This window comes from Pinus tabuliformis, chromosome 7 (assembly GCF_031772625.1).
Source record: "Pinus tabuliformis cultivar Carrire ecotype Pingquan chromosome 7, CPIR1, whole genome shotgun sequence".
Lineage (NCBI taxonomy): Eukaryota > Viridiplantae > Streptophyta > Pinopsida > Pinales > Pinaceae > Pinus > Pinus tabuliformis.
In genome coordinates, this window is record NC_142293.1 from 1,256,369,740 (window position 1) to 1,256,441,828 (window position 72,089).

Sequence of the window (72,089 nt, forward strand, 5' to 3'; positions counted from 1 at the left end):
CGATAGTGCTTCCTGTTTTACCAGCCTTCACACAGTAAGGCTGTGAGTTTCGCTGGGTGAAACCCATGAGATGAGGGTTCAAATCTCATTGAGTATATATATGACCTGTTGTGTCTTGGCTAGAAGAGTAGGTGACCCCATAGAGGACGTCTCGGCTCTTGTTGAGGTATAAGTTTCCTGCTATTGTGCGGCTTGCAGGGTGTTACCTAACCTAGGTTTATAGTGGCAGCTAGTTAGATTTGATCCTGGCTCTGTTCAAGATAACTCTCACCAATTATGGATTATCCTAGATTCAAAAAAAACATATTGGAACAATAGAATTGGATTGCAATTTTAGCACAAGTTCATTGAATGGAACAAAAGGGAGTACCTTCGTTTAAAGTTGACTGCTAGTGGTACAAACACGTGTGTACATTCCCGTGTAGGAATTTAACATGTATAGTGGAAATAAACAAGTGTGTGCACGCATATTTTGATGACCATCTACATGTTAAAGAAGAATCTTTTGAAAGTGTTACCTTTAGGAATTTACTAGACTATAGAAACATAGAAAGACATTCACACAACTGCCAATCTCAACTATGAATGTAGGCATGAAATCATGTGGCAACAATTATAAGTTTCTGTAATTAAATGTTTTTGATTTCTTCTTATCTCATCTCAAGAATCGATTTTTATCTCTTTCTTTAATTTGGTATGAATTTTCATTTACGTGAACAGGGGTTTTCCAATTTCCTTGGAAACTGTGTAGTAGAATTCTAAGAGGAGTTGTGGAAGTAGTATTGTTTTAGATTAATAAGATATTAGATTAATATAACATTAGAGATGATCTTTAGTGGCAATATGTGGTTATGGAGGTGGATTTGTGTGTTGGAAGTAGTAGGGGTAAAAGATGATGGATTATGAGGATGGTTACATGTGAGCAGAATCCATTCATGGTGTCTAATTTGGGTAATACTTTGTATGGGAGTGATTCTCAGTTTGAGAGAACGAGATGGAGTTCATTTGAATGAATTCATTTAACTACCAAGTATGGAAGTAAGTTGTTTGTATTTCTCAACTCCCTTTATGGATATGGATATTCTGGTTTAATTGTATTTCATTTTGGTCACTACTCTAAACTATTTAGTTGTATATAGCTTGTTGTTCAAAAAGGCGTTGCACTTCCAAACATAGTTCATTTCTCATTATTCTACGATTAATAGAGTCAAAAGGTAAGGGGATTGCTATATCAACATTCCAGGCATTAATAGAATTGTGTGCAGAGATAAAAATGTTTTAAATCCAAAGCTAGATCCATATTGATTTTTAAATCATTTGACTCTGACCTACACATGGAGACCTAAAGATCTTTGTATTGGATGCTACCAATAAATGTTTGGAAGAGTCCCATCCATCTAATTCAATCTACCAATTGAATTGATCATATTAGGTTGCGACATGCATGGGAGTGAGAAAAGGATTAAGGACATGAGTTTAGGTATGAGTCGGAAAGGTTGGCACTGACTACTACTATGTATTTGTTGGTATGCCACACTCACCCAACAACCAGGCTACTCACCGAGCATCCAGGCTATCAATGAACTATTTCACGTAAATACATGGAATATTGATGTCGCCTTTATCAATCGTGAGAAAGAAACTTCATGTCCAAGAAACGATGGTCATGAGTGTTATGAAACCAGCTCACAAAAAGATAGAAAAGAGAGATCCACGCCTTAGAATTCAGCCTCTTCGAGGGGGCAACCTCCTTTACATTACATAAATGAACAATTCTTGGATGATACAAATGACAAAACCTCCTTTCTATATATAGGAGTCTAAGGAGTCACAATATAATCCAGCCGACCTAACAATAATAATATAAAGCCACAAAAATAACAATAGAGGGATTCTATGGGGCACAGAAATAACAATATGGGGGTAATAGGGGCACAACAATATAAATAAGGGGTATAACTACAATAGTAATGGGGTAATCACTAGTATTATAGGGACCCAACATGCCCCTCTCCTTCAAAAAAGTGTTGTCCTCAACGCTTGAGTAGTTCTGGATACTTCTGCATAAAATTCTCATCCTCCCATGTGGAATCTTCAGCGGATAAGTTCTTCCACTTGATAAGATACTCTGAAATTGATCGATTTCGTAGCTGTCGAGTTCTTGTTTCTGTGACTGCTTCCGGTTCCAATATAATTTTTCCTTCCTCGTCAAGTTCTGGCAATATTGTTTGAATTGGGAGCTTGTCAGCTATAACCTTCTTTAAACATGAAACATGGAAAACTGGGTGCAATCGAGAAGCTGCAGGAAGCTCCAATTTGTATGCCATAGTACCAATCTTTTGCAACACCTTGTACGGACCATAATACTTTGGTGATAATTTATTATCCTTCTTAGCTTGCTTTAGGGACATTTGCTTATATGGTTGTAGCCGTAGGAATACCCAATCACCTACATCAAAACTTCTTTCACTGCGATGTTGATCTGCCTGTTGTTTCATTCTATTTTGTGCCAACACGAGGTTATCCTTTAAGAGTTGGAGGACTTGTTGTTGATGTTCGATGTGATGTTCCACTGCCTGAACCTTAGAATTTTCTCTTAAATATGATGTGATGGATGGTGGTTGATACCCATAAAGTGCCATAAATGGGGTCATTTTTGTTGCTGTATGGAAGGAAGTGTTATACCACCATTCAGCCAGAGGCAACCATTTGACCCATTGTGTCTGTTTATCAGATACAAAGCAACGAAGATATCCTTCCAAACATTTGTTTACTATCTCAGTTTGCCCATCAGATTGAGGATGATAAGATGAGCTATGAGCTAACTGAGTACCAAGACAAGAAAATAATTCTGTCCAAAAATTTCCAGTGAAAATGGGATCTCTGTCACTTACAATAATCTTTGGGTTTCCATGTAGCTTTTGAACTGTTTCCATAAATGCAGTAGAAACTGTACTGGCTTTAAATGGATGTGATAATGCACAAAAGTGTGCATACTTGGTAAGTCTGTCAACTACCACCATGATGACACTCTTTCCCTCAGACTTGGGTAAACCTGTGATAAAATCCATTGAAACCTCCTCCCAACGTTGGCTTGGAATGGATAAAGGTTGTAATAGACCCGGTGTCTTAATTGTTTCAACTTTATTTTGCTGGCAAACCAAACATTCCGCCACAAACTTTTGAATATCTGATTTAAGGCCATCCCAAAAAAATTCCTTCTTAACCCTGTGGTAAGTTTTTAAAAATCCTGAGTGCCCTCCTAAGGGAGAAGTGTGCAATTCCATAAGAATCTTTTGTTTTAGCTGGGAATTCTTACAGAGGTATAAGCGATCTTTGTACCATAACGAATCATTTTTCCAGCTAAATGTATCAGAAGTACTGGAATCTTGTTGTAGCTTTCGAATAAGTGCCCACACTTCTTCGTCATTCTTCCATTCCTCCCTTGCTTCGTTTATCCAATCTGGTTGGATAATAGAAATGGCACACAACAATGCTTCCACATCCTCATCCTTTCTTGAGAGTGCATCTGCCACCACATTTTGCTTCCCTTTTTTGTAGATGATTTCAAAGTCATAACCCAACATCTTTGTGACCCACTTTTGTTGCTCTTCAGAGGATAATCTTTGTTCTAAAAAGTATTTAAGGCTATCATGATCCGTTTTTACCTTGAAGTGTCTTCCCATTAGGTAGGGTCGCCATTTCTTAAGTGCATGGAGTATTGCCAACATTTCCTTCTCATAAATAGCTTTGCTTAAAAACTTTCCCTTGATTGGACGACTTTCAAAAGCAATGGGTCTTTCATCTTGCATTAGAACAGCACCAATTCCATTTCCTGAAGCATCACATTCCACAATAAAGGTTTTTGTGAAGTCCGGTGTAGCTAAGACCGGTGCTTGGCACATTGCCTCTTTAAGATGTTCAAAGGCCTTTGTTGCTTCCGAAGTCCATGAAAATGAATCTTTCTTCAATAATGTTGTTAGAGGTGCTGCTATTCTCCCATAATTCTTAACAAACTTGCGATAATACCCTGTCAACCCAAGAAATCCTCGCAGATGCTTTATGGATGTGGGGATTTTCCATTCCTTAATGGCTTTAATTTTGCTAGGGTCTACCTTAACTCCTTCATGAGATACAATATGACCCAAATATTCCACCTCCTGGACTCCAAAGAAACATTTGGATCTTTTTGCATATAATTGTTTCTCCTCCAATAGTTGTAGCACCCTGTCAACATGTTCAACATGATCCTTCCAAGACTTGCTGTAGATTAGTATATCATCAAAAAATACTAACACAAATTTTCTAAGGAATGGTTTGAAAATTGAATTCATCAAACCTTGAAATGTTGAAGGTGCATTGGTAAGGCCAAAAGGCATGACCAAAAATTCATAATGACCCTCATGAGTTCTAAATGTCGTTTTCGGAATGTCTTCAATCTTCATTCTGATTTGATGATATCCCGAACGAAGATCCAACTTGGTGAAGTAAATTGATCCATGCAATTCATCCAGTAATTCATCAATAACAGGAATGGGGAACTTATCTTTAATAGTGAGCTTGTTGAGCTCCCTATAATCTGGACACATGCGCCATGATCCATCCTTCTTGTGCACCAATACTACTGGAGCTGAGAAAGAACTTTGACTCGGTTGAATTATACCAGCCTCTAGCATTTCTGCAACCATACGTTCAATTTCACTTTTTTGGACATAGGGATATCTGTACGGCCTGATGTTTGGAGGAACACTTCCTGGAATCAGATGAATAGCATGATCATGATCACGCATAGGTGGGAGACCTTTGGGAGTCTCAAATACCTTGGAATGATTGTCCAAGACTTTTTGGAGATCTGGAGAAATAGATGATTCCAATGTGGAAACATCTAGCGAACATAATTGTGCAATTACACCTCTTTGCTCCTTTTTTAGAAGCTTTGTCATGCCATTAGAGCTGATTATCTTTCCTGGTTTCCCTGCAATACCCCTTAATTCAACTTCCTTTCCTTCCACAGAAAATTTCATGAAAAGTTCTTGAAAATTAAAAGCTATTGTACCCAAGGATTGTAGCCATTGGACTCCTAGTACAACATCAGCACCTCCCATTGGAATGGAAAGCATTGGGCTAGTCAATACATATTCTCCCATGGATAGCTTGATATTATGGCACTTTCCAGAACAATTTATTGTTCCTCCATTTGCAATCATCACTTGACACTCTGGTGCTGGATATAGGAAGCAATTCAATTCTTTTGCTACCCTACAATGAATAAAATTGTGGGTGCTTCCTGAATCAATCAACACTATTACCTTTTTCTTCTTGATTTGTCCTTCTATCTTGATGGTTTGAGGAGTGGTAATTCCCGCCAATGCATTACAAGATATGGTCGGATTTATTTGTTCTTCATCTAGGCTTTGTTCCTGGAATATATCCTCTTCTTTTGACCTTTCTTGCTCCTTTTCTTCTTCCTCTTCACAATCTATGTAGAATAATTTCTTCTCAGCACACTTATGACCTTTTGTGTATTTGCTATCACAATTGTAACAAAGCCCTTTTGCTCTTTTTTCTTCCAATTGTTGTGGTGTCAACCTTGTAGGTTGTGGAAGACTATGGGCAACAACACTTCCGTCTTTATAGTTGTGAATGGTATGCTTCCTAGTTGCCATAATTTTGCTTTCCATTTTTCTTGCTAACCTGAATGCCTTCTCTAATGAATCAGGTTCCCAAAGGCAACATCATGTTGGATATTATCCTTTAAAGACCCTATGAACACATCAATCCTATGCTCCTCTGGAATATCTTTTACCCTTATGTTCAATTTTTGGAACTCCTCAATGTGCTCCATTATTGAACCCTTTTGTTTGAGACTTATCAATTGGCTAAAAAAAGTGTTGCTTTTTGTATCCTCATAATGTGCTATCAATTCTTCTGTAAAAATTGCCCAAGTGATAAATTGTTTACGAGAGAACAAAGCCATTGATACCATACAAACTGATTTGGTTCCAAATATAAAGTTGCCATACGTACCTTTTGTGTGTTTTGCACATTATTGAGATCGAAGAATTGCTCCATCTGTAATATCCATGTGGCGGGATCCTTGCCATCAAACTTCCTCATATCGATTTTTGGAACATGGTGAGTCTTCGATCCAACATTAGAGTCTATGGAATCATGATTAACATTTCTTTTGTTCTCATCATGAGTTTCCTTTACTACCTTTTCACCATTAGTGACCCTTTCTTGTAGCAACTTCTTCAATTCTTCCATGTCTATCTTCAAATCTATCTTCAAATTTTCCATCAAATCCTCCATCTTAGCTTCCATGCCCTTTATCTTAGATTCCACGCCATTTATCTTAGCTTCTGTTAGCTTTTGTGAGCGTGACATTTGTTGCACTTGTTCTTGTAATTTTGATATATCATGTAGCATTTCTTCCTCTTCTTCATGAGTCATGCTAGAGCTTTCAGGTTCCTTACTAGGTGTTTGCATTTTCTTTCCTCGGGGCATCAGTTACCGATAATAATGCTTTACTATGCCCTTTGAATTCCGTTAAACCAAGCTTACACAAAAATTAAAAAAAAAACTACACACTTTTTTCACTTTATAGAAGCCTGATATTGAATCTGATGTATCTCTGTAATTTCGAATCATCCAATTCTGAAATTGCTACCTGTAGTAGCCTTCTACGTCCTCTTTCCAATGCCACAAGTCTGAGCCAAATTGGATTCTCCAAGGAAGAGTTATGTGAAATCTCCCACAGTGACTTGCTTTTAGACTGGTTCAGTAGAGCGAAATTGTACGACGTGCCACGAGTCACTGTTTCAACCTTTGAATCTAAAACACACATACAAGAAACTACAGTCCGTCCTCTTTCTGTACCTTCTTACGAAATTTCAATCCGATCCCCAGAGAGAAAGTTATGACGATTTTCCCCAGGTCACCTGTTTTGAATGTAATTCAGGAGTCTGCAAAAAGACCAACTTCCTCAGATCATATCTCCGCAAATATCACGCGAAAAGCTCTGAAATTCGGACCCAAGGTTCAGCATGATTTCTTCTCAAATGGGTTTTTTTTTCGACTTCTGAAACGTCACAGAAAAAAAGTTATAGCGAAAATGCCACGATGACCTGTTTGGAGCAGCGAAACCCTAGAATCCAAAGCTCTGATACCAAATGTTATGAAACCAGCTCACAAAAAGATAGAAAAGAGAGATCCACGCCTTAGAATTCAGCCTCTTCGAGGGGGCAACCTCCTTTACATTACATAAATGAACAATTCTTGGATGATACAAATGACAAAACCTCCTTTCTATATATAGGAGTCTAAGGAGTCACAATATAATCCAGCCGACCTAACAATAATAATATAAAGCCACAAAAATAACAATAGAGGGATTCTATGGGGCACAGAAATAACAATATGGGGGTAATAGGGGCACAACAATATAAATAGGGGGTATAACTACAATAGTAATGGGGTAATCACTAGTATTATAGGGACCCAACAATGAGCCTATTAGGAATAATGAAGGCATAATGGTCAAGATAGGTTTTTCACATGCTGTAGTCTAACTAGCCAAAGGAATTGGCTAGAAAGTTATGGAAATTCCAATTATATTTAGAGAAAATTCGGCAAGGATTTTTGTAAATCCAAGTTATAGTTGTTAAACTTCAAAATTTCAGGTGTTCTAGATGTTTTTGATGGTGCTGAATCCATTTCCACCATCAAAAACATGATTCAAACACTGTCTCTACAAGATTTTTTGAAATTGTTTTGCCTAGATTCCGGCCACTTTTGGTTGTCCGAGCAATTCCTCTGCCTCGTTAGACGACTCCTTTTCACGTTAGTGTATATGTTCGACAAGAACGTTGAGCATTGCTAACTAATTGGTAAGTCGTAAGTGGGCCCCTTTTTTTCTATCTGTCACATGTAAAACCTTTGGTTAGTATAGGTCTCAATAAAATAAAATAATTGCACATCATTGGTTATATCTTGGCCTTTTGGATATTTGAAGGCATTATGGCTTAGGCGTGAAGTTTTATGTTAATTAGGGCTTTGGACCATGTCTTTTTGAAAAACTTAAGGTAATTTACAAAAAAAAGTGGATGGGAGACTTCATGAAAGATGATATTATTGGTGCAAAACTTGTTTTCTTTGATGAGTGATTATGATATTTGAGTTTTCATTTGCCATTTTCTTTTGTGATGATGTTTATGATAATTGATTTTTCACTTCCATTTTCTTTTGCATTGAAGTATGAAAGCTTTATATATTTATGTAAGATAAATTAGTATTTCAACATATTAATGGGCATGTTAGTTCATATTTTGGTTTCTTGTTAGTTGACACTTGTTCACATATTCCTTTGGTGTATATTTGCACCTTTTAGGGGAAATTGTTAGTGTTATATGTTTTTTAATATATATATATATATATATATATATATATATATATATATATATATATTTAACTTGTTGAAAAATACAACAAGAAATTCTCAATTTGATTTTGCCTTGTTTAGACTGAGAAAATTCGAATTTCCACATTAGCAGACAACTTGGATGCAGTTAACTTGCAGTGTGACATGGCTTGTTTCACCCAGTTTACTAAGTAAATTTGAGTTTGAGGAGTTAAAGTTTAGTTAAACTTGTGTTAGATATCATTTGGGATTCAATTGTGTTAAGTAATTCATTCATCTATGACCATTTCCATGTGTGATTGTTAATTTGTAGCAATCCAAGTCAATTATCTCAAGTTGTTTTTAGTTAAACTAGTTCCAATAGTTGGAGGGACTAGTGGAAGGTCAGTTGTGCAATGGGACTTCAATCAAACTAAGTGATCATCCAGTTCACTAATCAATAAACCCAAAATAGCTAGTGCATGCAGATAATTCGAGTTCCCCAGTTGTGGTGGAGATTCCAAGGTAGTGTAATATCAATTATAGACTAGTATTGAGTGTACATGTGTTGCATGCAGTTAATGATTAACCTTGGGAATTGCACAATCCATTTTGGAGAAATTCCTAAATAATAGGGGGTTAATTTCTCAAGGAATTGTGCAAGGAAATGGGGGCTCAAGTAGAGATAGAAATTGACTAAGTATGGGTCAGATCTTCTCAATGAGCAGAGAGATAGGTTATTCACTTGTAGGTTGTACTAAGTTGAGCAAAATAATTGTAATACAACTCTATTCATCATATTAATGCAAGTAGGCATTGAGGTTTTTAGCAGATTTCTTTCCCGAGGAAAAACACAGTGTGCATGTCTGTTATTTCTTAATGCATGTCTGAAATTTTTGTTCTAGATTTGAATTAACTTTCGCAAAGTAGTAAAGTAGGTTTGTGTCTTGTGATTTTGATTAAAATTTCATGAGAAGTTGCGAATCTACAGCATAATTTTTACATAACTCATATATTAATTTTTTTTATATTAATAAAAATAATAATTTAAAATAAAGTCATAATTTTGTTAGTTTTTATGAATTTTTTAAATCTTAGAAATGTGAGATGTACCATGCGGTAAGTATTTTGATGCTTATCTTGGATTCATTCCTATTAGAGCATACACGTGATTTAATTTATATGGATATTATAGTATATGTTTGGTTAAGGAGATACTTCATGCAATCAATAATAATGACTATGTTGCTTACACATTGGTGTCTTTATTGGACTAAACTTGTTATAGGATGACATGTGGGTAGGTGAAGGGGAAATTCACTTGAGCAACGGGTTCTTGATTCAATGAGGAAATAACCTCCAATTTAATTGGTTAAATGAGTAAAAGGGGAGAGGGTTGTATTTCACTTTAACCTTGTTTTGGAAACTTGTAATTTCACGGTCAAACCCAATATCTCCCTCGTATTACAAAAGGTAAGGCTAAGAGACAATTTTGAAAATTTGTTACATTAATATGCATACAAAAGAAGAAGCATTGCCCATTGTTAAGTCTTAGTGGCTCTTAAGGAAATACTTTGTGCAACTTAGCAATATTGATGCATTTGTATTATGATAATGAGGAGTTAAAAAGAATTGTGTGTGTGCCAACCCAGTCTTTGTGGATTAAAGTTCTAGGGGTGTACTTGCGACATGAAGAGATGCTAAATGTCAATATGCCTAGCTCCCTATAATCTTTTCATTTTGGCTCAAATTGTAAGACACCACTATTGTGTTATTAATATTGTTGGGTGAAGGTGGTAGTAACATCCTTATAAAGCACTATGCCACTATTATAGTTTCCATTAGAAGTTGAGTGTGGTAATGAGAGGGTGTTCCATTATTATTGTATTTGCAGTATCCAGCTAAAAATACTCTTAAGACTCCCATAATTCCATAGCATTTAAATTTGTTACAAGCTTAGCAGCCCCACTTAGATTAAATTATTATAAGTGTTATTTATTTTTAGTTGGATTCATTAGAGTTGTTGCAAACTAAAACTTACTCAATAGACCAAAGTCTCTCAAGATAATTGTATTGGTTAAATAAAAAATATACTTTAATACACTTTTCTTCTTACTATTTTAAAACTAATTTGTAAAATAAAACAAAAACCAACTTATGAAAATTACCAAAAATTAACTTATAAAATTTACTAAAAATTAATTCATACATTTTTTTATTTATATTATAAATTATCAAAGAGAACCTCGTCAAATGCAGCTTACTCACTCTTAAACTCCCGTAGATCATAGGATTTGGTTGCATATTGTTGCTGGACCTTTGACAAGCCCTTATTAGTCCCTGCCATCTGGCAATGGCCAGGGACTATAGTAATCGAAAAAGAGGTAGTTAACATTAGTTCAGCTGTTTGCTCGTGCCTATTTCACGAGTATAACCAAAGTTTTTTAGTACATAATGATTTACGGTCTTATTTGGCCTCTTCCCGAGGCAGAGGCGTTAAAAGTATATATTATCTTGCATTTGTCTCGTTCATTTTTCAGAGCTGTTTCGGAGCTGTTGATTAATACTAACATTAATCTAGCATTTTTCAGAGCTGTTTCGAAGTTGTTGATTAATACTAACATTAATCTAGCAGTGTAAAATGCTAGCTCCCGGATATTGTTTATGCGCCGGGATATTGTTTATGTTGTTTATGCGGGACTGATGGCTTTCTTTGAAGTTGCCAGCAACAATCTTTTCTATGCATGTTGTTGTGGTGTCATCTGCGTCGATGCCGTTGTGGTGTCATCTGCGTCGATAAGCATAAAGCCAAAGAATCAGTAGGCTGGATACACAGAAAGGCTGGATATGCAAAAGAAGGGGAGAATCGAAGGGTAGGGAGGAGCCATGAGATTGCTGAATAAAAACAGATACATTAGATTGCTAGTTGAATACGATGGCGCCTGCGTCCTTTTCCCATCCACTGCTACCAATCAGGGGGGTCAGGAGGCAGAAAGCGGCATCAACTGACTGAGCAGGAGCGGGATGCTTCTTCAGCGGCTGCTTAACCACCCCAATACTTGCAGACCAGACAGCTGCTACCATTATACTCATATTGATACTGAAACAAAGGGCAGGCACATACCAGGAATAAGAGAAGGGCACATACACTTATACTTACCCGAACAAGGTCAGGGCAGGCCGCAGAGCCCTTTCCGCCTGGGCCTAGAACGACGCTTTGCAGCACCACCGGTGAAGATCTGACCGAGGACCAGGTTCATCTACTGGGAACTAGCCTTATGCCTGGGGCCTGGAAATTGCTTGCCCAGGACCATGCCGGGGGCCTGGAAATCGCTTGCCCAGGACCATGGCAAGATTGTCTAGGAACTTCAGAGCAACGGGGAAAACATCCAACTAAATCAACTTCAGATTGTTGCACTAAGATTGCACTTACTAGAGCTGTGGAAAAGTTCATGTATGGATGCAAGTATCATATGTGAACTCGTAGATATGGCAAATAGACTTGCAGATTCTTCCCACCCCCATAGTGTGCCATTATAGCAACATGTTCAAACCTTCTCCATGCAATTTCTACCTGCCATAGGGAATTGAGAATAGAATTGCAGATGCACATCCCTACGCATTATCAGAGGCAGACTGCAAGCAGATCAAATCCACCCAACGACAGATAAATTTCTAAGCGTTGAAGAGCGATAGTCCGCCTTCCCCGAGAGCATCCTTCTGCGATTTTCATGTTTTCTGACGATAGTGGGGGCTCTGTAACTGTATACAAGCATATCTTGAATCACGCTATATCGCCATTTTAACCCTTCTCGGGTTTCAATCTGCCTGCTCACAGATGTTAGCTTTTGCAACCTTAGGTGGCCTGCTTTAGAGCTTGCATCCTATGTTAAGGAGATAGGTGTAAGCTTGCATGTTATGCTATGGAGAGAGATGTGTTAGGCACAAGGCCCTCATGTAGGGCCCACAAGGTGGATAAATGTTACGATTTTCATTTTTATTCTTATTGAAATCGATTGATTTCTTATCTTTATTTTAAATTTGAAATTTCAGGGTGCACTGTCGTTTCATATGCCACAGTTTCCTGTCTGGTGTGTCTTGCCCTGAGAATTCTGCGTATAGCACCCCGGGTCTTGAACTGAAAGGAAGTAGGGCTTTGGTATCCAAAGTGACGAGGATACGCCTTTTCGATCATTCACCCATATCCTCTGACGCAGTCCAACCATTCTTCGTTTGAGGTAAAAGCAAGGTACTCTTTAATATTTTAATTATGTGCAGCTTGTGGGATTCGAAACCTTGACGTTTTTTTGCATCTAATCAGGTATTTTTGTGAAACTAATCGATTTGTGTTTGCCCATTTCAGGTAAAAGCAAGGTACTCTTTAATATTTTAATTATGTGCAGCTTGTGGGATTCGAAACCTTGACGTTTTTTTGCATCTAATCAGGTATTTTTGTGAAACTAATCGATTTGTGTTTGCCCGTTTCATTAAATTTTAGCCCATTTTCATGAAATTTCATCTCATTTCTCCACTTGTGAGTACTGCTTTTATGTCAATTAAAGCATTCTGTAGTGAATTTGGAAGAACCCAATTCAGAATTTTGAATATAGAGGGCTGAATCTCTGAAGGAATTTGTTGGGTTATGATGCAATTTCAGAAAAATGATTACTGCGCTGGTTGAGAATTTGGTCAGATTGTTCCATGCAGGATTACTTGTTATGTTTAGTCCTCTTTTATATCAAAATTTTGATTCTTTGTAGTCCATTAGGTGAAGAGAAACCCAATTACAAATATGGGTGGTGGTTGAGACCACAGGGATTGCATTTTTTATTCATCGAACGAGACAATTTCAAGTAAGTAGTGCTTGCATTCAATAGTTAATTTCATGTTTAATAATTCTAATTTATCAACTGTCTTTCTGTGAGCGAATTTGATCCTTTGGTTGCCGAGAGGTGGTTTTGGGTTGTTAGTGAAAGCATGGGTGCCTAATAAGCATGGAGCAATCCTTCATCCCGGAGCTTCACCAGCTCCAAATTTGTATAAATTAGCACAGGCTCATCAAAACCCGGGTCTGGCATGCATCACACCTTGATCCCCACCCAAGCTGTAACATGCTCTTCACTTCTGTCAGTGCATTAATTTTCCTTATTAGCTGATCGATACATAGATTGCCTTTGTGTTGTACATAATTTGATGTTCTAATTTATATCTGCATGCCTGAAAAGCACAAAAGGTCATTCTGGCCTTGTAAGTTTTTGAATTCACTTTCACAGTTGTACTATGAACACATGGTATTGTCTTTTAGATTGTATAGCAATCTTTGTCTGCTGAAAATTTTAATCGGAGTCAACCAAGTAGGCCTGTCTGCTCCAAAAATTGGGAGTTATGTCACTAGAAACGGGACACAGGAAACAGAACAGTAAACATGACTCGCAGGGTTACTCCTTGCTCATATACTAATCAAGACTCTTTATAAGTCTGTGAGCAATCCTAAATTAATTCTGCTCTCAGAGCTAGCTAGCTGAGCCAATACTCCTAGCTAAAATATGTCAGATTTATTTTTTTTCAATAAGTTTGCTGAGTTTGATTGAGTTTATGTTCCCTGTATTAAGCTCTGATATTGCGGAGTTTTGCTGAGTCTCCATTTAGGGCCCAAAACCATTTCTTGGCCATTTCTCACAGAAATGTTACCCTCTTGTATAATGCTTGGTGCTATTCTTGTTCACATGAGGTAGAGAATTGTACCTTGGCAGTCCTCTGTATCAGATCCCATGGGCTCAATGGATGGAATTAGGTTCCTATACAGAAGACAAAACATCTCTCTTGAGAATGTGCATTTGTATGCAATCTACCAAAGGGATCTATATAAGTTAATTCTAACAACATTAGCATGTCAATGGGAAAACCTGGATTTTCTTTCATGTGAGTTTTGAATTTTTGAAATTACTTTTCTGATTGGGATTGAAGTCTGAACTTATGCTACTGTCTTTTAACTTCAAGAGCTATCATGGTCTGCTATTCATTACACAACTATGTATGTATGATATATACAATAAATATAGACATTAAATCAACCTTTTTCAAGCCTTCTTCAGTAAAAGAGGCATAATATACCAATCCATCGCTTGCAGAGATTAGATACAGAATATATTTGCTTTTCTTGGGTTCTCCACTTAATTCATTTCCGAGGGAAATCCACTTGGTAGTCCCCCTCATTCCACTCATGGTATTGAGGGTGAACTAGGTCAGGGATCAATAGTTGGCTTAGGATGAGAGCTAGCATGTTAGAAAGTTGGATTAATTTCAGCCAGTTGAACTCACGCAATTGACATCATTAATGTTTTCTTATTATGATTGGGTATTAAATTGATTCAGTCCTCTAGCCTTTTGCAGGGTAGACCTTGTCTCTGTTTCAATAATTGTGGTTCATTGTTGGCTATAACAACTCGTGATAATGGGATCAAGATCTTAGCTAATGCAGATGTAGCTAAGCGGGTGACAAGGGAGTTAAAGGTAACTAAGGAAGTAAGCAGCAGTGGTAGAAATTCCCTTGAACATATATTTTCTAGTTTGGGGATTGCCTACCTTTGAGGGAGATTCAAGGTATAGGTTATTTTTCTGTAGATGACCTTTCGAGCTGGGATCATTTATAATCTTCTTGCCGGCAATGATGAGATATTGATGACTTTTTTTTTGCTATAATTACTTCATGTTTATCTGCATTCAATTTTTATTTCATAGTACATCTTACTTTGGCACATGAATATTGGAGCAGCGATGAATTGTTCACGTCTTTCACTTTTTCCTCGAAGCTTCAGAGATGGCATTTTCAGGGTTCCTTGGTGCTACACATGATTGTGCTTGTCATGCGGAAAGAGTCAATTTTGCGGACAAAACCAACCTCCCTAGAAGCTTAAGGCTTGCTAGTGACAAACAAGACAATTAAGAACAATCCTTCTCTAAATATGCATTTACCATATAAGAAATCAAGTGTTTAGATCCTACCTGTAGTCCAACGCTGTTGTAGTAGTCCAGCCGCGCCGATCCGGATGAGCTCTTCCTTCTCTTCGAAACCTGCATTCAGTAACAGTCAAACGATTAAATAACACCTGAATATCTCATAAAATAAAACATATTTAACATACAGACCAAGGAGTATATGAAACAACTCATCAATAACAAATTGTTGAGAAGAATGGACTTATTTGTATTAATAGGAAACAAAAGAAACCATTACAACCTGAGCCTTGGTGTTGTGCAAGTTCCTCCCAGGGTCCAGCAAGAGTTTTCCTTTACTTTCACCAGCTCACCCACTTCCAAATGAAACAAGAAAGGATGACAATCTCTCCTCACAAGCTTCTACAAGGAAGTCCTAATCTCAGCAGCATCTACCCTTAGGAATGTTCAGCTTTCAACCTCCCCTCCCTCTGGCCCAATGCATGTATTTATAGTGCTGTAGAGGAAGTTAATCAGGTCCACCATCAATGGGATAAGCCCCCCTTTGGGTGGGTTAGCTCCCCTCTTGATGGGATAAGTTCCTCTTCCATAGGGATACATGAACCATCTGGAGGCGCTCCATACACGTCAAACAAGCTTCTAGAATGCTCCAGAAATGACCACAAGTAACTTTTTTGGAGTGAAACTTGTGCCTTTTGGCCTTTACAGGAGTACGCACCCATTGCTTTACAGACAGAGCGTACAAGTACGCAGGTATTGTGAACTTGGGTTGTGTACACGTAGGTAAGGCTGAGAGAAACTGCGTACCAGAGATAATTGACTTTGAATGACTTTTCTCTCTTTCTTGGAGTTTGACATGGAAAGCAGAGGCATGAGACTTGCCAAGGAGGATAGTATGATAGTTTGATGGAGCCATACTAACTGCCAATAGTCATGGTGACATTTTTTAGTGTAACAGATTGCCCCCTAAAGTGCGAAGCCTGAAGTAGATTTAGGGTTTCAAATCATCTAGGAAGGGTGAAGTACTTTATCATTTCAAGTATTATCTTGTGGAGAGCCTGGTCAGAACCTGCAAATATTCAACACAAAATACATATATAAGATGATATCATCGCTGAGGTAGGCATTCCCATACTCAGATTGAAAACTTTAACTAACAATCTAACTACTGCTCTAATACAAGAGTGATTTTGCAGTACATCATAATCATAGACAAATGTAGACACAGTATGGACGCAGCCATCTGTTTGTGATTAGTCTACTTATATAATGAATACAAAACTCCTCGCAGCCTGGATGGTGGAAACTAGATTCAGGGTCTTGATTTCTACTTCCCGGATTGGTATGATTCTATCCATGCGAATAAATGAGTTGATGTCGAGCATGGTAGAAACCACTTGATTACTAGTCAATGATGTAAACTGTTAACAAGTGTGAGAGAGACCACCAGTGATGTCAATGGTTCTCAAAGTACCCAGTACAATCCATGAGATGTGAATAAATGAGTCGATTTCGAACACGTCATGGAATCCTTCGATTGAAAGTCAATGATGTAAACTGTCGTCAAAGGCAAGAAACCTGCCATTGATGCATGCAGATTTCAAGGTACCGACGATTTCTAAGTCATCTCTCTAGATAATGTGCTGATGTCGATAGAAAGTGACCCGTTGCAGGCAAGCCCACAACACGAAATCATAGTTCAAGTTGAAGAAATGTTGCTGTAAGGACTGACTCAGGGATGGTCAAAGATGGATGACAAGTATTTTGCATATGAATGGTTTATTTGCAGAGACCTCTTGAACACATAACGACACGACAGATGGCTTGGCAACGATTGACCCAAAGTTAATACCCAGAAACGGTTGAAGGCTTTCAAAGTGGTTTAATCAACTTTAAGACAAAGGATTTCCCAACCCAGGTGAATGAAAAGTGTCGTGTTCAAGAGTGGTAGTAAGGTTCTCCTGTGACAAAGGATAACAAATAGGTTCATTCTTCTCTCTTTTCCCCCACCATTTCTGGCAAGTACCTCTTTATTTTTTACAAGCTTGAGGAGGATAACATATGCTTGATTATAAGCTCATCCTTCGGATGAGTCCAACTTAGTTTAGATTCGAACCCTAAGAAGGAGTGGTTCGTTCCTGTTTGTAATCGAACAGGTCCTTTACTGTGAAATTTTAACGAGTCCAGTATAGGAGAAACTCGACGTTTTTCAATTTTAGAGAGTCTGAAAAAACTAAAGAAGACTCCAGGGTTGAACTTTTTCGTAAATTTGTGTCTCTCAAGCCCGAAAAAGTATAAAATAATACTTGAGAGAATCGCTTGATCTTGCGACCAAGGAGTACTTTCATGATTAGTGCCTCTGACCTGAAAAGTAAAAAGCGATCAAGGACACATCGTTTTATTTCCAGTATCGAGTTTGAAAAGACAAAAACCCGGCAATCTTTTCCTGTTTTTATGGTCAGAAAAGGGCTATAAGGGGACCGTATTTTAATCCCGTTTTAACGAGTGTAAAAGAAACGCTCGGCAATCTTTTCATGTTTTAGGAGTCAGAAAAGGGCTTAAAAGATGACTCTGATGTTTTGGTTTGTGAAAAATGATAATTTTCTCTGAAAGTCCTTTTGTCCTGCACAAAAACAACACATTACTCATACCTATTTAAGATAGGCAAAAATACATTGAAAAATATCTCTTCATGGTGAAAAATAAACAAACCTAGCATTTATTTATCCAAAAAACCTATAAAAAGACTTTTTACCATGTCATTTTTACCATTTTACTGTTGAGGGAGAGAAAAGGGCTTTTGGCAAGAAACTTCTCGTGGACTTTGCGGAGAATCCGACCGTCGGAATCGAGCGCCGTCTCTTTCAGGTATTCCACAACATCCTCCTCTTTGTTTTCATCCGTTTAGAATTTCATTTTAAGCCCTAGTTTGATTTTTTGGGGGCTTTGGGGTTTTAAGATACGCCTTTCGGGGTACGCAGGTGCCCCATCGGTGACCTGCGTACCCCAAAATTTTCTTTAATGGGAAAATGGCAGGAGTACACAGCCCACCTTCAGAATAGCTGCGTACCGCCGCTCTGTTTCTGAACGCGGGGTGCGTACTCCACACAAAGCAATTTCAAAACCCCAAGTCTTAAAACTAAACCATTATTTTTTGATTTAATGAATTCTAATGTGTGTTTTCTGGTGTGTAGATTGCCCACCATGCTTGATTGGCGCGAAAGAGAACACGAAGATGTCGATTTGGCCGCAATAGATCATCAACCTTCCATTGATGCTTTGAAGGCATGCGGTCTCTACAAATACTGGGCCATACCTGGCATAAGGGCCCAGGTGCCTTTCTTAGAGTGGCTGGTTGAAAGGTGGAATGTCCAGGAACAATGTTTTTACATCGGAGGGCACCAGCTCGAGATAGAGCCCTCAGACATATATTTTCTCACTAGTTTGCCTAATAGGGGCGAGCAACTGTCTCTGTTGGGGACTAGGCCGGGTGGCCAATCCCTTGCCAGTCTCCGGCTAGAGTGGTGCAACAATCAAAACCAGGAGAAGGGGATAGAAATCAAATACATATCCCGACCTGAACTTATGGTAATTTCCTTTACAGTTACCAGACTCTACGGCGCAGCCACTTTGCACATTGCCACTGGGTCCTAAATGCGGATGGCGATTGATTGCTTCTGAGGCACCATTTTCAACTGGTGCGATGCTGTGTTGGCCAATATGAAGGGCCAACTGACTAGGGCAAAGAACGGGCAATTAAAGACCTTTGGGTATGGGCCTTTAGTTGTGAGCTTTGCCCTAGAGAGAGTTCCGATGCTTATCCCTCAGCATCTCACTGTTGCGGTTGGGCCACCTCGGGAGCCAAAGTTGATGCGATGGGTTGCGGTGATGGCCCGGCATCCTGATGAGGGAGCAGGAGTTGTCCGATTTCCTGCGGGTTACTTTCACTGGTTGGAGGACCAGGTCTTTGCGATCCAGGATTTTCCTTATGCCGGAGTAGATTTTCGCGGTGATCCGGACATGGTTCTTCCACAGGGAGAACAATGGGACGACAGAGGTACTTCATTTTTCACAAGTTTTTAAATTATCTATTTTTTTTGTTTTTATATATCGTCTCAAAACTGACAGTAAAAATTTTCAAAATGCAGATGTGGGTCCACGACGTCCAGCCAATCTCCGGCCTTTCGAGAGGAGACAACCAGTTGCACCGGCACCGGTCCCACAGGATGCGGCTGCAGAGACCTTAGCTGAGTTGGAGCAGGATCTAGAGCGTTTGACGGCGGATATACCAGAGACTACTATAGATGATATTCCTATCAGACTTCAGCGCTATGTAGTCGCAGTCCCAGGACCTTTTAGGAGGTTTTTATGTAGGGTAGCCCGTGCAGTGGTGTCGTATAGGGAGCACCACCAGTGATTGGATGGTCACTTTTGTAGACACATGTGACATTTTGGTTTTTTATACTTATCATTTTTGCCAATCATAAGGTGTTTTACAACCTATGATTGAAGACGATGTATTTTTGCCACACTCCTATTTATATATATCATTATTACCGGCTTATCTTGTTAAACATGTGTGATTAAATGTTAATGTTTTTAAATTTACATGTATGATTATCGCAAATGTCTGTCTAACATTCGAGAAGCAATTGCATCTGCTAATGTATTAAAAGACCTTGGAATATGTTGATATTCGATGTAATCAAATTCACGTTCCAAAAGATGCACTCGCAAAAATAATCTTAATAACACTGGATTTCTAATGGCATAAACTCTATTAAGCTGTAATACAACGAGTTCAGAATCTAACCTCACTATCAAACTCCGAATCCCAAATGAAATGGATTCAGATAATAATTCAATCACTGCACTGTATTCTGCAATGTTGTTTGTTGTTTGACCGAGGCTCACCCCATGCATAGAAACTAACTCATCAGAGGGCGAATAGATAACCCAAGCTACGGAAGAGATATTCCGTGTACTACGACAAGCACCATCAACAAATCCAATGTACGTTTGGAGAGGCATCGACATCTGCAAACATCAAGGGTAAAACCAAGATAAGCAGAATAACAACGAAAAACACACTTTCTAAACTAAGCACATTGTCTATTCTAACAAACACACTAGCTAGAAAGAGAAAATTAACCTAACTATCCTAACGAAAATCTTCACACCCACCATTTAAGCATAGTACCTCTTTAGGTAAAGTCCATTTCTGGGTTTACCCAAAGAGTCCCCATCAAAGTCAACCAGCTCATAGGCCCCTTTTGCTAGCTTTCGGTTAACAATGTAGGGTCCATGCCACATAGGAACGAATTTACCAGCACCTAATTTATCGTTAGCTTGATCATACAATAGCACTAGGTCTCCTTCCGAAAAACTTCGAGGTGTCACATTTCGATCATACTGAGCTTTCATTCGTTTTGCATGAGTCTCGATTGCTAATGCAGCATCGCGTCGAGTTTCATCTAATTGAGCTAAGTATAATAAAAGCTTCTCCTCTTCGGAAGTAGCTGGAAGTAATTCGACAGCGATTTGAAGTGATGGGATTTCGCATTCAATGGGTAGCATAGCTTCCAAACCATAAACTAGTTGGAAAGGAGTGAACCCTGTTGATGTTTTCACCGAAGTTCGATATGCCCAAAGCGCGAAAAATAACATGTTGTGCCAATTCGACCGATGAATCCCAATGATTCGTCGGATCATGATAACCAAAACTTTGTTGATGAACTCAACCAGACCGTTGGCTTGTGGATAATAAGGAGTTGAGCTATCGTGGCGCAAACCATGCTGGCCTGTAAGTTCTGTCATCATAATGTTTCGAAAATGGCGCCCATGGTCAGTGATTATCGCTTGTGGGACACCAAACCTAGCAATAATGTGATTGAATACGAAAATTGCAGCGGTCTTGCCGTCTGCCTCGAATGTAGGCATCGCCTCGGCCCACTTAGTAAAATAATCAACCGCAAGGATGATATACGCATGCCCCCCGGCCGAGTGAGGGTTACATGTAATGAAGTCGATACCCCATTTGGCAAAAGGACCAACGGCAATTATAGGGTGGAGAGGAGCTGGTGGTGTGCGCATCTTGCGATCAAACACTTGACAGTTGTGGCATTTTTGGACCGCAATGATACAATCTTTAAACATGGATAGCCAGAAATAGCCAGCACGCAACAGCTTCTGAGCTGTGGCATACCCAGACATATGACCGCCACATGCCCTAGAGTGACAGTCATTCAAAACCCTTTCTGCCTCTTCGTGCGTTAAGCAACGTCGGAAAACCAAGTCCACCCCACGGCGATAAAGAGTATCTCCAATAATTTTGTACTGTTGGGACTGGAATCGAATTTTCCGACGTTCCGTCTTAGAAGCTTCGGGCCGAAAGGATTGGGTTTGGAGATAGATGATTATATCCCCGTACCACGGATCTAAAGTGCTGATGAGAAACAAAGATTCGTCCGCAATGGGCTCTTCTGCCACAGTTTCTGTGTCAGCACGCGGGAAGTCACACATCAACTCTGCAAAGACTAAAGATTTCTTAGACTTAGACTTTTCAAACTCTAAGTCGAACTCTTGCAGGATAACGATCCATTTAGAGTACTTTCCCCCTAGCAATTGTTTAGTCAAAATGTAGATCATAGGGTTGCAATCTGAAATGACTATAGTTTTACGGAGAAGAATGTAATGACGAAAACGTTGGACAGCCTGAACGGCTGCCAGGGCCAATTTCTCCACATGCAAATATTTTAGCTCAGTGGGATTTAACGTCCTACTAAGATAATATATCACATGTTCCGTTGCGAATTCGTCTTCCTAAACTAATACCATCCCAATCGTGGAATGAGAGGCAGCGAGGTACAAAAAGTAGTCTTGGTTGTAGTTGGGAGGATGCAACAACGGTGCATGGGTCAATGCGCGTTTAAGTGCATCAAAAGATTGCTGAGCTATCTCATCCCAAGAGAATTGAGCATTCTGTTTCAACAACCGTGTAAAACCTTTTGTAATCTTGACGTAGTTAGGAATGAATCGGCATAGAAAGTTTGCTTTCCCTTGCAAACTTTGGAGTTGGCGAAGACTCGAAGGGGGAGGCAATTTGATGATAGCTTCTACCTTCGAGGGATCAACGCGAATGCTGGCTTTTGAAACTACGAAACCTAGCAATCGTCCCACTTCTATACAGAAGACACATTTGTGTGGGCTCAAACGTATACGATAATGCCTACATCTCATGAAAATTGCTCGTAAATGGACAAGGTGTTCAGCTCGATGTAATGAATGAGCAGGCAAATCATCGAGGTACGGTTGCACAATGTGTTTGATGTCATGAAACGCATAAGACATCGCCCTTTGAAAAGTGGCTCCGACATTCTTAAGCCCAAAAGGTAATTTGCAATAAGCAAATGTCCCCCATGGACAAATGAAAGCCGTTTTTGGTTGATCAGCAGGTAGAATATTGATTTGATTGTAACTGGAAAAACCATCCATAAAGGAAAATATTTCACTGCCGGCACAATCATCAATTATTTGATTGATATAGGGCGTTGGATAGTTGTCTTTGGGACAAGCACGATTAATATCCCTATAGTCGATACATATTCTTATTGTTCCTTGTTTTTTGTTAACCGGAACAATATTCGATACCCAATCCGTTAAAGGGATCGGATAAATGAAACCTGCCTTCAACAGCTTCTCGACTTCTGCGTTAATTGCAGCCACTTTTCGAGGTGAATCTGACACAAACATTGCCGAACGGGTTTAGCGTCCGGGTAAGTCTTAATCTCACGGACAACAATTGCGGGATCAATTCCTGGAATTTCCTCATAGGACCAGGCAAACACGTCGCGGAATTCTTGAAATAGGGCCTTGTAAGTTTGAATCTCGTTATCTGAACACGAGGCGCATATATGAATGTTTTCAATGATTCCGGGCTTGACTGAAATGTCAATGGGAACAGTGCGAGAGATGTTTCCTAAATTCAGCTCTGAATCAGGATGTTTCAGTGGACTCTGAGCTTCTTTGACATATTCAGCTGTAAAAACTGATGAGAAATCGTTTTCAAAGCAATCATCCTCAGGTAAAAACGAAGATCTATGATGGAGATCTTCCCATGGTAAATCGTCTACACACAGGATTTCACAAAGTTGTTCGTCAGATGACACAACTTCGGGAAACGCTATTAACTCTGAGGTTGAAGTGAAAAGTGATTCCTCACGGACCACATTCATTTGGTCGATTTTGGTTGAACGCGAGTCGGTAAAAGACTGCACGGTTTCGTAAGCAATTTCATACAGACTCAAAGGCATAGCATCACCAAATGAGTCTATTTCAGATTCGGAAGGAACGATCCAAGGATCGTCGTAAATAATGGTATTTGAAGTAATCATATGAATGGATGCGAACTAAGACACGACGTTGATTGGAGGAAAAGGAAAAGTTCCCAGTAAACCAGCATCTTTAACTAATCCTACACCAACATCCTTATAAGGGATAGTCGTTTTACCGACATGCTGGATACTCTCTGAAGAGGTTGGGTCGGATGAAAAATAAGCCAGCTGGTCTATGGTCACGATCTTGCCATTATGTGGAAATTTTATTACTCTGAAGACCGATGAGACGACCATTGTCATACCGTAAGACCAACTTCGACCCAAGAGAAGGTTGTAGTCTAGAGGGGCATCAACCACCTCCACATCTAGACTAACGGTTTTTCCTTCAACCCCTATAGGCAAATCCTGTAGAATGCCAAACAGATGGAACCCACGGCCATCAAAGGCCTTAAGAATTGTCGGGGATTGGTTAAGTGAAGGAGAACCAAGCGATCTCCAACACTGAATCGACATAATACACGTGGAAGCTCCCTCATCAATTACAGTCCGATGAATAGGCCTGTTTTTTACTATCACTGGAATCTGGAAAGCCATCTGATGAGGTAAACGCGGTGTACTATTTTCTAGATCAAAGATTATCAGGTTCGGGTCCTGAACATCAACAGCTCCTATAGCTGACAAAAGTAATTTTCGTTGTGCTGGACATGATTGTAGCACTTCCAAAGCCGACATTGCTGAGGGTGAAACAACTAAATCCTCAACAATGTTGTAATTCTGGGCCGCTCTCGCATGTGGATTGAAAGCAGACCTTCGAAGTACACCCTTGGCGGGCGGTTTAATTACTAAGTCAGGGTTAGGTTTCTCGATCTGTAGTGGATCGGAACCGGGAGCTGAGGTTGATGGATTTGACTGAGAAGATTCTGCTTCTTTCGATCCATCAACAGGACTTTTACTACCATAATCGTGTGATCGAGTCGCAATCCTTACATGAGACATCATCAATATGGGTTCTTCGACGGCACTCGAGGAAGAACCTATCATTTTGCTATCTTTCGGAAACGGATCCTTCAAGACAGCAGGAATTTGGGAACCTTTGACTAGTTTCACAACCTCGGCCTGATGAGGGCAATCTCTTGTAAAATGATCTTCTTCACAAATAAGACAAGGATAACGGGGCTTGCGCTTTTCGTCATTGGTTTCCGAATTTTCTGTTTTCTCCTTTGGAGCTTTGTCTGCTTTATTCTTCTTCTTGCCTTTCTTCTTCCCAGCGTTTTTTGATTTGGTCGTAGATGTCTCTGCAGTGTGTATATCAGCGGAAACTTCAGCAGAAGACTCTCCTATTGGGGAGTCTGGTAAGGTGATAATGGGCGAAGAATTCTTTGAAGACTTCTTCTTGCTTTTAGTATTCATTGTACCAATCATGCCATCAGCAGCATGAGATCCTGAAGGAGCAGCAGCGATTTGATTCGACTTTGGAAGATCTGGGATCTTTTCGTGTAACGTACCCGACTGAGTATAAACTAAGTCAAGGTACTGCGCTTGAGCAATGACTTGCTCTTTAGTAACTACTCCGGCCTTAGCCACGTCTTCAGTGATCTTCGGTAATAATGATTTAACAAACCATTCAGCTAAGATTTGGTCCGGGATAAAAACTTTCACTAAACGCCTTCGACATCTCCATTCATGAATATGGTCGGAAATATAAGTAGATGTCAACTGTTTCAATGAAGTTAATAACTCGGTGCCATTATCATATTTGACCGGCAACTGAAAATGTGTTAAGAACGAGGTAGCTAACTGACTAAAATTATAAGAAGAGGCCTGTGGTAACTCAATGTACCACTTGGCCGCGAGACCAATGAGCACACAAGAGGTGGTAAGTCATCACGTGATTTGATGGATCCTCTCCAGACTTACCTTCGAACTTGGGTATGTCACTGGGCAACTTATTTGGCATTGGCGGCTAGAACGGAAGATAATTTATTGGATCGTTCGTTAGGCGTGTCAAGTCTGGTAAATCCAAATTTGCGATAAACGGCAATTGCCGATTAGGATCCCTAAAACTCTGAGTCACAAGACTAGTCCCAGGAGGAGGATATCCAGGATAGCTTGGAACAGGAATCGCATTCAGGATATTGTATCCTCCCAGAAAACCAGGATTAACCGGACCATACTGGGGTTGTTGTGGTTGTTGATAAGTGTACCCAGGATACGGTTGATACTGGTAAACCGGTTGTTGGACAGCAGGCCCGTATTGGTACTATCCCTGGTACGGTTGATAAACAAATTGTGGTTGAGAAGTAACAACTGTACTTAAACCTGGCTGCCCCACAGGCATCTGAACCGTAGTTTGAATCGTGGATCCAGACAATGGTAAAGATGTCTGCGGAGTAGTGGCAGAAACAGTAGAAATCGGAGCTGTCGATACTCCAGAAGTAGGTGTGGTGGAAGGAACAGATGTTGCGGTAGTTGCAGCAGTCGTTTGAGATGGAGTACTAGGTTCAATTGGTGACTGAGTAACTACCGAAGGTACAAAAGTTTGAACATTAGACTGCACTGGTTGCTGGGGTGGACCAGAAACCACAGGTTGTCCAGTTTGAGATGACAACTGTACGCTTGGCTGCAACACTTGTTGAACATGCGATGGATCCCACACTATGTTCATTCCGGGGTATTGAGATCCATAACCGGATTGAGGGTAGGATTGATAATTGATAGGTACATTTCCCGTACCTTGAACATAAGATTGACCTTGAGGTGGTTGATAACCTTGACTCGAGTACTGACCTTGGGGTAGATACCCTTGAGGTAAGTACTGATACTGGGGTTGACCTTGAGGCATATATTGGTACTGAGGTTGACCCTGGGGTACATATTGAGGCTGGGGTTGACCTTGAGGAATGTACTGTACCATGGGTACATACTGTCCTTGAGGTTGCCCCCCAGACGCAAATTGTGTACCTTGGGGTTGCCCCCCAGGCGTTAATTGAGGCTGCCCCAGGCGGTAATTGACCACCTTGAGGTTGAGATCCGGGAATTGAACCTGACATCATATAAATGTCTCCTACACCCAACGGTTTATTACCATTGTTTCCAGCTAATGACCCATGTCCAATGGGTTGAGGAGATGCTCCTGCAAAAGTACCAGAAAGTGACTGATATCCAGCAGGAACAGAAGGACCACCATACAAGAAATATTCAGGGGGTTGAGTAAACACGGACGACTGACTAGACATATTTACAAGAGTATAAATACCTCCGAGTCGATAAGGAGTACGAGGTGGAGAAAAACTTATGCCTGAGTTGTCTAAGTAATTAGTTAACGAAAGATACCAAGTAGTACTTCTAGGTGGATTGTAAAAGATAGATTCACGCTCTCTTAGATCAATAGTAGGTTGATCTTCAAGAATAGGGCCTACTTCTTCTTCTGGAGCAAGTTCTTCAATAGCTATCAAACCAGAAGGGAGATTTTCGGTGATGACTCTTTCTACCCTAGGTGAATCAGGAACACTAGAAGTTGGAGTAACAGGTTCAGATATTTCAGGTTCTTCGCCTATATCACTAGTAGACGAAAAACTACCAGCAAGCTTAGAAACTGCAACAGCTTCAGGATTATAACCTGTTTCTAGACTTTGGTAATCTGGATGGACTACCAATGAAGACTCTCCTTCTTCAGGTGAACCTATTCTACTGCCACTAGGAGGAGTTACAAGGACTTTCAAACCTTCATAATGACTTGGGACGTCTTGAGGAGGTTCACCCCGAAGTCTACGGGACTTCCTCAACAATTCGGCCACGGAAACAATCTCAGGAGACTGGCCCCGAAGTCTACGGGACTGTCTCGGTAATTCCGCTACAGTTAAAAACTTTTAACTACCACACACGCAAACAAAGTAAAAATCTCAAAACAAACCACATAAAGTCTCTAAAGAACCAAACAAATTTGAATCACACACCTAAAGAATCCAGGGCGTCAAACCATGCACAAACAGTAGCCTTCCGGACCGAAAACACTAGTTGGTGATGAAGCCCAACATCGCCGAATTCAGTACAGAAGTGGTGGGTGGAACAGTTACCCCGGAAACCTGCTTAATGAATAGACCGACACAAGTTCCTCCACTTTAACCGTCTCGAGTGAAGTGAACCCCCCGGAAAATCCAAGTGAGTCTAGCCGACGTCTACTCCAGGTACAGTGGGATCTTCCCTCCACCGTCACCTCGGGTAGAATCCTAAAGATAATGGTCACTAAGGTTACCAACAACAACAAATATACCTGGGGGAACAGTCTACGACCCGATAGCATGCAAGGGCAAAGTAACAAGCTCAATTCCCTTGCCGGCTCCTTGACAATAATCCAAGGTTTACCGACAAGTGACCCCAGGCTCCTCGACAATAATCCGAGGTTTACCATTTGTAATACGTGCGTATCTAGCGTCTTTCCCAATGAAGGAGGATTGATCCCCTCACTGGTTCGGACACGGTCTCATGCTTCTCCTTGAAGAGGAGCTTTCCCAGAGTACAAATGAAATAGTTGGATTTATCCTACCACAAGATAAGCTACTTGTTTGGTTTTTCTGTCTCGGAGAGTTAATTACTCTCCTACTCCAAGACACTAGCCTGATCTATATTGGTGTTTCAGAGCCCTAGTAAATAAAATTTACTAAGTTGATTTTACTTTAAGCGTTAATTTTTATGGCTTTTCTTTAAGACAAAAGGTAGCGGAGATGAAACTGATGGTGTGTAGACTCGACTCAAACCACTACAAAGATGCACTTAGGATGATTTATACTAATTTTCTTTTTCAATGAATTCCTTAACTAAGAGAGTTGGAGAATGCAAAATTTATATAAAAACAACTTTCTTGGCAATGAAAATCAAAGAAACAATCTCTTTATCTTTTCCAAAACATGCAACTCATGACCACTAATTATTTTGTGAAAATTCCCTTTTCATTCAAAGACTCAAATGCCACTAAGCAAACTTTTCTTTCAAAGGATATTTTTGGATTTTTTCCTACTTAACAAAGCATTTAAAAATAAAAAAGCAAACCTTTACAAATCTATGAAATCAAAGCTATTTAAAAGCAAATCAAAAGAAATTCACCTAATAAGCAAATCTAATGAGGCCAAAACTTACAAAGTATGATCCCAGGATGTTTTACTCAGTCGTGATTTAACTAAGGACTAGTCAATGTAGAATCAAAAACTAGTCAAAAATAAACATAAAATCTTTTGTTCTTTTTTGTAAAATGAAATTCACAGTTCAATCAACAAACTCTTCCGAGATTCGGCAAAGAGACAAAAAAAAGGTAAATGTCTCACAAGGGTAGATTCTATGAAAGGTCTGACTCCTAAGAAGACTGCAAATACCAGGGAGATCCAAGGTTTTACGACTTCTAAAGCCAAAATCACTACAGGACCAATGCAAAAATCAAACCCTAAGGCAAAATCTCTATGAATTCCACTAAAACACTTGACACTGACGAAACAAGTTCAGATGAAGATCTCTGGTAGGTAACCAGTGGATCTGGGTGGAAAAAACAAATTAAAAGCAAAATCTAAGAGGCAAAAAGGAGAAAATTGAAATTTTCTCAATTTTGACAGGGTACGCAGGCAACCTGTTTACACAGGTGCGGGTACGCTCTGTGCACACAGTCGCAGTGCGTACAAGTACGCACTATGCTGAACTCAGAGGCTGCGTACTTCTAGCAAAACTAAGAAAAACTAAAATCTAATTTAACCCTAAGCTAGCCCACCCAAACACACAGTCAGACAACCAAAAACCAGAAAGAAAAAGACTTTTCTCATATCAAAGTTTCAGACAAAGGAAAAAACATTCACATCAATGGAGTTCCCCAGTGGAGTCGCCATTTTGTCATGCGAAAAGAGTCAATTTTGCGGCCAAAACCAACCTCCCTAGAAGCTTAAGGCTTGCTAGTGACAAACAAGACAATTAAGAACAATCCTTCTCTAAATATGCATTTACCATATAAGAAATCAAGTGTTTAGATCCTACCTGTAGTCCAACGTTGTTGTAGTAGTCCAGCCTCGTCGATCCGGATGAGCTCCTCCTTCTCTTCGAAACCTGCATTCACTAACAATCAAATGATTAAATAGCACCTGAATATCTCATAAAATAAAACATATTTAACATACAGACCAAGGAGTATATGAAACAACTCATCAATAACAAATTGTTGAGAAGAATGGACTTATTTGTATTAATAGGAAACAAAAGAAACCATTACAACCTGAGCCTTGGTGTTGTGCAAGTTCCTCCCAGGGTCCAGCAAGAGTTTTCCTTTACTTTGACTAGCTCACCCACTTCCAAATGAAACAAGAAACGATGACAATCTCTCCTCACAAGCTTCTACAAGGAAGTCCTAATCTCAACAGCATCTACCCTTAGGAATGTTCAACTTTCAACCTCCCCTCCCTCTGGTCCAATGCATGTATTTATAGTGCTGTAGAGGAAGTTAATCAGTTCCACCATCAATGGGATAAGCCCCTCTTTGGGTGGGTTAGCTCCCCTCTTGATGGGATAAGTTCCTCTTCCATAGGGATACATGAACCATCTGGAGGCGCTCCATACACGTCAAACAAGCTTCTAGAATGCTCTAGAAATGACCACAAGTAACTTTTTTGGAGTGAAACTTGCGCCTTTTGACCTTTACAGGAGTATGCACCCATTGCTTTACAGACAGAGCGTACAAGTACGCAGGTATTGTGAACTTGGGTTGCGTACACGCAGGTAAGGCTGAGAGAAACTGCGTACCAGAGATAATTGACTTTGAATGACTTTTCTCTCTTTCTTGGAGTTTGACATGGAAAGCAGAGGCATGCGACTTGCCAAGGGGGATAGTATGACAGTTTGATGGAGCCATACTAACTGCCAATAGTCATGGTGACATTTTTTAGTGTAACAGTGCTGGTAATGCTAACTGTTCCATTCTATTCTGTGTATGATTACAATCTGATTTCATATTCACCCAAATTGAACATAACAATTGCATTAATTTGACATATAGGAATTGCATTTTATTCATTACATAGAAGGGAATGAATGAATAATTTAATGTAACCACACTTGGACAGAGACACAGAAAATCCTTGAACATAGTAGGACCTTGTAATCTTCATATGGGAAACCATATAACTTTGACAGTGAAGTCAAACAAGACTGAACCCATCTTTCTACCAAATCCACAATAAGTGTGGAACGAATGTCCCAAAATACCCCAGGGGCATAATATTTCTTTTAATTTTATTATTATTATGAGTATCCCAATTTATGAAGCTAAGGTAGTAGAGGGGCAGTTGCCAATGGTATCACATCCGAGAATATCCCTGTACTCTCTTGTTATCCAAAACTGATCATAAACTTTCCCATCTGAACTTTTCTTGTACTCGAGCAGCAAAGAAGAATGATTAAAAGCCGTGAGCTTAACAAATCCATAATCATGGTCCTTGAAATAACTCCAACTGGTTTGTAGAGTAGTATAATCAGCTAGGGCACAACCTCCCCCACCAACCACTACGTGTATGGTTGCATTAAACGTACCAGAATAGTGAGACCTTTCAGAACTCACACATATGTTCTGCACCATGACCAAAAAACCAAGATGAATGCTCCTTCAAATGACATATTTTTTTTAAAATTCACTTTATAAAAGAGTCCCATGAAGATTACAAGGAAGAAGGGCACACAAAATTTCACAGTATAACACCATTGTTGTTCCAAGACAAATCAATTCATCAATCAGAAAACGAGCTTACCTCATAGATGGGACATGTTCGCTCATAATTGTGAACATGGCCATAAAAGGCAAGGTCCACTTTATACTTCTTCCAGAGCTTTTGCAGCATCTCTCTCCCCATAGGTTCTTCAAATGCTCCCTCCTCTGCATACCAGGAGGCTGAGGAGTAGCCTAGAACATGATGAGCAATAAAGATAAGCCAGGGCTGCTTCTGTCTATCGGCAGATGCAAAACATTCCTCGATGAACTTGTATTGATCTGTTCCCTCTCGCCAATCATGTTCTGAATCAGCAATACAGAAATGGAACATGCCATAGTCGGTAGAGTACCTGAACAATAACATACACAGAACACTCACAATTACACTTGCTTGAAAAGAATGAATTAATAGTATTTGATAGTCTTTCATCGTCTAAAAGAAGCTACACCTGAAAGCTAATTTTTCCATCTTCCTTGAAAGCTCCGTTTTGGAATTATTTGCAAATTTCACATGGAGTCTATATCAGTTATTAAGGTTGATTCCACTGCTTCCATATGTATTTAATAACTTGCCATGGAATTTAAACTAATTTAGTGCGAAGCAGTATAACATTTGTCCCCATATTTTGGCGTGTTGCTTTGGTTTCTTTCATACTTTTTTGATAAAAATGTCATTACTTAAGGCTATGTCCTTACATACAAACATTTTTCCACAAAAGTTCCTTCTTATTTCTCATAGAAATTCCTCACCATGTTGCCAGTATTGAAAAACCAATTTCAACTCTTCGGTTTTTTGTCACAAATGTAGTCAGCAACCAATAATTACCAACCTTCTTGCTAATAAACATAGGCTTTTCAAGTTTCAACTACTGCCACGCATACTAGATCTTAATGGGAATGGCCTTGTAAGAAGCAAATACTAGTCAAATCCATACAAAAATGGGCATTAACAAAATTTATCCACAGTACAATTAGACTAAAGCAATGATGTCTGCTATCACAACACTCTTGGTTTATATACCGACGAATTAGAGGATAAGTGGCTACATTCTTTCTGGAATCTACTTTTCTATCTTACTATTTGCAGACATTGTTTTACTATCTCACTCAATTTTAGGTCTTTAGAAAAACTTGATGTTATCAATTCATTTTGTGATGAGCATGGCCTACAGGGTAATCTTGGAAAGACAAATATTATGGCATTCAACATGTCTAGGAAAGAAGCATCCACTATAAATATGACATATAGAGGACAGCTGATGAAGGTGGTATCATCTTATACTTGCTTGGATTGGGTATCTTCTGGACCATATTCAGCTTGATTCTTGCAGTAGAAGTAAGATTTAACAAAGGTTATGCAACAATAACACCCGTTAAGCAACAATATTTCCAGCTTCAATAGAAAAAAATTCACCATCTTTGCACCACTGTTTGGCTTAAATGGGCAGTATCAATGTTTCTTCTAATCTTTGGTTACAAGTTGACTTCTACCCCACTCAACGCTAGGACTTGCTACCTCGCAGCTGACCTTGTCTAATATAGGCACCAAACTAACATGGGGCTGAACTGTTATATTCCATTATATGTTATTCATGTCAAATTTCAAATAAGAGTATTGAGGGAATTAATAAAATAATATTTTGTACCAGGTGCTAATTGATATTAGATTTTTACCTATTCAAATGTGTTATTAGCTTATTTCATGTGTTGGTAATTTATTGCTCACCTTTTTAAGATGGAAGGGTTTAGGAATAAAATTGTTTGGATATACGTGTAATTTACTTGGTCATGATTAGAAAAACACAAAACACTGAACACTGCACATTAACAAAACTTTTTTTCAGGAGAAAAAGCTGTATATATTGTATTATATGAGTCAAAAAAATTTCGATACATGCTGAGATTTGTGTATATGGACAAACTAGCTGAATCATTTTAGAGAGATAGCAACATAGAGAGATACAACATTTATACTGGACAAAACTGCTTTTGGAGTTCGATAAATATTCTAAGACAGTAGAAAAAGAGCAGAAAGATAGTTCCTTTTGATAGGATATCAGATTTGAGGCAAAAACGAAAAAGAAAACATACCAGATGTATCAACACTATATGCCGGGCATTTTGAAGGGATGTGGGCTGAATGTAATGGAATCCACAGAAATGCACAGGTGCCACATACCTGGAGAGGATTGCAAACCTTTTTTAGAGAGTTCATCTACCTCCAAATTTTGCAGGCGCTTGATGTGTGATATGGGGAAGTGAGATGGATTCCAGAGAACAACTATTCTGTTCATCCATCCCATAAGAGAGTCACTACTTATAGAAAGTTTTCCAGTTACATGCTCTATAATGACTTTTGAGTCCCCATAAATCTGTATAGAGCTAATTCCCAAAAAGGTGCAGAAGATGAGAAGTCCATGGAGGGCCATGGCCTTGGCATGATTGTTTGTTCCCAGGCCACCATTCTAGTAGATATAGTAATGCAGATCCTTTTCTATGCGTAAGTATACTCCGCAGCCACATACGCCATTCTTTGATGCACCATCGAAGTGTGCCTGAGGAATGGAGAGATTGTTTGATGCTGTAGTATGCTGATATTTTGGATGGGGGGGAGAAGCCGGAAGGATAGTTGAATAAAAAGGAATAATTTTATCATATATGAGACCAAAGTCCTCCCTTCCATTTTCAAAAATTTTTTTGTTTCTCCATTTCCAGACAAAGCAAAAAACTAAAATTGGAATAGATCTCCATTCGATTTTCTGGGAGCTCCACCATTTAAAGGCATCCATTATAGAGGGGGGAGAGAAGACAACAAAACCAAAATTTGATGCCAGCCAGTTCCAAAGATTCCAGGTGAAATGACAATTTAGAAACATATGATAATTGTCCTCTGTATCAGGAAAACAAATAGAACAAATGGCTGGCCCTTGCCAGTTTCTTTTCTGCAAATTAGTCCTTCCTATCATGAAAGACTAGCCATGCAAATAATGTGATCTTGAGAGAAACACCAGTTTTCCAGAAGGTCACAAGGAAAATTTCGCTGGAGGCATCCAAGTGATTTTCTATCATGGAGAGATAAATATCTTTGACCAAAACATTTGACTTTCCATTCTTTACCTGAAGGACAATGTTGTCATTCTCTTCCGATTTGAAGAAGCCCGCAAGTTTCATATCCCAAATTATCTTATTCCAAATATCAGTAAGAGAAACATCTAGCCCCAGCTCAATCGCTAATTTCCAAGTAGGAATGGATCCCTGCCATCCAAGTATTAATTGTGCCCAATACAACAGGCCTTTCTGATGAAGGACCGTGAGGAGTTGTTGAGGGAAAGGGGAGTCCGTCTGTACTCCCAAGATAGGATCGAATCCAATTAATATGCTATTGCCAAATTGTAATTTCCATTATCAGTCTCTTCAAGAAGAATTGGGACACCTTTTTAAAACTTCTCCATATTGCCGATCCTTGGCTTTTTCCAAAATATATGATCCGGTACCAATATGAAATGTCTTTGTTTCCGAGATACATAGCTATCATTGCAGTGCTCCAAAGATTGTTCCCAAAGACAACTCTCCACAAAGATTTGACAAGAAGGGCCATACCAGAACATCGAAGGTGCATGATGCCCCACCCCCCCATTTTCTTTGGAAGGGTCAAGTTTTTTAGATTTGTGAGATGATATTTTCTCCTATCTTTATTCCCTCCCCAGATAAAACTGGCCATCAAACTGTTTAATCTGTTAATGATTGCTGAAGGTAAGTAATATAATTGTGCCCAATAGACGAATAATTGAGTAAGCACAGCTTGGGAAAATATCAATCTGCCCGCCAACGATAAGCATCTGTATTCCCATCTCGAAATTAGCTTATAAAATTTATTGGTGACCCATGTCCAGTTGGTTATGGAATATGCTGAGGGCTTAAGATTGAAGCCAAGATATTTCATACCCTGTTTTATAGGTACAGCTTGAATCCTGAACAACTGAGAGATGTATTCCATATCATTCATATCCACATTTCCATAATGAAAAAGGATTTTCCTTCATTTATGCATAAACCTGTTGCTTTTTGGAAAGAGCCTAAATGCTCGTGCAGAAAGATCCAATATTGCCGACAGAGAATAGAAAAGAGAAGGATATCGTCCACGAAAAGGTTATGAGAGATAAAGCATCCCCTCGAAACATCCAGCGGGCCAATTTTCCCCATGTCCACAGCTTTTTTTAGGTGAAGACTTAGAGTATCCATAACCAAAATAAATAACAGGGGAGACAGGGAGCAACCCTGTCGAAGCCCTCTCTCAGCCGAGAAGAAAGAAGTTGGGCTTCCATCAATGAGAATGGAAAAATTCACACCTTCCATGCATGCCATTATCCATCTAGTACATAGATCGTTTAGTCCGATCTTTATAAGAAGGCACCTCAAGTAGCTCCAATCTATGCAGTCTTAGGCTTTCCTGAGATCTATTTTAAGGATGGCCACTGCAAGCTTTTTGTGTGCATGGAGTGTAGGGCTTCTTGAGCTATAGTCACCGCATCTATAATATTCCTGCCATTTAGAAAACCATGTTGTTCTTTTGAGATATATACTGAAAGCTTTCCACGGATTCTTTCAGCAATTAATTTTGAGATGATTTTGTATAAAGTGTTGCATAAAGATATAGGTCTGTAATCAGCAAAAGATTGGGAGTCCCTTTTCTTTGGTATCAAAGCTATGTAGGTAGAAGTAAAGATATGATTAATCTTGCCCTTTTTTCCTTGTTTCTTCCACCTTCCTAAAATTTCATTCTTCATCATGTCAAAGAAATAGATGAAAATATCAATGGTCCAACCGTCAGGACCAGGGCACTTGTCTTTTTTTAAGGACTTCAAGATAGTTAATAATTCATCCTCCATTACAGCTGCAAAAATTCTTTCGTTATCTTCTTCATCAAACATCATAGGAAAATGTTTGATACCCCACATGATGTCGGATATCTCTCTGGTGTCCTCCTTTTTATATGCCGATTTAAAATGCTTTACTGCTTCTTTGGATATGTCCTATGAGTGACAGTATTGCCATCCTCACATTTGATGCTCCATATAGCATTTGTAGCTCTCCTTTTGTTTGCAAAACGGTGGAAAAACTTAGTGTTTTTGTCACCTTCCATAAGCCAGGTTGCACGACTCTTTAAGCGCCAAGTCTTTTCTTCAATGGCAAGCAGTCGCTGTTTTTTTTTTTTCTAGTTCCCACAATCCAGCCTGCATGCTCCATGATAGGGGGAGGGATGACATATTTTTAGCTATGCATTCTTGTTCATTTTTTATTTCTTGTAATTCTCGACGGTTGGACTGTTTTTTCTTAGGATTAAAATTATAATGAGTAAATAAATCCTCCATGCAAATTCGATTAAACTTATAAAACAATAAACTCTCTGAACAACCCAGCACACTCCAGATTTTCTGGCGATCCTTGTGAGTTTTTATGCTGTCATGACGGATACAATTACATTTATATAAATTAAAGCAATTCAATCATCTACAAATATATTACATTCTCACGTACGTTGGGAAGCAGAGGCTGCCCCGCGCTGATATAATGTAAGGACTCAATCTAATATTTACGTACCATTACAGATTTTCAAATTAACCAACATTTTGGCAACTTTAATAATTCTATAAATTATAGAGAGATAAATAGTTTAGGAAATTTTAAATGCCACAACATTGCATAAGCAAACAACGGAGATTACCTTAACATCGTGCTTGCACATGTTTCTTTCATAATCAACTCTTCCATCAAAAGTATGCAACAACCGATCCCATACAAACTCAATTGTAAGGATAGACATGGCAGATCCTAGACTCCTCAAAAAGCGCAATATACAGGGAGATCCCAATATCTATAGAGGGATATATGTTATTCCTTGTTGAAACTAGAACATAATTTCATATCACAACACTAAAGTTTTACTCAAATTTCGAGTTGGAGTACTCGATGGATGCAAAATTCAATTCCTCATCCAAATAGTACCTATGTCGCATACTTTCTAGGAAGCCTGCTACATGAAAAATGAGAAATACATGAAAAAATGTGATTGCAATCACGTTTTTTCATGTATTTCTCATTTTTCATGTCGTAGGCTCCATAGAAAGTATGCAACATGGGTACTTCTTGTATGAGGAATCAAATAATGCATCCAATGAATGTTTTTGCTTGAAATTTGAGTAAACCTATATGGAGATAAGATGAAAATATGAGTTGAAAAATAGTTTTTTCTTTTTTACCTCCAAAATTTGATGATGTAATCTATTATTATTTTATTATTTCCACTATTATTTTCTAATATCCTTAGGAGGCCCATTTTAGACCTCAAAATTCCCCTGATGTACATGGAAAAAGATATTTCTTTTAGATTTAATCGCGCACATCAATAATCATTTAGAGTTACAAGTTCTTATTTTATTTTTAATTCTATCAATAGTTTATTTCTACAATTGTAATTAGTTTCTTTTCTTTTTGCAATTAGTTTTTCTTATGCAATTTCTTTTTATGCAATTAGTATAGAAGTTCCTTTATACAAAATAATGTTGTAATGTTTTCAATTCTACAAATAGCATTAGAATATTTTTGTTGCAATTAATTATTAGCATTTCGAAATAATTTTTTAGAATTCCAGGAAGAAGAAAGAAGGATTAGGGTTAAACAAAGTTGATAAAGGTCGGTATCAAACCCTAACCATGAAAAAAGAGAAAATTGAAGAAGATAGTCCAGAGAAGAATAAGACATAAGTACCAGAAGAACTGTTTGAGGATGATACACCGCTCTCTCAGTACTTCGAAACTCGTAAGGAGAAAAATAAAAAATAGAGGCTTAGAAGAAAGAAAGCCAGCTCAAGGTCTAAGATACCTGTAGAAACTAAAAAATCAAAGAAGAGAAAAGAAGAGGTTAACAAAGAGAAAAGTCAATACACTTAAGGATCACAGGTAAAATTGAGAAGAAGCGAGATAATTCTAAAACTTCAAAATACACAGTCTCCAGAAATGATTGATGTTAAAGAAGAAGGGTCCATAACACCACCTCACACAGTGAGCCCGCCAAGAAAAACTTTAGACATTGACCCAGTCCAATAATAAATTTATGATTAGGTAGAATTTTTGGAACAAAGAACGCAACAAAAGGAAAATCTCTCTCAGAATCAAAAGAATGAAATTGGTGAAACTTCCTTGACAGAAAAAACCCCTGAACAACAACGCAAAGGTGAAGTTGCTTTGAAATATGACATATATGAACTATAGGTTCTTAATAAACATCTTACATAGGAAAGGGAAGCAAAAACATTACAAAATGAGATATTAAGAACCCAAAATGATAACATACTTCTACATCTTTGTCATTGGTATAAGAAAAATAAGAAACTCAAGGCTAACAACAAGTTCCTTAAGAATAGAATCAAGGGTTTGCAGAGTAAAATTCTAATGAAGAGACCAAGGGATACTTCCAGCATTAGAAAAGGAAAGAAAAACACATGTTTAGATGTGCTTGCACAAGCTTTAGAAATCATACATTGAAGAAGAAAGAGGAACCAATTTTGAATTTTTGGTGCATGAGGACATGCAAGACCTTTGGTGTGGGGGAATGTTGAAGTTTGAAATTGTTTCCTTTTTTACTACCTTTTTCCATCTCCTTCACCCTTTTGTCACCATTTTTATTGCAGTGTTAGCATACTTAAGGTAATTTGAGCTTATATAAAAGTATTTATCATCCATGTTTAGAATATATGTTTCTTTATGAATGATAAAGAAAACATTCATACAATAACAGAATTGTGAACATCCTACAACTAATGTTGAATTACACAACGATATTCTTGGTTAGACAGGTTGCAATGCATCAGTTAAGCAATGAGGAGTATCTGAAGATGAAAAATTTTCACCACATGGATGACCACCTATCAGCATGATTTGGAAAGTTATAAAGATTAAGAGATCTAAGAGTCAAACTCAAAGTAAAACTCTGAGTATGATGTGGCAAACGGTCAAGCGATGGAAACAGGAGATCAAAACGACATCAAGCAAGTGTGTAGAATACTTTTTCAATCACGAGGATATGATCCAAGAAGAATCCCTCATGATTTTATCTTTTAGTAGAAAATCATGAGGAGATAAAGTTTTAGTTTAAATCTATTTCTTAGATGTCACAATAGTTTCATTTCGTATCGACATAAAACTCTTGATGTTGTTTAATGAAAAATTGTGTAAAAGCCATAAGGGAAGACCCAAACCATAGTTAAACTACTAATTTTATTGTGGTTTGTTTCTAAATTTGTGATACTTTGTTTCAAGTTAATACAATCCTTTGTTTTGAATGCATGACTAAGAAATCATCTACTCGATAACAGACTTAAGCTCATGGGAGGCCTCTTGTTGAGTTGTAAGGATATCTAGTTTTGTTTATGTCTCCATTTGCGCATAGCGTGCAAGTATTTTGAAGTTTAGTTTCTCTTAGAATAATTAAATTACATTTAGTATTTGATCATTTAGTATACCAGTTTCAGAGTGCTCATAAAAGAAAATTACCCAAAGCATTTTAACGTCATATGCATTTCCTCTCAGGTTTCATTACTTAGTTAATGTCATAGATGGCAAAAGAAATGTATTTTAGAGTTAGTCATGCGCATTAGTAATCATTTAGAGTTACAAGTTCTCATTTGATTTTTATTTCTGTTAGTAGTTTCTTTCTGCAATTGTAATTAGTTTCTTTTCTTTCTGCAATTAATTTTTCTGATGTAATTTCCTTTTATGCAATTAGAATAGGATTCTATTTCTGGAAAATAGTGTTGTAATGTTTTCAATTCTGCACATAGCATTAGAATCGTTTTCCTGCAATTTAGTATTAGCATTTCCTTTTATGCAAGTAGAAGTAAGTTTTGAATTCTGTAATTAAAATAGACTTTCAATTCTGCAAGCAATAGATTTCAATTCAGTTAAGTAATTTGGTTTTGATGTAACTTTGAATATAAAGAACTTCTGCATGTTTACTCTCTAAATATCCTTTGAACATTTGTCCATAATTAGGATAATTCTGTACTTAGAATAATTCAATCCATGGATAGAATTCCTAGCATATGTAGTGCACATACATCTCACGAGTACACGAACCTTGGTTGGCAATTAATGAAGTAATTTAAGAACAATTAAATTACCCAACACATTCATTATTATTTTCTATGTGTGATGCTAACATAGTTTAGTGTCTCTATCCCATATATTGTATTCCAATTGTCGAACTCATACAAATTAGTCTCTTCTGCATTTTCTATTCATTTGCCAGGGGCGAGGTTCTAGATATTGTTCAATCACTTTTTCTCTCCACAGGATAGCCTTGCAAATAATATGTTTATGGATTTCCTGTAACCTAATTGTTTCCTTCTTTACGACTGCGGTCAAGGTCTTTGTTGCTGAGATTGTGGGTTGTCCGGTGGATTCCCTATTATAATTTGATTTTATGTTAGAATACCCCCTATGGTGTGTGTGTGTATATATGTGTGTGTGTATATATATATATATATATATCGAGAGAGAGAGAGAGAGAGAGAGAGAGAGAGAGAGAGAGCATACACTTGTTATTCACACCAATGATCATGTATAAACATTCTGTTGTTTATTGGAATGGTAATATTAAACATTCTTTGTGATTAATTGTAATTTGTTATTCATAAATATATACCGTTCAATCTAGGTTATAGTTACCAAAGATAGTATTTAATGGCCCTGGTTATATACTTAATGCACTAGACCCTATTTCTAGGATCAACAAATGATAACATATAAATTAAAATAACGTTGACATATTCTGGGATATTACATATGTCTCCCCAACATGTACTCCTACAAGGGATAGAAATAGGCAATGACTTAGGGCTCAACCCATAGTTTTATTAATATTGTAATTCTCCTTCTTTTACAGGCTAGGAAGAGGATACCCACAGTCATAGCTACTTTGTTTAGCTATTGAATTTTATATTTTATGCATGTTTAACCATGAGAATGCTACTATTTCATGGTTTCCAAAACTTTTCTTATACAACTACATAAATTGGAAATTGTCCAATGAATCTTAGCGAGGGAGTGCATGTCTCATCTTGTAGATGGTTCATAAGAACCTTGGAGGAGATAGTGGAAGGTCAGTTGTGGAGTGGGACTTCAGTCAAACTAAGTGATCATCTCGTTCACTAATCAATCAACCCAGAATAGCTAGTGAATTCAGATAATTCAAGGTCCCTAGTTGTGGTGTAGATTCAAAGGCAATGTAACATCAATTATAGACTAGTATTGAGTGTACAATTGTTGCATGCAGTTAGATGATCAACCTTGGGAATTGCGCAATCCATTTTGGAGAAATTCCTAATTAATAGGGGCTCAAGAAGAGACAGAAATTGACTAAGTCTAGGTTAGAGCTTTTCAATGAGAAAAGAGAGGTTATTCAATTGCAGGTTGTGCTCAGTTGAGCAAAACAATTGTAATACAACTTTATTCATCGTCTTAATGCAAATAGGCATTGAGGTTTTTAGCAAATTTCTTTCCCCAGGAAAAACACAGTTTGCATGTCTCAAATTTTTCTTCTAGATTGTGAATTAACTTCTGCAAAGCAGTAGAGTAGGTTTTTTTCTTGTGATTTTGATTAAAACTTCATGAGAAGTTGCAAATCTACACCATAATTTTTACATAACTTATATATTAATTTTTTTTATATTAATAAAAATAATAATTTAAAATAAAGTCATAGTTTTGTTAGTTTTCATGATTTTTTTAAATTTTAGAAATGTGAGATGTACCATGGGGTAAGTAGTTTTATGCTTATCTTTGATTCATTACTATTAGAGTATACAAGTGATTTAATTTATATGGATATTATAGTATATGTTTGGTTAATGAGATACTTCATGCAATCAATAAACATGACTATGCTGCATATACATTGGTATCTTTATTGGACTAAACTTGTTATAGGATGAGATGTGGGTAGTTGAAGGGGAAATTCACTCGAGGGAAGGGTTCTTGATTCAATGAGGATCACTAAATGATCCTAGTGTGTAGGAATTTTGGAAAATATGAAAATATATGTGAAAATGACCTCCAACTTTAATTGGGTAAATGAGTAAAAGGGGAGAGGGTTGTATTTCACTTTAACCTTGTTTTGGAAACTTGTAGTTTCACTGTCAAACTGAATATCTCCCTTGTATTGCAAAGGGTAAGGCCAGGAGACAACTTTGAAAATTTGTTATATTAATATGCATTAAAAAAGAAGAAGTTTTACAAATTCCCACCGTAGATCTCCTGATATATGCAATGTCCTAAAGCATAATACTAGATATACTTCTACCATAAACTTTGTGGAAGCTTAAACAGATATGAGCATCATCAAGCATGAACATATATAAATGAGAATGAGAAGTAATCAACCATAACACAAAAGATATATCACTGGGGAAAGCACCAGCCTAAAACCCCAACTCTGTATTATCATACAAGTGGAAATCTTGTTCAAGTTACAAAAAGAATCAGCTCTCAAGCTATCCTGCTCTCTCTGTAATCAACTAATACAACTCACAGACTCAATAGACATAGAATATATCTTCCTCAAGCCCTCCAGGCCTCTTATTTCCTTGCACAGTTTTGATTGGGGTCCAATGATATCACATGTGTGAATTGGCCTCATCACACTCACTGTAACCTCAGGTTCAATTGCGTAATCCATAAGGAACAATATTCCTTTTGCATGCAAGGAATATTCACCAAGGAATATCCTAGCAACTGATAGTACATTGTCCCTCCATCTGATCTCAATTGAGTCTCTGAATGAACTGACATGCATGAGTTATCCAAGAGTGAATACTCAGTTATTTGAATTACAATAGTTACATGCATGCAAGCATTAACTAACTGAACTCTCATTAATTTAACAAATTGTTGAATTAATCTATCTGGACTTGACTAAGTTAAACTAAGTCAACTAATTACAACTTAATATTACAACTCACCCTTATCTCTTTAACTGATGGATAAATTCCTCAATCAAAGGAGAAACTGTTGCATATCCTCACATAGACTTCAAGTTTGATTTTCCTTAGCTAATTAACTCAAAATGAATTAATTAATTAATTTCCAAACTGTTGTTGATATCAAATTCGAATTTTACTTCCTGTGTTTAGTCCAGAGACTAACTAAAATAAGAAGGGATCCCGAAATTCTATTTTTAGAAAAGTTATTTTTAGCACTTTCACTTTTCACCCATTGTTGCTAAGATCACCAATGGTTGAACTTCTATTTATAACAGTGCTATTTTTAGCATTTTCTATTTTTAGCATTTCTTTTTGCACGCTTTTCAAAACTCCCTCTCAACAAGAAATGTATTATCGGTAACCCCGATCCTGTCTTTGTGGAACTCGAACTTGCATTTTGACAATGCCTTAGTCAAAATATCTGCATCCTGCTCCTCGATCGAAACATACTGCAACATCATGATCCTCTTGACCACACAGTCCCGTAGATGATGGTAACAGATATCTATATGCTTGGACCTGTCATGAAACACTAGATTCTCAGAGAGTTTTATGCAACTTTGATTATCATAGTATATCACTGTAGGATCCATCATCTGACCAAACAATCCCACTAGAATCTTCCGCATCCAAATGGCCTCGCATGCTGCTGGATTGGTAGCCATGTATTCAGCCTCTACTGATCTAAATGCAACTGATATTCGTTTCCTACTGTACCAAGAAACTGAAACCGAACCAAGGTTGAAGATTCCTCCAGAAGTGCTCTTCCAGTCTAATAGACTACCTGCCCAATCCATATTTGTGAGGCCTTGTAGCTTTACTCCCTCTGTCCATATGTACCATAATCTGTACTGTGTAGTGCCTCTGAGATATCTCAGCACATGCTTCACTTCCTTCCAAAACAACTTGGTAGGATGAACCATAGCTTGACTCAGCTAGTTCATCGCAAGGCATAAGTCGGGTCGTGTTTTCACCAAATACATGAGTGAACCCACCAGCTGCTGATAAACAGTAGCAGCTACTACCTCACATAAAGTATCATCCTCCTTCCTGTAGTTCCCAACTAAAGGAGTCTGCATGGGTTTGCACTTCTCCATGTGAAAGCACCTGAGTATCTCATTGGCATACTTGCCTTGAGAAACAAATATTTCCCCATCTTCCTGCCACACTTCCATGCCTAGAAGGTAGTGAATGAGGCCCATGTCATTCATCTCAAACTTTCTTGCAAGGTCCTCCTTGTAAGACTGTATCAGCTGGTCATCACCTGTCAAAATTAGATCATCAACATAAAGTACAATAATCAATGTCTTACCATCTACCATGATGTGGTATAGGTTCGCATTTGCTTCACTCTTGGTGAAGCCCAACCCGGTGAAATAGTTGTGCTTCATCCCATACAGTGCTTGCTTGAGTCGGCAAACATGCCACTCGCGATCGAAGGTCTCAAATCCTTCAGGCTGCTCAATGTATACCTCTTCCTCAATCTTCCCATTGAGGAGCGTCGTCTTCACGTCTTTATAATGAATCTTCCAACCCATATGAGCTGATAGAGCTAGCATCGATCTGATAGATGAGTACCTTGCTATGGGAGCAAAGGTCTCATTGTAGTCGATCCCCTCAACCTGTGAGAAACCTCGAGCAACAAACCTTGCCTTTTGTTTCTCAACACTGCCATCAGCTACTTGCTTTACCTTGTAAAGCCATCGGGAACTAACCACTGACTTGTCCCCATGTCTAGGGACAACATCCTACACATTGTTATGTATGATAAAATTGTACTCTTCTACCATTACATCAACCCAGACTGGTTGCTGCACTGCCTCCTGAAAAGAAGAAGGTTCGGTCGCTACACTCCGCAACCAGAGCCATGTAGCTAGTGTATCTCTCGGGAGATCTCCTCTGCCTGCACTGAGAGGATGGCTGCCCCACATTCTCTCTCCCAGCTAGCATCAATCTATCAGCTTCCCGCAAATGTTTATGCCCGTAATCTCCAGAAGTGTTGGTCTCCACTACTGGATCCTTTGCATGTGGCTAATCCACATCATTAAGAGGCTCCTCCTCCTTTGGAACTAAAGGTTCCTCATCGCCATGCAACTTGAGCTCCCTCTCAAGTGACACTTGCATGTATCTCTGCTTGTTGAACTTCAGATCCCTGCGCACTATGGTCCTCTGACTGGCAAGCAGAAACACACGGTAGTTGTGGGTGTTATCGAGAAAAATAGTGTCCATTCAAAGCTGCTAGTCCCACTAAGACGGGTAGCTATCTTAGAAACAAATAGATTAAATTTTCTTGGAAAGACAATACATGGAAAGATGTTCTGATGTCGAACATGGAAATACATCACCTGATTACCAACCAATGATGTAAGCTGTTAACAGACGCAAGAGGAATTATCGATGATGATGATGACCCTCAAGGTACTACAGTACAATTCACGTGGTGCGAATACATGAGTTGATGTCGAACACCACGTAAAATCTTTCGATCGAAGGCCATTGATGTAAACCTATCGCTGGAAGTGGGAAACTTTCCATTGAGGCATGCAAGCTTCAAATTACTGAAAAAGTTGTCCCTAAGTCAACTTCTTGCATAATGAGCTGATGTCAACAAGAAGTGACCTGTCGTAGGAGGGCCTTAATGAATCCCACATATATGATACGGAATGGAGCAAATGGTTTTGTGGAGGTGAAAACAATCTGATGATACAAGGTTCAGGGTGGTGGTCATGAAAAATGGAGAGTGAAGGTATTGCAGCGGATGAGATGTTAGCTAGGTTGGTGAATTCTCTGAGCGACTTCTCTTGAACATATCGGCGACATTGAAATGGATTGGTAGCATTAACCCCAAGGTGGATGGTACGGTGGACCAATGGTGATATCGTCGACAAACGAATAACCCAACCCAACTCAATCATGGTGATGGAGTGAAAGTTTCATGTTCAAGAGCGACCTACTACCAATGAAGCTATTCAATTTTTATTCCCTTTTCCCCCAATCATTGCTGACTAGTACCTCTTTATTTTTGTCAAGCTTGAGGAGGATAACATATGCTTGTTCTATAATTTTCCCTTCGAGAAAACCTGTCGCTATGTTTTAACAAGCCTAGTGACAGCGAAACTCACTCTTGTCTGTAATGGACAAGTTTGTCGCTATTTTTTTAATGAGTTTAACGACAAAGATAACTCTGTCCTTTTCAATTTTAGAGAGTCTAAAAAGGGACGTAAAGGCAACTCTAGTGGTCCTTTTTCGTAATGTAATCCCTTTAGTCCGAAAAAGTATAAAATAATACGAAAGGGGTAACTTTTTCAATAGTTTTAACGAGCCAAACAAGACAAGCACTCGATCTTTTTGTGTAATAATCCCTCAAGTCCAAAAAGATTAAAATCTAGAGGAGGGATGGCACTTCCGATCACTTTAATGAGTTGGAGAGGCCAACTTCTCGGCAATCTTTTAATATTTTATGTGTTAGATGAAAAAAGCTTAAAGGAGACTCATTTTTTGAGGAACGAGTGATGTTTTTGGATAGAAACTAGTTCCAGGTAAAGTTTGGAACTTTTCAATCACGATAGTGTAAAGAAGGTGGCTAATAGAATCACTCGTCGCAGTTGTTCCTCAAAAGGGTAAAAAATCAAATGGAGGTGTATGATCGGCTAAAAAAGAGTGGAGGTGATGGTAAGAACACGACCAAGGTTCAAAAGCTGATAATTATGCGATCGCAAAGATTATTTACTGAAGGTGGGGTTCATTTTTTAATGAGCTTAAACTCTGTGGGAACATTTGCTCATCGCTAGGTTTATTTTTTAACGAGCTTGAACTTTGCTTAAAACTACTCATGGCTAGGTTTATTTTTTAACGAGCTTGAACTTCGCGTAAAACTGCTCCTGTTCCTTTTTATGTAAGCTAGGAACAACCAAACTATAAAGCTAAAAAGCTAAAAATGCTAAAAAGCTAAAAAAATGAGATTGGTCGTTTTTGCTTGTATAAAAAGGTTTTCATGCCCCCAGCATAAAAAAAAAGTCTTCAGTAACCATATGGAAACTTACTATAGTTAAGCAAGATGATTTTCTATCAGTACTTAGACAAAACACTTCCTGCACTTTGTCTACCAAATAGACAAAGGTGAAAGGTCACCCAGACCAATCACATAACTTACAGGGAAACTTATCTCTATAGCTGGGTTTGTCCGCAAAATAGACAAGGGTGCATGCCCCCTAAGCTTTTTTACATTCACCAGACTACTCACGGTAATTAGGTGGATGGAATGAAAGTTCCTTTATGAGATAAAGTGAAAGACTCGACTTGGAACTTTGCTCAGCCTTGTTTTATATTTTAACGAGCTTGACACAAGACAAGAAATTATGCTCAGATCCTTGGTTTCATTTTTTAACGAGGTTGACACCAGTCAACGAACTATCCTCTAGCGACCTTTGATCACAACTCATAAGGGGTCATGAAGGAAAGAGCCAGTTCCAATGCCCCCGGTACATGATGTACAACATCACTGAGTTGATCGTCAGATGATGTAGGTATGGTAGGGCTTGGGGGCAATACCTCATGATGATCCACATTATCAAAATGGTCAGAGTTCTTCTTAATCTTTGATGATGTAGAATATATCATATGACAGGTTTCCAATGTGGCCACTTACGCCAAATTACTTGGCTGCGGGAGGGAAAAAGTACCCATTAAGAAAGGGTCTCTTAGGAGACCTACTCTGATATTTTGAATCGATTGAGAGCTTCCATGGATCAATGGAATGCTTCCAGTAACTGTTAGCTCTACCATGTTTTGCAACTTTTGATGGATAAAAATCGGTTGGGCAGTGTTGATTTTGGTTGCAAAGGAGCTCACAACAGTTTATTTTATCCTTCCCCTTTATTTGCCTTATTCCCTTATAACTCCCGCTACCTCCGTTTTCTCCTTCCTCTTCATTTTCCTTACCCTTCCTTAACCCCGTTATTACCATTTTCCTCTATAATCTTATGAAACCCCGTATAAACCTATTTTTCGTTTAGCCCCGGGCGCTAAGGTTTAAAAGCACATACAACTATGTGCCTTCGCAAATCACATAACCCACCAAGACCCTTCCCTGTCACATCAAGCAATAAGCACGTGCTGTAATACTAGGACCGTCTGATCATTTCCCGCGGATCTAACGATGTTTGCAGCTCCCGCCCACACAATCTGCACGCACATTAGTCAATAGGGAAGGTGGTTTTCTGCCAGACCTACCTGCCATGTGTCGCCGTTAGACTAGATCGCGCCGCCGCATACGGATACCACCTCCTCCGATAGGTGGTGCGATAAAACCACTTACCGCCACCATACCCTCCTCCCGCGCGTTATCTCCTGCACACCTTCCACTTGCGATCACTGTTGGATCTGCCCACCCGCGATCCGATGGCTCGCGATACACTCCGCCTGCTTCTCCTGATAGCCCCTACAATTCATCCTTTGTCGTCCATCTATTGGATCTGATGGCCAGTAATTGTACTCGTTATAGTCATGCCTCTCCCATTCCATCCATGCCTTTAACCTGTTCTATGTTTCCAAAGGAAGAAGGCGGCCAGTGTTTCAGCTCCCAGCGTAATAAATCCTCAGCAACTGCATTTAAGAGACAGAATGGCCAAAGGACAAAAAGGACACCCTCGAGCAGTTGAAGCATTTATCAGTGATGGAGCATGTTCCATAGTATACGCCACCTTCTCAGAGGAAGACTGCAGAGCACCAGAAAAGGCCGATTTTGTTCATTAAAACACACAGTTTGCAGCAGAGACCCATATCTGATTGTAAATGTGGTTGGTGGTCAGTTATGACCCCTCCACACATAGCATAGCAAAGAAATTTTGTAAACAAACTCTACATATACCCAAAAGTAAGATGTGTTGGAGGTTGATGAATGTTATTTTGATGTAAAGCTCAACTTCTGGAGACTATAACTACTATGATACCTGCAGCTTCTCATCTTCATTTTCAGCTAATGCAAGCTTCTTTTGCTGTTAATTGCTCACTTTCCACTTCTTCTTCTTTTTTCCAGGCTGTGCCTGTTATGCATTTATTCATGTGCTGTTGATGTTTAGCATTAGAGGGGTTGTCATCCCACCTCTGTGTTAGAATCTAGCTTATATCATTAAATTTGTATGCAGGTTTCTATTATTTTAATGCTAGAGAGTGTCATCCTATCTGTGCATTAGGAAATAGATTTGCAGACCTCCTTACTGGTTGCAGCTGGCCATCACAGGGTCTTGTGCAACTGTTCATGTGATCATTATTCTCCATCATCATGTTTTCCTTAAACTATGAGTGTTTGGTGGTCTAAAGCCTTGTAGTATGGGGGTGTTCACCCATGTCTGGGGTTAAGCATAGTAGAAGTGGTTATCTAGCTTGAATATGCATCATTCCTACCATTCATCCACCATTTTCCAACATTTTTGTTGAGTTTGTAATGTTCCCGAGCATCTCTAATATACAACCTAGGAGAGTTTCTTGGGGTGATAACATTAATTGGCGCCTTTGCCGAGGAGAGGAGAATTGAAGCTCAACTTCCCTGGGAAAATGACACAATTCCAAGATTTGATGATAGACAAGGTTTGGGCACATAATCTTGTTGTAATCATCTATCTGGCGACTCCACTGGAGGAAGACCAACCTTTGGCGACTCCACATTGAAGTTCTGGCTCAGTTTGTGAGACACACTCAAAGAAATCCTCAGAAATCACAAACTGAACTAGTGCCTGACCCTGAGAGGACTGTCAAATCGAAGAAAGCTTCACAAAAAGGGGCATCAAGATCAAGTAAGCCCAAGAAATCTTATTGGTCTCTGCATGAGGAGTTTTTAGTTCAAAATACACAATTTGAAGAGTTAGAGCCTAGTGTTGCTAGTGAACAAATACCTGCAGAGATTAATACATCCCCTTGTGTAGTTAGTTTCCCTTTGAATCTCGTTCAAGGAAAACTTCCCATTTAGTCTAAAACATCCCTTTGTCTCTGTCGTCCATCACATTACTTCCTATCATTCAATCTGCTAGTATCACTCCACATATCCCAATTATGGCAGGCCAGCAAGCACCCACGAAGATAGAAAGAATTGTTGCTGCTAGATATGGACATTTAGTCTTGCCTGTTCCTTTAAATCCTATGCTTGTGGGAGAATATCAGAAATATATGCCTAAATTCACTAGTACAAAGGGAGTAATAGCAAAAGAACACCTTGAAGCTTTTTACAATTATGATGATAATTTAGATATAAGTGAGAATGATGTGTGGATGAGAGTATTTGTCCAGAGCCTTGATGGAGAGGCCAGGAAGTGGTTCAGAGAATTGCCCTAGAGATCTATAACAGATATTGAAGCCTTAGATGATGCTTTTTTGAAGCACTGGGGAGATAAAAAAGACTTGTTGTGTTATCATACATAGTTTGGTAATCTAAAGAGGGAAAATGGGGAATCATTTCCTGATTTCAATAAGAGATTCAATCGTATGTATAGTAAGATACCAGCTGAGGTAAAGCTTACCCCCACCTCTGCCAAAATCACTTATGCCAATGATTTTGACTCTGATTTCTACCTGTTATTGAGAGAAAGGAGATGTGCTACGCTGGCAGACATGCAGGATGCATCCCTAGAAGTAGAGTCTAATATCATGGCTACATAAAAGCTCAAAAGTCAAGCTAATAGAAGGAGGCAGAGAGGTCAGGCTTCTACTTCCTCTGCATCATCTTCAAAGCCTAAATTAGACAAAATGACTAAGATGATATACTCATTGGTTGTTGAAATTTCTAAGCTAAAGTTTGAGAAAAATTCAGGTAAAACAAGGCAGCAAAACACGTTTGCTCCAAGAAATCAGAATCCATTCAGAAGAGAAAATGAGAAGCTACAAATTATTCAGAGGGGTGAAGAATCTAAAGAAGGTCATAAAGTTAAATATCCTTTCCAAAATGTAGTCATGGAGGAGGAACAATTTGAAGATGAGGATGAAATTCACTGCATGGAAGATAAAGGTAGTGTTGCATTTTTTACATTGGCTGCTTATGAAGAATCATTGCTGCAAGAACAAGACAGTCAAGAATGGGAAAAAGAAGCTGTTCTACAAACTGGGGACCAGCAAAGATACAATCTGATGTCAAATGCAAAAAATTTCAAGGAGAATCCTGTCCAAAGATCTGTTTTCCAAACAGGGTCATGAAATATCAGACAGAGAAGACCAGCAGCTGATCCAGTCATCCTCAAAGCTCCAGTTCAAGAAGTAAAGGGTTCTGATAAGTTACCTTCTTCTTTCAGCTTTGAGTCAGAAGTTCAAAAATTGAAAATATCTGTGCCTCTAGTAGAGTTGGTGAAGAGTGAAGTATTTAGAAACCCTATCCTTGAAGCCCTTGAACTAGAAACCATACAAACCTCCACTGACTCTGTCAATTTGCAAGATGACAAGCCTGCCATTGTGCTTAGCTGTATGATTGAACCTACTGATAATAATTCTCCATTTTTTTTATGTTTCATTGACCATTCAGGACAAAATCCTTCACAGTTTCCTACTGGACACAGGGGCCAGCCACAATCTAATGCCTAATGTTGTCATGGAAGAGTTAGGCATTAATATCACTATACCCTATCATGATTTATTCTCTTTTGATTCAAGGAAAGTGAAATGTCTTGGATTGATTAAAGATATGGCTATTACATTAACTCAGCTGCCCATGAAGAGTATGATGATGGATATTGTGGTAGCAGATGTCCCTCCCAAGTTTGGCATGCTGTTGTCTAGAGGGTGGATTAAGACACTAGGTGGGACTTTACAGAATGATCTATCTTATGCCACTATCCCAGTGTTTGGAGGAGAAATCAGGAGATTTTACAGAGAAGCACAGTTGGCATACATCATCAGTGATGAGAAGAATCCTACCAATCATCCCATATATGCAGTGGACACTGATTTTGGAGCATGTATTCTCCAAATAGAAGAGTCTCAGAAGGCCTCAATGCAGATTAGGAAACCAACAGTTCAGGCCGAAGAAGAGCAAGGAAGTCAGGTTTGGGAGATGTTCTTTGATGGAGCATGTTCCAGGGAAACTGCAGGAGCAGGGGTGGTGCTAGTGTCTCCAGAACAAGAAAGCATTCAACTGTCTTTTAAGCTGGTTTTTCAAGTCACAAACAATATAGCAGAATATGAAGCTCTGCTATTGGGCCTTAATGTAGCAAAAGATAGAGGAATCAAGAACATAAAGGTGTTTGGAGATGCTGATTTGATCATTCAGCAAGTAAATAAAACATTTCAAGCAAAGCACCCAAGGCTGAAAGCATACAGAGATGAGGTATGGAGAATCAGAGATTCTTTTGATTATTTCTGTATTTCATATATTCCTAGAGCCCAAAATCAGCTTGCTGATTCCCTTGCTGTGTCTGCTAGTCTATTTATTCCTCCCATGCCTCCCAGACTAGTTTATGAAGTCCAAATGAAATACAGACCATCCTTGCCTGATAATGTCCACCATTGGAAAGTTTTTGATAATGATGGTGAGATAAATAGGTTTCTTCAAGTCATTGATGAGTTTTCTGAAATGCAAATTGATCAAGAAAATGAAGCTTTGCAAGAAAGCCCCCAATCCCAGCTTAGAAATAAAATAGGTAAAGCAAGCATTGTCCAGCTTCCTAGTAATCATATTCCAAAGGGTCTAATTCCTCTCGAGAGACTATTTGACCAAAATGATGTGCCTTACAAGGCTGCCCAAAAAGAAGACCAATCTATAGTCTGTAAGCATGATATAAGAAGTCCAGATCAACCTAGATATGTAAATCTGTCCACTCATCTGTCTGTTGATCAAAGTGCTGAATACTGCAATTTAATGAGGCAATTTGCTGATGTGTTTTCCTGGGAGTATAGTGGTCTGAAAACGTATGATAAGAACACAATTCAGCATAAAATCCCTATGGAGAAAGACACTATTCCTTTCAAACAGAAGCTGAGACTGATAAACCCTGTGCTTCTTCCACTGATTGAAAAAGAAATTAAAAAATTGTTGGCTGCGAAGATTATAGTTCCTCTCAGATACTCAAAATGGGTAGCCAATCTAGTAGTGGTGAGGAAGAAAAGTGGAGAAATTAGACTGTGTGTTGATTTTAGAAACTTGAACAAATTCTCTAATAAAGATAACTATCCTCTACCCAAGATGGAGCATTTGCTACAAAAAGTCTCAGGAGCCAAAGTACTGTCTTTCTTGGATGGTTTTTCAGGCTTTAATCAGATTGTTGTGCATCTAGATGACCAAGAGAAGACTGCATTCACCACTCCTTTGGGCACTTTTATGTATTCCAAGATGCCTTTTAGATTGATGAATGCTAGAACAACCTTTCAGAGGGCTATGGATATAGCATTTGTGGGAGAGAAGGATAAATTTGTCCTTATCTACCTTGATGACATAACAATGTACTCTAGCAGCCATCAAACCCATTTGCAACACTTGAAAAGGGTGTTTCTGAAGTGTAGAAGGTTTGGGATTTCAATCAATCCTAAAAAGTCACAATTTGCTTTAGAATAAGGCAAGCTGTTAGGACATGTGGTGTCTGCTGCAGGTGTCCGAATTGACCCAGAAAGAGTAAAAGCAATACCGACTTTGTTTGTCCCTAGATCAAAAAAAGATATTCAGTACTTTTTGAGCAAAATTAATTTTGTAAGAAGGTTTATTCCAAATTTTGAAGAATTGGTGAAGCATATTACCTCCATGTTAAAGAAAGGAGCATAGGTTAGATGGACTGATGCAGCAAGAAAATCATTTGAGTCTATTAAAAAAGCTATTATGGAGGCTCCCACTTTGATAAGTCCATATTACAGCAAGGAGTTCCATGTATTCTCATTTTCCTCTAAGGACACCATTGCAACAGTTTTATTGCAAGCAGATGAAAAAGGTTCAGAGCATCTGGTGGCATTTTTCAGCAAAAACTTGAGGGATTTTGAACTAAGGTATGATATTATTGAAAAATATGCATATGTCCTTATCAAATCCTTAAAAGCTTTCGGAGTTTATATCTTGCATTCCAAGATAATTGCATATGTACCCTCTGTTGCAATAAAATATGTCTTGACACAACCTGATGCTGATGGAAGAAGGGAAAAATGGATTGCAAAGATGATATAATTTAATATAGAACTGAAGCCCACCATGCCGATCAAAGGTCAAGGTCTTGCCAAGTTATTTGCTGAATAAAATTGCAGATCTTTAGATATTGATTTCCTGTGCACAATTGCAGAAAATGGTCACGCAGAAGAAGAAGAAATAGTTGAACCACAGAGGAAGCAGTCAGTGGCCGAGAATCTAGCTTCTTGTAATTGGTATGCTGAAATAATTAATTTCTTGCTGAAGCTAGAAATCCCTTCAGGATTTACTCAAATTCAAGCCAGAACTTTGAAGCTTAGGGTAGTTAAATATTGCATTATTGAAAATCTGCTCTACTAGAGGGATCCATCTGGAGTGCTTTTGAGGTTTCTGGACAATGAACAATCAAAAGAAGTTATGCAGCAATTTCATTCCAACACGTGTGGAGGGCACCATTATTGGAAAACTACAGCTCATAAAATTCTTAGAGCTGGGTACTATTGGCCCACTTTATTTTCTGATGTGTTTTCATTTGTTAAATCTTGTGAAAAGTGCCAAATATTTGAAGGAAAATAGCAGCTGAAGTCCCTGCCCTTAAAACCAATACATGCAAAAAGGACCTTTTCAGCAGTGGGGCTTGGATTTTATTGGAGAAATCAATCCACATTCCAGTAGCCAGGACAGGTGGATATTAGTAGCCATTGATTATTTCACTAAGTGGATTGAAGTACTCCCTACCAGGAAAGCTAATCACAGTGTGGTCATGAAGTTTTTGAAAAAGAATATCTTCACCAGATTTGGTTGTCCATATAAATTAGTCACAGATAATACAGTAGCCTTCAGGGAAAAAGAATTGGTGGAAATGTGTGATTCTATGGGTATTAAACTTGTTCATTCCACCTCATATTATCCTCAAGGAAATGGTCTAGCAGAATCCTCTAATAAAAGCTTGATAAAGATAATTAAGAAGCTGTTAGAGGACAATAAGAAGAATTGGGATTCAAAGATCAAATATGCATTGTGGGCTGACAGAGTGACCATTAAAAAATACACAAGGAATTCTCCTTTCAAGCTGGTATATGGCATTCAAGCTGTATTTCCGATTTAGCTAACTCTCCCTGTGGCAAAATTCCTTCAAACAGAACAAAATGAAGAAGAAGACATGGCAAAGAGGATCACTGATTTAGCAGAGGTACATCAGATTAGAGAACAACTGGTTGAAAAGGCTGCAGCACATCAGAAAAAGATCAAGGATGCTTTTGACAAGAACACAAAGACAGATAATTTTTAGGTTGGAGACTTGGTTCTGAAATGGGATGCATTAAAGGAAAAGAAAGGCAACCATGGGAAATTTGATGCTTTCTGGACAGGCCCTTTCATTATTTCACAGATTCAAGGGAACAACACCTTCATACTGAAAAGTATGGGAGGAGAAGCAGTTTTTGATGACCCAGTTAATGGGCGTTTTCTGAAGAATTATGTTATTTAAGGTCTTTGGCCTTAAAAGTTGTAAATATTTCATTTTTATTAGTTTTGTGTAGGCAAAGTAGACTCCATGCCCAATGGAACACTAGGAATTTTGGCTAATTTGTTTTCAACTGGAAAAGTAATGGTCTGAAGGTTCTTGAGACCTCATAGGGAGGATCTCATCCCCAGAAGGAGCCAGTGTTAGCTCTACCATGGTTTTCAACTTTTGATGGATAAAAACCAGTTGGGCAGTTTTGATTTTTGTTTCAAAGGAGCTCGCAGTGGTTTATTTTATCCTTCCCCTTCATTTGCCTTATTCCCTTATAACTCCCACTACCTCTATTTTCTCCTTCCTCTTCATTTTCCTTACCCTCCCTTAACCCCGTTATTACCATTTTCCTCTATAATCTATTGAAACCCCGTATAAACCTATTTTTCATTTAGCCCCGGGCGCTAAGGTTTAAAAGCACATATAACAACATGCCTTTGAAAATCACATAACCCGTCGAGACCCTTCCCTGTCACATCAAGCAATAAGCATGTGCTGTAATACCTGGACCGTCCGATAATTTCCCGTGGATCTGACAATGTTCGTAGCTCCCGTCCATGCAATCTGCACGCACGTTAGTCCACGGGGAAGGTGGTTTTCTATCGGACCTACCTGCCACGTGTCGCCGTTAGACTAGATCGCGCCCCCGCATACAGATACTGCCTCCTTCGATAGGCTATGCGATAAAACTACTTACCGCCACCGTACCCTCCTCCCGCGCATTATCTCCTACGCACCTTCCGCTTACGATCACCATCGGATCTGCCTGCCTGCGATCCGACGGCTCACGATGCACTCCACCCGCTTCTCCCGATAGCCCCTGCAATTCATCCTCCGTCGTCCATCTACTGGATCCGATGGCCAGTAATTGTACCCGTTATAGTCGTGCCTCCACCATTCTGTCCACGCCTTTAACCTATTCTATGTTTCCAAAGGAAGAAGGCGGCCAGTGTTTCAGCTCCCAACGTAATAAATCCTCAGCAACCGCATTTAAAAGACAAAATGGCCGAAGGACAAAAAGGACACCCTCGAGCAGTTCAAGCATTTACTAGTGATGGAGCATGTTCCATATTATACGCCACTTGCTTAGAGGAGGACTACAGAGCACTAGAAAAGGCCGATTTTGTTCATTAAAACACACAGTTTGTAGCAGAGACCCATATCTAACTGTAAATGTGGTTGGTGGTCAGTTATGACCCCTCCATGCATAGCATAGCAGAGAAATTTTGTAAACAAACTCTATATATACCCGAAAGCAAGATGTGTTGGAGGTTGATGAATGTTATTTTGATGTAAAGCTCAACTTCTGGAGACTGTAACTACTGCGATACCTATAGCTTCTGGTCTTCATTTTCAGCTAATGCAAGCCTCTTTTGTTGTTAATTTCTCACTTTCCACTTCTTCTTCTTTGTTCCAGGTTGTGCCTGTTATGCATTTATTCATGTGCATTGATGTTTAGCATTAGAGGGGCTGTCATCCCACCTCTATGTTAGAATCTAGCTTGTATCATTGAATTTGTATGTAGGTTTCTGTTATTTTAATGCCAGAGAGCTGTCATCATGTCTGTGCATTAGGAAATAGATTTGCAGACCTCCTTACTAGTTGCAGTTGGCCATCACAGGGTCATGTGCATCTGCTGGTGTGATCAGTATTCTCCATCATCACATTTTCCTTAAACTGTGAGTGATTGGTGGTCTAAATCCTTGTAGTCAGGGGGGTGTTCACCCATGTCTGGGGTTAAGCATAGTAGAAGTGGTTATCTACCTTGAATATGCATCATTCCTACCATTAATCCACCATTTTCCAACATTTTTGTTGAGTTTGTAATGTTCCCGAGCATCTCTGATATACAACCTAGGAGAGTTTCCCGGGGTGATAATAGTAACTTGGGAACTGTTGGGGAAAAATTTTCGTTGGTCAATGATTGTAATTCCACCTTGGAAGGGAAATGCAATCTTTCTAAAATATGTTGACACAATGATGGACATAGCATAAATCCAGGGCCTTCCTAGCAAGATATTGTAGTCAAGGTTTCCATCAATGACCTCAACTTCAATTTCTACTGTCTTGCCCCCTAGTTCAACTTGCAAGTTACTTAATATCCCATATGGCATCTATGTTCTTCCATCGAATGATTTTAATGTTGTTGATGATCATGACAAGGGTGGAGAGCCTAAAGCTTTCCAGCAACTCATTAACATAATATAGGTAGATGCCCCTTCATCAATAATTGTTCGATGAACAGTTTTGTTGAGGGCTTTCACTTGGATGAGGAAAGCGAGTTGGGCCGGTAACTGAGGTTTGCATCCTTTATGATTAAAGGCCACTAGATTGGAATCCATTGGATCAATTCCACCTATCGTTGATAACAAAGCTTTCTTTTAGGAGGGGAAATTCTATAGTACTTCAAGTGTCGACATAGCGGATGGCGATTGGGCTAGATCCTCGACTATATTATAATTCTGTGTTGCTCAAGCACGAGGATTGAACATTGATTTATGTACTACTCCCTTAGGCGGTTTTATTGTTAATTCAGGAATGATTGGTGGAACAAATTCTGGTGAAGTTGTTGTCGAACTATGGGGTTGATCTGTAGCCTTGTTGTTCGACGACTGTGGATTCCCATAATATTTATTCCTTGTCGATATCGAAGCATCATTTTTCTATTTCGAGATGGATAGAATAAGCACTTGGGATGGGGAAGCAAGATCGATAGCAACCAGGTTTGTTTCTGGGCTTGGAAACAGATTAGTCAACACCACTGGGGTATTTGAAGTTTTTAAAATTTTCATAACCCTAGCTTTATGTGGACAATCTTTCATGAAATGCTCATTGTCGCATATGTAACATGGATAACAAGGTTTCTTTTTCCCAGTAGTGTTTCCTGAAGATTTCTCAGGAATCGAATCTTCCTGTTTCTTCTTTTTGTTTTTCCTTTTCTTCTTGCCCCCTAGTTGCTTCAGTTCTTTGCCTTTATCGGTCGACACGGCATTAACCTCTGAGGCAAGAAGTTTGTCATTTGAATTTTAACCAGAAACCGTACAGGCCTTCTTAGATGTAGCCTTTGCGGCTTTCGTGCTAGTTGTGCCTATCATGCCATCGCCGGCATGACAATCTTTGTTTGATTTAGGAGGAGGAGGAACGGAAAACTCTGGTCTAGGAGCATAAGGAATTTTGTCATAGAGCATGCCAAACTGAGTATAGATCAAGTCTAGATATTGCGCATCAGCAATGACTTGCTCTTCAGTGACAAACCCCCCTTTAGCTACATCTTCTATAATAGAAGGTAATAATGACTTAATAAACCATTCAGCTAGCAGCTGATCAGGAACATATGTTTTTACCATTCTACGACGATGTCACCACTCATGAATATGATCAGATATGTGAGTGGTTGTCGCCTACTTAAAATTGGTAAGAAGCTCCATTCCCATTTTGTACCTTATGGGTAACTGAAAATGGGTTAAAAAGGTTGTGGCAAGGGTGCTAAAGTTATTGAATGAAGCTATAGGCAATTCGATGTAACATTTTGCTACCGGACCAGTTAACGTTCGCTGAAAGAGGCGAAGCCTAATCAAATCATCATTGAGAGTGTTGGACGAACACCACAAATGAAAGGTCATCACATGATTCGACAGATCTTCACTTGGATTTCCATTGAATTTAGGAATATCTAATGGAAGTTTATGAGGAATCGCTAGCCACCAAGGGCTGTAAGCAATTGGATCATTTGTTAGCTGATTTAGGTCTGGTAATTCCAATGTTGCAACGAAAGGCAACTGTTGATTCAGGTTTGGAGAAGCATACCCAAGATAAGATGGGATTGCCTAAGCAGTGGGTCTTTGGATACCAGCATAATTTATTTGATGTTGATAACTTTGATAAGGTTGATGGACATAACCATTATGATATGATTGATGGTGACCGTTTTGAATATACGGTTGCCCATTACCCACAAAGCTTTGTTTCTTAGGTCCTCGGTAAGCTTGCTGGAATTGCGGTTGTTGATATTGCACCAGCCATGGTTGTGAAGCCATTTGCTGTTGTCCAATACTGGATGTTTGACCAAGATGAGGGGTGATAGTACCTGTTTGAGCCTGAGTCGCTTCAATTAAGGAGCCACTAATTGGCGATTGTGGTTGAGTCATTGAGACAAGAGGCATTTGTATTACGACTTGGGAGACTTGAGGTTGACATACAACAGGCAGCGCTTGTACTTGCGACACCATTACAATAGCTAGTGTAGTGGGAATATTCGACACAAGTAGCTTTGGTTACATTGAATATACAAATCTTGGCTGTTGAGGCAGTATTGGCACCCAACCACTGGATGCAATTCCAGCTTGACCCGAATTTTGTTGTGAACTCTCATATGGTTGTTCTCCTAGAGGGAACAATGAAAAGGCATACTTCCCTCCATATGGCAGCAATCCAGTGTTCAAAGGAAAAATTGGTCCTTGTAGACTGGACTGCCCAAATTGATACTGTTGTGGAGGATCAATTTGCTTAGGTTCAACATAAGAAATTCCAGATATTATTCCGGACGAATAAATAGGAACAGACCATGATGTCGAAACAGTCCCTGGGTGGACTCCTTCTAGCAGTTGAGAGCTAGTTGGGACAGATGGTACACCAGTGAACATTGTCGGAGTAGTGGTAGGAAGTTCTGCTACTTCTATATCAGATGACACAGTCCTAGATGTCGATGGTTGTTCAGACATATTGAGTCTATCCAAAAGACTTCCTAGCGATTCTACAGGAACTTGTGATGAAGGTTGACAATATTCTGAATTAGAAGGATATAGGTGGATCTTGTTCCAAAGTGCACTGGGGTACTGGATGGAGTATCCTCCACAATCTCTTCTATTGCAATCAGTCTAGGTGGAAGAGGAAGACCGTCAAGTCTGTAAAATATTTCTAGTGCCGAAGAAGGTGCACACTCTGCAGTGATAGATGTTGGAGGGTTAACACCTTCTAAATCAGTCCTAGATGGAACTGGTTCAGGAATAGATGTGTTTACCATTACAGTAGGATCAATTCTAGTGTCCTCTTGTAACTGTGGAACTTCTTCTGTAGAGGAAGGGATACCCGAAATAGTTGGAGTAACTAGAGTTTCTGAGGATGTTGAAACACAAGTTTCAAACAAACCAGGAGACTTTGACCCAGTTAGATGAGATCGCTTGGCCCGGAATGGTTTCGTTTCCAGAGTCAAAGACGGTTGACTCGTTAGTCTCTACAAACAACGAGGTTTAGATTGACTTTCTTCCACGATTGTGGATTACTTAATCAACTCAAAATAAAAAAGGGGAAAATGTTATTATGAATTAAATGAATTTTATGACGCTTTGACACAACTTGCTTTTTCAATTTTTAAGAGTCGAGAAAAAACTAAAGATGTCTCTAGTCGCTTTCGATTTTTAATGAGCCTGAATTGACAAGTGCTCAGATGGACCTTTTCTTTTAAGGAGTCTGAAAAGGAACAAAAGTGACTACTCTGGAAATATAGACAAAGGTATTACCAAACCAATCGCAAAACTGCAGAATACTTTTTATGGTACGGGAGTCAATCTTTCTGAATGCTGTGTTCAGTGCATTGCGATCGATAGGGTGGTAGACACGACTTCCTAAGGATAAAGGATGTAGCCTATTGTGGTCTCCCAATATATACTCAACGGTATGTGGGAGCACAAGTCTGTACTGGAACTTGTCGCCTCAAAGAGGAGGAATCACCCAACCTACGATGAAAGCGATAGTTACCAAGCTTTACGACGCCAGAATACATCTCTAGCCTAGACTTCTAAATGTTGTGTGTTAGGTTCCAAAGCATTTTTATGTTCATTGAAGTTTATTTTACAGTTGATCTTTCTTAAGAAGTTTTCCTTTAAGGTTCACTGGGTGATGTAGATATACAATTCCTAAATGTGCAATATAAGATGATAAACAATTGTTTACTTTCTTTTTGCATTGAAAATCCTAGCTACTAAGGAAAGAGAAATGAAATTCTTTCAACATAGAGTAGAGAGCACACACTAGATGCACTTTTTCTAAATCAAATTTAGCATGCAGTCTTAATGCAAATGCACATGCATGTATTGTTTCTCAGTTTCCTTAATGTGAGAATGAAAAAAAGAAACAAAGTATAGATCTGAACTATCTTTTTCCAAAGCAACAGTACTAACAATTTTCTTTTCAAAAAATGAAAGTAAGGTCAAGACGATACTTTGTGATTTTGAATTTTAAACTAATTTTGACACTTGAAATACTAATAATTCAAATCAAATACAATGGAAAAAGTGTAATCGACTATCTAAAATAGGAATGCTTTGTAACACTATTTTTCGTGACTAAAAATGACACTTGTGACACTTTCAAATCAAAAGACGATAGTTCGATTAAGCTACTATTTGCAAAGGAGAACTGTAAATGATGAAAAATACATAAAAGACATTCACAATTCCTTCTGATGGAGGGTGAATAATGCAAAGGAAGATGGTTTCAATAGAGATATATTGATCATAGACAACAAAACTTCTGAATAAAGCTCAAGACAACGAAGAAAAAACCAAAATCTGGAGGCAAAAACAGTCTTAGTCAATAATCGCACCTGTAACACAGGGAAACAGGGATGCATCTCACCTGCAACACATGGGAGGTTCGATGCATCCAGGTTGCCAATAAGAGACAGTGCGATGGACCAGGGACAAGATTGTGCTTGGTTTTCACTCATAGTTTGCAACTAAGTTCAGGGGTTTAAGCTTAGCTAATGATAGTCAGTAAAAAAAAAGTATAGGGGCCGATCTAATGAGGTTATTTGAGCTACCACTAGGGCACTTAGGATTTTTGCAAGCTAGATGTTCAGTTCATAAACCAATCCAGAGATTGACTGAAGCAGCATTGATCTACTTTGCAGTTGCATAGCAAAAGCAGTTCGAAGGCTAGCTAGATTGACTTTAGGCTCTGTCTATGGTTTATAAAGCAAACAACAGTAACAAAACAAACAAACTATTCACTCCCCAGTGGAGTCGCCATTTTGTTATCGGGAAAACTAGTGTCCATTCAGAGCTGCTAGTCCCACTAAGATGGGTAGCTATATTAGAAACAAACAGATTAAAGTTACTTGTGTTTTCCTTTATGAAAGATAGATGAGAGAGAAGTAGAGAGCACCAACCTCAATCTTTTGCTAGTCTCCTTGCTTGTTTCCTCTCTCCTTTGATAAAGATTTCACCACTCCTTTCTCGCTTGTCTTGCTTCAAAGAACACCTGTGGAATCAAGGCAGCAAAATACCATCAAAGCATAGAGATCTATAACCATAAATAATGTAGGATCAGATGTACATTAACCATATAAATGCATACACAAACAAGATTTAGAGATATACAAGCATATGGAGGAAAACTCAAATAGCTTTATTGATAGAATTAGTAGAAGAGAGGATTACAACCAGGATATCTAATCCAGCATCATCCTCCCAGCATAAAATCCCTCTTCACCTCATACAAAGCAAGATCACCCAACAATGTCTTCAAAGAGAAACCAACAACACTTCCTTGCAAATTACAAATTCCAGCCTCTGGATCTCTAGGATGAGGGATCCATATATAGATGTTTACAGGAGAGTGATTCAGCTTCTGGGATTTTGATTTGTGTTTTTTCACTGATAGTTCTGGGTTCCACTTGGATATTTCATGATCTATTACTCATCCCTGGGCGAATTTAGAGAGGCAAGTGTCCTGAGGAAGTTTCTGGAAGATTCCAAGATCATCCACTTAGCAAACTTCCTCTTTCATTTGTCTACTCTCACTCATCACACCCTATAGAAGGACTTTTCAGTATGCATTGTACCCCCCATGTGTAATAGGTGAGATGCATCTCACCCTTAGCATGGAGCAGGTGAGATGATCTAGTTTTGACCAGTTCTGAGCATTTTTTCATGGAGAACTTCTGGGAGATGATGTAATCAGCTGACCTTGTTCCTTTAGGGTATGAAACAACACTTTTAGGGGTTTATAAGCCCTTAGTTTATGGACATATGTGATTGGGGTTTTAGTGCCCAAATATGTCTATAACAGTGGGGTGTATCTGTGTACCCCACAAGTATCCCCAACTCAGCTATTAGGTCTAGCTTCTTCCGAGCAACTTTGTTCACATGATAGAAAATTGGGGATCTAAAGATGCGGAAGTGACTCACATCTGGTCGCTTCCCCAAAAAATCCTCCATTGGTGTGTTCATCCCCAAAACATGATGAGGACTTCTGTTCTAAAGATACACTGCTATATTGCATGCCTGAGCCCACAGATGAAGTGGTAGGCCTTGGTCATGCAACATCGCTCGAGCTACTCCCACAATAGATCTATTCTTCCTTTTGTCCACCCCATTCTGTTGTGGGTTATGGGGTGTCGTCAGTTTCCTTTTAATTCATTCTGCAGCGTAGAAGTCTTTAAACTGCTGGGAAACATACTCTCCACCATTTTTCGCTATGCAAGGATTTTATTTTCTTCCCAAACTCTTTCTCTACCGAGGCTTTAAACTCATAAAACCTCAAGAAGGTTTGATCCTTCTTTTGCATAAAGTAGATCCAACATCTATGAGAAAAATCATCAATAAAAATAACATAGTACCTTTGCTTAGCGGTGGAGGCTGTAGAGAATGGTCCACATACATTTGCGTGAACTTGCTCTAGTATTGCTCCAACACTACTATCCTGATCTTAAAAGGAAGCTTTCGCATACTTACCCAAGGTGCATCCTTTGCATGTATCTATTTTCTCCAGTTTTCCCTTGGGTAAGCCGATAGAAATTTGCTGCATGATCTTCAAGGCCCCATGATGCAAGTGGCCTAGTCTTCTATGTCATACCTCACCAACATCTTGGCTTTGCACCACCTCTGCTTTGGAACTTAGTGCAACATAGTCGTCTACCTCTATCTTGTAGAGATTCTTTACTTGAATCCCAATTCGCTTTGTCTCTCCGGTGCCGATATGCCTCAGGAAAACTTTTCCTTTACTAAAGACTACATCATAGCCTTTATCTTCTAGCATAGCAACAAACACAAGATTCTTTTTCAGACATGGTACATACTTAACAGTAGATAGGATGAGAGGAGCACCATGTTCCCTCTAAAACACCATTGTACCTTCACCTTAGACACAGTACTTTCCATCATCGCGCATCTCAATCCACATCTGGAGATCCTTCTCCTCCAATGTACTGAAAAAATTCTTGTCACCTGACATGTGGAAAGAAGCTCCACTGTCGAGATACCAAACACATCCCACCATGGATGAAACCATGCATGCGATAAGAGAGAAATCCAGCTCAAATTGTGAAGCTAGTGCATCACCATCAGATCCCTTAGAGGAACCCTTCTTGGATTTCTTCTGTGGACAATTCATAGCATAACAACCCACTTCATGACAGTGAAAGCATCGCACCTTCAACTTGTCAACTTTATTCCCACCATGAGAAGATTTGGATTGGGTCATCTTCCCTTTCCCTTTCTTAGCTTTATTCGCTAAAGCTAGATTTTCTTCATCATCTTGTTTTGATGAAGATCCATCCCTAGTGCTCCACCTTATCTCCTCCTGCATTAGGTCTGACCAAAGTCGTTCCCAATCTGGTAGTTTCTCTCTTCCATTAACTGAGTCCTGGTAGCTATGCCAACTCTTAGGAAGACTGAGGAGTGCTAGACTCACCATGTCGTCATCAGCAGTCACGACCCCTACACTTGCAAGCTCATCCCTGCAGGTGGTGAGCTTGTTTAGGAATGTAGAGATTGTGTCGCCCTTTTCACACTTGATCTTTCGAAGTTTGTCCTTCAGCGCCAGCTTCCTTTGATCACTGCTATTCTGATAAAGATCTTTCAATGTTTTCCACATCGAAAATAGAGTCTCCTTCCCATGGAGGCTCGAGACAATGTGATCTCGAACTCCCTCCAGGAGGATTCTCCTTGCTCTAGCCACACACTTTTTCCATTCCGCCAGTTGAGTAGCATTAGTCGGCTTGGGGAATTCTTGATCAATGAAGTCCTTGAGACTGTTATCTTCCAACACTGCCTCCATGCAATCCTTCGAGGCTATATAATTCGAACTTCCATCAAGGGCATATTTGAGTCTTAAACCACTGAACGCCATCAGTGAAATAGATGTGATAAGAACTCAATTAAATATTCAAAAACCAAACTTTGTACTTCTCCTTCTTGTATACTGTTCTTCCTTGATCACCTTTGCTTTGATACCATGTAGAAATTCCCACCATATATCTTCTGATATATGCAATTTCCTAAAGCATAATACTATATCTACTTCTACCATAAACAGAGTAAGCTTAAACAGATATGAGCATCATCAAGCATGAACATATATAACTGAGAATGAGAAGTAAACAACCATAACACAGAAGATATATCACTGGGGAAAGCACTAGCCTAAAACCCCAACTCTGTATTATCATACAAGTGGAAATCTTGTTCAAGTTACAAAAAGAATCAGCTTTCAAGCTATCCTGCTCTCTCTGTAATCAAACAATACAAGTCACAGACTCAATAGACATAGAATATATCTTACTCAAGCCCTCCAAGCCTCCTATTTCCTTACGCAGTTTTGATTGGGGTCCAATGATATCACATGTGTGAATTGGCCTCATCGCACTCACTGTAACCTCAGGTCCAACTACGCAATCCATAAGGAGTAATATTCCTTCTGCATTCAAGGAATATTCACCAAGGAATATCCTAGCAACTGATAGTACATTGTCCCTCCATCTGATCTCAACTGGGTCTCTAACTGAATTGACATGCATGAGTTATCCATGCGTGAATTCTCAGTTATTTGAATTACAGTAGTTACATGCATGCAAGTATTAACTAACTGAACTCTCATTAATTTAACAAACTGTTAAATTAATCTAAATGGACTTAACTAAGTTAAACTAAGTCAACTAATTACAACTCAATATTACAACTCATCCTTATCTCTTTAACTGATGGATAAATTCCTCAATCAAAGGAGAAATTGTTGCATGTCCTCACATAGACTTCAAGTTTGATTTTCCTTAACTAATTAACTCAAGATGAATTAATTAATTAATTTCCAAACTACTGTTGATATCAAATTCGAATTTTACTTCCTATGTTTAGTCCAGGGACTAACTAAAATAAGAAGGGATCCCGAAATGCTATTTTTAGAAAATCTATTTTTAGCACTTTCACTTTTCACCCATTTTTGCTAAGATCCCCAATGGTTGAATTGTTATTTATAGTTGGGCTATTTATAGCAATGCTATTTTTAGCATTTCTTGTTGCACACCTTTCCATTGTTAAGTCTTAGTGGCTCTTAAGGAAATAATTTGTGGAACTTAATAGTATTGATGCACTTGTACTATTATAATGAGGAGTTAGAAAGAATTGTGTGTGTGCCAACCAAACCTTCGTGGATTAAAGTTATAGGGGTGTACTTGCAACATGAAGAGATACAGAATCACAATGTGCCTACTAGCTCCCTATACTCTTTTCATTTTGGCTCAAATTGTAAGACACCACTATTGTGTGATTGAGATTGTTGGGTGAAGGTAGTAGTAAGATCCTTATAAACCACTATGCCATTATTGTGGTTGCCATTGGAAGTTGAATGTGGTAATGAGAGGGTGTTCTATTATTATTGTGTTTATAATAACCAGCTAAAGGTGCTCTTAAGAATCCCATAATTCCATGGCATTTGGACTTGTTACAAGCTTAAGAGCCCGACTTAGGTTTAATTCTTATAAATGTGATTTATTTTTAATTCTTATAAATCTTGCACAATAGAAGTGTATTAAAAGTTTTAACTCTACAAAATTTTTTATGATTCTGAATCTATATATACAATTGAAAACTAGTTTAAATAACATAAATCAAAATTTCACTTCAATCCCTTCAATTTTTACACTGAACCAAAAACTCTTAAACAACTTCTTAAATTAATGATTAAATTAGTGCATACTATTATTATCCGCTACAGAGCTATGACTCTGGTATCCTCTAAGCAGTCGCGGTAGAGCTATGACTCTGGTATCCTCTAGTTCGTTCTACTCCACCATGCACATGTATTTAATGCGTGGTCAATGAGACGTCCAGCTATATCTATTGAACGCCATTATAGCTTTTTGGATTTCACACTATTCAATGCCACCTCCGCCTTCCAGATTTGAAACTGAGAATGGCTCATCTCGGATTTCAAACTGAGTGGTGGAAGGCGAAATTAGAATGCCTTACAATAGTTTTGATATTTTAGCCGTGAATATGAACGTATTATCCAGGGTTGGAATTTCAAAACAGAGTTATTTATCAAATTTGATGGTTTGCACATTTTCCCAGTCTGTTTCTTAATATTAAGTAAAGATTTTGACAGTTTTGTAAAATTTTGAGCTGTATTTGACCAGCAAATGCAGGATTGGAATTTCAAAATAGAATAATTTGTCAAATTTGATGGTTTTCACACTTTCCCAGCCAGTTTCCTAATATCAAGTAAAAATTTTGATGGTTTTGTAAAATTTTGAACCGTTTTTGATAGGCAAATCACCCTATAACAAACAAATCTCCAATCAAATTCCATCCATGGCATTTCGAAGATGACCAACTTTCAGTAAAATAAATTTGAGTTTTCATTATGGTTGGAATTTTATTCGGTAGTTTCAGTTAAAACAACAATTTTGGAATCATATTATCATTTTTACTTTTTATGCTAAAATGAACTTACTTTCTTTCAACATTATTATTACATCCAAAATGTATAATGTTAATTTTAATAAGAAGTGAATCTCGCAAAAGATTTTAATTGGATTTTAAGTTAAAAATGTAAATTAGACCACTTACCTTTCATATGCATAACTACAATGAATATAAATTAATTTTATTTTACATATTACTCTCCATAAAAAGTTATATTGTGTTTATGGTATTATAATGAAGATGTTAGGGAAATATGATAATGATATATTTAAAAAATTTGTACCTTATATGTGATTGATGTTATATACAATTATAAGTTTTATATATATATTATTTGTTGTTAATGTTTTTGGTGGTTTTAGTGGAAGTTAATCTATGTTATTGGATGTTTGATAATTTTTAATGGTGTAAGACTTCATCTCTTAGTTATGTTTGAAGAATTCCCTCTAGTTTCACTATCTATTTATCTAAGATAAATGTTAACAACTTTATTTCCTCAATCATTGGTTTATTTATGAGATTGTATATATGTGTACATTGTTACCACAAAATGGATAACTACTTTAAGAGGAACCCTTAAGGGTGGATGATGCTAACTTTTAAAATCCTCTTGCTCAAACTTGGCCTTCATTCATTTACATAGTCTTACTCATTTTCTCTTTCAACCACTTTGGCTTGCTCCACCATGGTGCATCAAATGACTTCCTTAGCTGACATGGTAGAGAAAGGATTGATAATTGAACATTTCATACAACTAATGAGATGTTGTTGTGATTCTAAGTGCTTGATTATGGTGACTCATGCCTTCATGGGAATTGTCAACATTTTATATTACCTATTTTTTTTTTTTTTTTTCAATTTTTGATACCATGATTTCAATTAGTTCTCTTTGTAAAGTGGGTCATTTCCTATGATCAAGTTGTATTACCAAGTGACTTCGTAGGGTAACACCTAAAATCCCCAAAAGTACATAAAACTCTCCACTTTTTCCCATCACATCCACTCTATTCATGTAAAAAATATATCTTTATGTCATGCTTAACTCCTTAGTTTCATCCATAAAAGGTATATGTATGAAACACAAACATAAATTGATAAATTCTAAGTTGATCTTGAAAATTTCCTGGTTGTATAAAGAATATTTGAGCACACAAAAGAGGTCAAGAGCTATATCAAGCAAATAAATATTAAATTAGATGTCACCTCATCATGTTGCTCAAGTTTAGCCCCTGGCTCATTTATGGAACATCAAAATAAAAGTAACAAGTTCAATGAATTGAAGACCTAATCTAATTAGGGAATATATTAAATGATGCCCCATGAATGCCCCACAATACTCTACTCTACCTCGTAAAAGGTTGTTAACAAAGTCCTAGCTAAAAGATATACATAAACAAAAGGCCTAACTAGCTTAATGGCTTCAGGGTCATCTCACGAAAGTTTTCCTCATTTGGTTCCCTACTGTGAGCTACCACCTAACATATCCTAGTTAACCCTTGTGGAAAATGCACTTTGTCATAGGTTGTGATTACATTTGTAAATGTTTATGACTATGTGTCATGATGGACTTAGGAAATGCAATGCCATGATTTTGTTAATTCTATTTTAAGAGGAATTATTGTGTTTACATCATGTAGTCACCACAAGGGGAAAATAATTACCGTTTGAATTGAAGATCTCAACGAACAATTGAATGAAGATTGCCACATCAACAATTTCAATAAGGCACTTTAAGTACAATTAACTACAATCATTGAAGAAGATAGTAAGGTTTTGATATTACCCTATGCTCTAGTTGCATATGAAGTATTTTAATCCTTATTTAAAGGAGAAGGGACTTCATTGGCCCATGATTCATAATGTAGTCCTTCTTTAATGAGATTTTATCATTTTTTATTTGTAAAATGCCCTTGATGACCATTCTAAGGTTGGTAATATTGACTTTTATTTAAATTATGGCCTTTTCCCATGGTTTGGGATTCCTATTATAATCATTTTTAATTGCAATGAGAGATTTGATCTATATAAAGAAGATTTCTTCTCATTTGAAACGGGTGGAAAAATAGTGAAGATCTTGCTTAATGCAAATTGAATGTATTGTTGGTCTTTGATGGTCATTATCACTTTGTTAATGGATTTGAAGAAATGTATTTTTCATGCTTCTACTGAGGAAAAATCTATTGTTGTTGCACAATAAGGGCATCTAGCTCCACCAGAAGGACAATCTAGGGTTTTATCTCTATGTAACTCTCCCTTGCTCATCCATGTAAGTAGGTTTTACATTGAGGTTTGACATCTTTGGATTGACCCTTTTGCATATCCCTCCCTCTAAATCCAACCCCCTAAACCTGGGTGTGATCCTCGATAAGACCATTGCCCAACATGATATCAAGTCTTTCTCATTTTCTCCCTCAGTGGTACCTAACATGTAATCCTCATAGTATTTGCAACACCACTACATTTTGAACTTTCAGTGAACCATTTATAACTCCTTTCACTGTGACTCAACAGTGAAAATATTTTATAAAATGAAAAGAGAAAATAATTGTCTTATAAGGTCTTTCACTTCTTGGTTTTCTCCTTTTGTGTCTGGTTTGTATTTTGAGCAGTGCCAATTTTATTTCAATAAAATAAAATAAAATAGCATATACTATCCAAATAATTATTCCCCTTACCTCCATTTAACAATGCAATAGTTATTATAGTCATTTCTTTGTTTAGATATTTCCATACACCACCTTGATGTCTATCACTTTAACTTATTAACTTTTCCTTTTTCATTTTCATTTTCAATTGTTGCAAAGGTTTTTAATGTTTTTAATGGAAGCTAATATATGTTATTGGATGCTTGATAACTTTTAACAGTCTACGACTTAATCTCTTAGATATTCTTTAGGAATTCCCTCATGGTTTCACTATCCATTTATCTAATATGAATGTTAATAAATATGTTTCCTCAGCCATTGGTTTAATTGTGTGATTGGATATTTGTGGACATTGTAACCCCAAGAGGGATAACTACTATAAGAGGAACCCATAAGGGTGTATGATGCTAACTTTTAAATTCTTGGTGCTCAAACATGGCCTTAATTCATTTAGATAGTCCTACTCATTTTCTCTTTCAACCACTCTTGTTTTCTCAACCATGGTGCATCAAATGACTTGATTAGCTCACATGGTAGAGAAAAAAATGATAATTGAACATTTCATACAACTCATGAAATTTTATTACAGTTGTAATCTATTTATTATGGTGATGGATGCCTTAACATGACTTTTCAACATTTCATATTACCTAGTTTGTTGTTGTTTCAATTTGT

The 72,089-nt window shown here is 38.4% G+C and overlaps 1 protein-coding gene across 1 annotated transcript; it reads right to left on the bottom strand.

Annotated features, from left to right (window-relative positions):
- Positions 1-30,653: 30,653 nt before the first annotated feature.
- On the bottom strand, positions 30,654-31,599 carry LOC149251946 (nucleotide pyrophosphatase/phosphodiesterase-like). The gene is made up of 2 exons (XM_089456598.1): positions 31,467-31,599; positions 30,654-31,288 (listed from the first exon to the last, which is right to left on the bottom strand). The coding sequence occupies exons 1-2, from the start codon at positions 31,566-31,568 to the stop codon at positions 30,980-30,982; spliced, it is 411 nt and encodes a 136-aa protein (XP_089312724.1). The 5' UTR covers positions 31,569-31,599; the 3' UTR covers positions 30,654-30,979.
- Between the last annotated feature and the right edge of the window lie 40,490 nt (positions 31,600-72,089).

What these genes read in the sequence shown, in the direction of transcription:
- LOC149251946 (XM_089456598.1), bottom strand. Translation starts at nt 31,568, where the DNA reads ATGGGGAGAGAGATGCTGCAAAAGCTCTGGAAGAAGTATAAAGTGGAC. An exon ending in GAACATGTCCCATCTATGAG is followed by an intron (nt 31,289 to 31,466) that starts GTAAGCTCGTTT and finishes GTCATGGTGCAG; the next exon opens with AACATATGTGTGAGTTCTGA.